Below are 70,877 nucleotides of genomic sequence, written 5' to 3' on the forward strand. Positions count from 1 at the left end.
ATTGACCCAGTAAGACCAGCAGGCTAGTGTTCCTATTGACCCAGTAAGACCAGCAGGCTAATGTTCCTATTGACCCAGTAAGAACAGCAGGCTAATGTTCCTATTGACCCAGTAAGACCAGCAGGCTAGTGTTCCTATTGACCCAGTAAGACCAGCAGGCTAATGTTCCTATTGACCCAGTAAGACCAGCAGGCTAATGTTCCTATTGACCCAGTAAGACCAGCAGGCTAGTGTTCCTATTGACCCAGTAAGACCAGCAGGCTAATGTTCCTATTGACCCAGTAAGACCAGCAGGCTAATGTTCCTATTGACCCAGTAAGACCAGCAGGCTAGTGTTCCTATTGACCCAGTAAGACCAGCAGGCTAATGTTCCTATTGACCCAGTAAGACCAGCAGGCTAATGTTCCTATTGACCCAGTAAGACCAGCAGGCTAGTGTTCCTATTGACCCAGTAAGACCAGCAGGCTAGTGTTCCTATTGACCCAGTAAGACCAGCAGGCTAATGTTCCTATTGACCCAGTAAGACCAGCAGGCTAATGTTCCTATTGACCCAGTAAGACCAGCAGGCTAGTGTTCCTATTGACCCAGTAAGACCAGCAGGCTAGTGTTCCTATTGACCCAGTAAGACCAGCAGGCTAGTGTTCCTATTGACCCAGTAAGACCAGCAGGCTAGTGTTCCTATTGACCCAGTAAGACCAGCAGACTAGTGTTCCTATTGACCCAGTAAGACCAGCAGGCTAATGTTCCTATTGACCCAGTAAGACCAGCAGGCTAATGTTCCTATTGACCCAGTAAGACCAGCAGGCTAGTGTTCCTATTGACCCAGTAAGACCAGCAGGCTAGTGTTCCTATTGACCCAGTAAGACCAGCAGGCTAATGTTCCTATCGACCCAGTAAGACCAGCAGGCTAGTGTTCCTATTGACCCAGTAAGACCAGCAGGCTAATGTTCCTATTGACCCAGTAAGACCAGCAGGCTAGTGTTCCTATTGACCCAGTAAGACCAGCAGGCTAATGTTCCTATTGACCCAGTAAGACCAGCAGGCTAGTGTTCCTATTGACTCAGTAAGACCAGCAGGCTAATGTTCCTATTGACCCAGTAAGACCAGCAGGCTAGTGTTCCTATTGACCCAGTAAGACCAGCAGGCTAGTGTTCCTATTGACCCAGTAAGACCAGCAGGCTAGTGTTCCTATTGACCCAGTAAGACCAGCAGGCTAGTGTTCCTATTGACCCAGTAAGACCAGCAGTCTAATGTTCCTATTGACCCAGTAAGACCAGCAGGCTAGTGTTCCTATTGACCCAGTAAGACCAGCAGGCTAGTGTTCCTATTGACCCAGTAAGACCAGCAGGCTAGTGTTTTTAATGTTATGTAACTGTTATGAAACTTGTATTGTCAATTTGTATTTAAACGTGTACATGACACTGCAACAACATTTCCCCGTGGGGACAATTAGGTCAGTAAAGAGTTGGGACGTTCCAAGGATCCCAGACAGCAAGGACCTGTTGTTCCACTCGTATCTGCCTCCTCATTGGTCCCTCCTGATCTCGCCTCTTCTCGACGGTCTTCTATCTTTGAGGACATGTATTTCCATTGTTAGAGCATCTGGACTACCTCCTTATTGGAGGAGAAGGTCCTAGGTCCCTCCCCTCTGGCCTTCTTCTCCAATGCACTGTGAGGAGAGAGGATGTGAGAAAGAGCTTTTGCACTCTGCATCCTGATACTTAAAGGAAGCCACTGTGTGCTGACCACCGGCCCTACAGGTTGCTACAGTCACTCTGCATCCTGATCCTTACAGGAAGCCACTGTGAGCTGACCACCGGCCCTACAGGTTGCTACAGTCACTCTGCATCCTGATCCTTACAGGAAGCCACTGTGAGCTGACCACCGGCCCTACAGGTTGCTATAGTCACTCTGCATCCTGATCCTTACAGGAAGCCACTGTGCGCTGGCCACCGGCCCTACAGGCTGCTACAGTCACTCTGCATCCTGATCCTTACAGGAAGCCACTGTGCGCTGGCCACCGGCCCTACAGGCTGCTACAGTCACTCTGCATCCTGATCCTTACAGGAAGCCACTGTGAGCTGACCACCGGCCCTACAGGCTGCTACAGTCACTCTGCACCAGCATGCAGCTCTGTTGTCTGTCTACTTTAATTTACAGCTGAGAACAAACCCATCAACAACCAAGACTTCACTCTACTGATAAGACTAGATCAAACTCATTAACAGCCAAGACTGCACTCTACTGATAACAGACTAGATCAAACCCATTAACAGCCAAGACTTCCCTCTACTGATAAGACTAGATCAAACTCATTAACAGCCAAGACTGCACTCTACTGATAACAGACTAGATCAAACCCATTAACAGCCAAGACTTCACTCTACTGATAAGACTAGATCAAACCTATTAACAGCCAAGACTGCACTCTACTGATAACTTACTAGATCAAACCCATTAACAGCCTAGACTTCACTCTACTGATAAGACTAGATCAAACCTATTAACAGCCAAGACTGCACTCTACTGATAACTTACTAGATCAAACCCATTAACAGCCTAGACTTCACTCTACTGATTCTGTCTCTCAGGTGATAAGACACAAGAACAACATGTTAAACATTTATTTATATTGATCAACTAGAAATAAAATCCAGGCGAAATGACTGAATTTGTAAAGCTGACAGAGCAGTAGGCAGTGTCACGTCTCTATTCTAAATAGAGGTTTTATGCTGTTAAGAATTCATTCAAATGTTTTACATACCTGGTACATGAGAAGATATTTTACATACCTGGTACATGAGAAGATATTTTACATACCTGGTACATGAGAAGATATTTTACATACCTGGTACATGAGAAGATATTTTACATACCTGGTACATGAGAAGATATTTTACATACCTGGTACATGAGAAGATGTTCTACATACCTGGTACATGAGAAGATATTTTACATACCTGGTACATGAGAAGATATTTTCCATTGCCAATACCTCCCATCTGAAAACACACCTCCCATCTGAAAACACACCTCCCATCTGAAAACACACCTCCCATCTGAAAACACACCTCCCATTTGAAAACACACCTCCCACCTCCCATCTGAAAACACACCTCCCATCTGAAAACACACCTCCCATTTGAAAACACACCTCCCATCTGAAAACACACCTCCCATTTGAAAACACACCTCCCATCTGAAAACACACCTCCCATTTGAAAACACACCTCCCATCTGAAAACACATCTCCCATCTGAAAACACACCTCCCATCTGAAAACACACCTCCCATCTGAAAACACACCTCCCACCTGAAAACACACCTCCCACCTGAAAACACACCTCCCACCTGAAAACACACCTCCCACCTCCCATCTGAAAACACACCTCCCATCTGAAAAGGCACCTCCCATTTGAAAAGGCACCTCCCATCTGAAAACGCACCTCCCACCTGAAAACACACCTCCCATTTGAAAAGGCACCTCCCATCTGAAAACACCCCTCCCATCTGAAAACACACCTCCCATTTGAAAACACACCTCCCATCTGAAAACACACCTCCCATCTGAAAACACACCTCCCATCTGAAAACACACCTCCCATCTGAAAACACACCTCCCATCTGAAAACACACCTCCCATTTGAAAAGGCACCTCCCATTTGAAAAGGCACCTCCCATTTGAAAACACACCTCCCATCTGAAAACACACCTCCCATCTGAAAACACACCTCCCATCTGAAAACACACCTCCCATCTGAAAACACACCTCCCATCTGAAAACACACCTCCCATTTGAAAAGGCACCTCCCATTTGAAAAGGCACCTCCCATTTGAAAAGGCACCTCCCATCTGAAAACACACCTCCCATCTGAAAACACACCTCCCATCTGAAAACACACCTCCCATCTGAAAACACACCTCCCATCTGAAAACACACCTCCCATCTGAAAACACACCTCCCATCTGAAAACACACCTCCCATCTGAAAACACACCTCCCATCTGAAAACACACCTCCCATCTGAAAACACACCTCCCATCTGAAAACACACCTCCCATTCACAACAGAACCCTCTGTTTTATTCAACAATCACACTCACAAACAGGCCCGAGATTCGATCTGATCAGGCGTTGTCGACGATGCGGCTTTTAAAAAAAAGGCAACGTTACCACGTTGGTAGAGGTTGCATCAACTCTACAAACGCTGCAGAACGCTTGAAATGTGGCATCGGTCGACAGGCACTATGGAATTGAATCCAATTGAACAGCGGATCTCAGTGATATTAGTTCAAACCATGAATAAAAACCAGAGAATGTCTTGTTGAATTGATGCAGCTTTATTGAATTAACCTTCCCGTCTAATGATACACGTCTTCTCTATTCAAATACCAACCTTTCCATTCCCTCCCACAACAAGCATTAACCCATATGTCCCTTCGGGGGAAAAAAAAAGAAGGGGACCCTTTCCCTGTTGACATTTCTCCCCTCCAGAAACCTCCGGGACTCAGGAGGAGCTGAGCAGCGCCCCGCCCCAGGTCTCGTGCTTCGATCCTGGGTTGAGGTGGGTGATGGTGACATCCACCGCCTGGATCTTCTGGTACTTGGGAGGGATGGAGCACACCTTATATCTCACCTCATCTCCTTCCATTGGCACGTATTCCCCCTCGATACTGTAGAGGGAGGAGTGAGGAGTGAGAGATGAGAATACATGCTTCTCTCCTAGAACCACGTGTACACAACTCTCCTAGAACCACGTGTACACAACTCTCCTAGAACCAGGCGTACACAACTCTCCTAGAACCAGGCGTACACAACTCTCCTAGAACCAGGCGTACACAACTCTCCTAGAACCACGCGTACACAACTCTCCTAGAACCACGCGTACACAACTCTCCTAGAACCACGCGTACACAACTCTCCTAGAACCACGTGTACACAACTCTCCTAGAACCACGTGTACACAACTTGCCAGACCACAAACATACACTGAGTGTATGACTAAAAGTACCAGCTATACCAATCACTCTGTACTTCTGATACGGGGACCACACGAATAGCCTGCTTTTGAAGGAGAGAGAGAGAGAGAGAGAGAGAATCTCATCTCTAAAAGACGGGCACTAGGACCTCAGGGACCAATGACGCCATGAAAAAGGTGGAAGGACGCAGAGTGAACTGCAGACCGTTGCCCCTCATCACCGTCCTCTTCACTGGGTGATTGGGAGCTGGTAGTATCTTTTTAAATGTGTGTTGAGGCTGTGACCCACAAACTTACTCTGAGATGTGGACAAAGATGTCGCTGCCTCCGTCGGCTGGTGTGATGAAGCCGTGTCCTTTAGTCCGAGAGAAACACTTACATACACCGCTGAACGACGGGCCCTCCGCTGCCCGCTCCGCCCTGCACACACACACACACCACACACACACACCAGACACACACACAGACACACACACCACACACACACACCAGACACACACACCACACACACACCACACACCACACACCACACACACCGACGCGCAACACACACACAACACACGCACGCACACCACACACAACACCACACACACACCAAACGCACCACACACACACCGCACACACACCACACCACACGCACCACACACACACCACACACACCACACAGACACACACAGACAAAATAAAAGGCAGGCAACATTTAAAAAAAGGAACAACGACAACCTTGCAACACGCATCTAATTATTCAGTATGAATGAGATTGGATTTATTTGGTTTCCATTCTTCATTGTAACCATGACGACTCCACAAATAATTTAACACAACCAATATGAGCAGATTAGTCTTCAATATAGAAATGTTTTGACCAAGTTAATCAGACAGAATGTTGGTACTTATTTTGATCCAGAGCCAGAAATGAGTGAGTCACTCAGCTTTATGATGACCAATATAGATGTTGCTGTAAATAGCCTACTAAATAGGCCGAACCTAGATGAATATTAAAATTGCCTAAATAAACTAGTACATTTCATTAATTAAATAAATTAACTAGCTCAGGTCGTGAAAATATGGACAATCTTTTCCTCCTCCCCTCTCCTCGCTGTGCCTTCTTTCATTCAGTCTCTTCTTCTAAGTAGAGAAGGACTCCGTGTTTCAGAAACTCACTTTCTATTTATTTATTTATCCGTTATTTTACCAGGTAAGTTGACTGAGAACACGTTCTCATTTACAGCAACGACCTGGGGAATAGTTACAGGGGAGATGAATGAACCAATTGTAAACTGGGGATTATTAGGTGACCGTGATGATTTGAGGGCCAGATTGGGAATTTAGCCAGGACACCAGGGTTAACACCCCTACTCATACGATAAGTGCCATGGGATCTTTAATGACCTCAGAGAGTCAGGAAGCCCGTTTAACATCCCATCCGGGATCTTTTTTCAGACCAGAGGAAAGAGTGCCTCCTACTGGCCCTCCAACACCACTTCCAGCAGCATCTGGTCTCCCATCCAGGAACTGCCTAGGACCAACCCTGCTTAGCTTCAGAAGCAAGCCAGCAGTGGTATGCAGGGTGGTATGCTGCTGCCCCTTCTATAGAGGGGCTATCACTCTCCAACTGTGGTAAATAAAGACAGGTAGTTATTTACGATTTATGATTTATTTCTGTTTTTAGAGGGAGAGAAACCAACAGGCTGCCATGCCAATTTTCCTAAAACCGTCAGTCCACATGTCAAGTGAGTTTCTGAAACACGGAGTCCTTCTCTTCTCTTCACATGTCAAGTGTAATTGAGCCATTGTATTTCCCCAAGTTCTCTCTCAACTCCGGGACCACCCGCCAGCTGAATGTTGTTGTTGCCTGATGCAGGACTCTATAGCACCAGAGGAGAGATACTCTCGGACTGAAACATTCCCACCTCCATTCGTTTACAAAAGGATGGTGTAAATAGTGGTTCTTGGTGTGAACAATCCCCCAATTTGTGCCACAGTTTAGACTAGCGATATATCAGCGTTCTAACTCCCCCTTGTGGTAGTGTGGTGCAATGACAGAAGTTGGGGCATAAGATCACAACTTTTAAATGAAGTACCACTTTAGTGTTATGATACATTATATAATGTTATGATTTGGGAGTAGTGGTATGACACATTATATAGTGTTATGATACATTATATAGTGTTATGATATGGGAGTAGTGGTATGACACATTATATAGTGTTATGATACATTATATAGTGTTATGATATGGGAGTAGTGTTATGATACATTACATAGTGTTATGATACATTACATAGTGTTATGATACATTACATAGTGTTATGATACATTACATAGTGTTATGATACATTACATAGTGTTATGATACATTACATAGTGTTATGATACATTACATAGTGTTATGATACATGATATAGTGTTATGATATGGGAGTAGTGTTATGATACATTACATAGTGTTATGATACATTATATAGTGTTATGATATGGGAGTAGTGTTATGATACATTATATAGTGTTATGATACATGATATAGTGTTATGATATGGGAGTAGTGTTATGATACATTACATAGTGTTATGATACATTATATAGTGTTATGATATGGGAGTAGTGTTATGATACATTACATAGTGGAATAATACATTACATAGTGTTATGATACATTACATAGTGTTATGATACATTACATAGTGTTATGATACATTACATAGTGTTATGATACATTACATAGTGTTATGATATGGGAGTAGTGTTATGATACATTATATAGTGTTATGATACATTATATAGTGTTATGATATGGGAGTAGTGTTATGATACATTATATAGTGTTATGATACATTATATAGTGTTATGATGCATTATATAGTGTTATGATACATTATATAGTGTTAGTGTTATGATACATTATATAGTGTTATGATATGGGAGTAGTGTTATGATACATTATATAGTGTTATGATACATTATATAGTGTTATGATATGGGAGTAGTGTTGTGATACATTACATAGTGTTATGATACATTATATAGTGTTCTGATACATTATATAGTGTTATGATACATTATATAGTGTTATGATACATTATATAGTGTTATGATACATTATACAGTGTTATGACACGGGGCACAGTGTTATGACAGGGGTCACAGTGTTATGACACAGTGTTATGACGGGGGGCACAGTGGTATGACGGGGGGCACAGTGTTATGACAGGGGGCACAGTGTTATGACAGGGGGCACAGTGTTATGACACGGGGGGCACAGTGTTATGACAGGGGGCACAGTGGTATGACAGGGGGCACAGTGTTATGACAGGGGGCACAGTGTTATGACAGGGGACACAGTGTTACGACACAGGGCACAGTGTTATGACAGGGGGCACAGTGTTATGACAGGGGGCACAGTGTTATGACAGGGGGCACAGTGTTATGACAGGGGGCACAGTGTTATGACGGGGGGCACAGTGTTATGACGGGGGGCACAGTGTTATGACGGGGGGCACAGTGTTATGACGGGGGGCACAGTGTTATGACAGGGGGCACAGTGTTATGACACGGGGGGCACAGTGTTATGACAGGGGGCACAGTGGTATGACAGGGGGCACAGTGGTATGACAGGGGGCACAGTGGTATGACAGGGGGCACAGTGTTATGACGGGGGGCACAGTTTTATGACGGGGGGGCACAGTGTTATGACGGGGGGCACAGTGTTATGACGGGGGGCACAGTGTTATGACAGGGGGCACAGTGTTATGACGGGGGTAATGTTGGCAAACAGTTAGTCAACACATTGCCACTGCCAGGAAACACTTCCACACTCCGCCCCCAGGGGGCAGCACCAACAGGGTCTAGGTGCTGAGCTAAGCCGTGATAGGCACATCAGGTGCAGCCAATTAAGGTGATGGTCAGTCAGTGTCCCAGCTGGAAAAACCGTGAGGCTCGAGGATTTCATTGGTGGCCTTGAGGCCTTTGGTTTGGTTTAGAGTCTTTAGTTTGGGTATAATGAGTTTAGTTAGATATAATGAGTCAGGTTACAGACCATGTAGCTAGAACCCCTAGATATAATGAGTCAGGTTACAGACCATGTAGCTAGGACCCTAGACATAATGAGTCAGGTTACAGACCATGTAACTAGGACCCCTAGACATAATGAGTCAGATTGTAGCCCATGTAGCTAGGACCCCTAGACATAATGAGTCAGGTTACAGACCACGTAGCTAGGACCCCTAGATATAATGAGTCAGGTTACAGACCATGTAGCTAGGACCCTAGACATAATGAGTCAGGTTACAGACCATGTAACTGGGACCTCTAGACATAATGAGTCAGGTTACAGACCATGTAGCTAGGACCCCTAGACATAATGAGTCAGGTTACACGTAGCTAGGACCCCTAGACATAATGAGTCAGGTTACAGACCATGTAGCTAGGACCCCTAGACATAATGAGTCAGGTTACAGACCATGTAGCTAGGACCCCTAGACATAATGAGTCAGGTTACATGTAGCTAGGACCCCTAGACCTAATGAGTCAGGTTACAGACCATGTAGCTTGGACCCCTAGACATAATAAGTTAAGCCGTTATAACACTAACTAGGTGTGTGTGTGTGTGTGTGTGTGTGCGCGCAGTACTCACGCGGAGCAGGTCCTAGTACGTCTGGTTGGCAGGGGGCTGGGTATGAGGTAACCTCTCATGGGGGAGGGGGAACGGTCTCGGTACCGGGAGGCTGGCGGGCACAGGGACCCAGGGGACACCGGAGAGACTGGGGAGACCGGGGAGCCAGGGGCCCCAGAGGTCAGGGGAGGGGTTGTAGAGCATGGGGATACTGACCCCTGGATGCGCGTGGCTTCAGAAGACATTGTGTGAGGAAGGGTAGTCGTGACAACCACCTAGAGTAGACAGACAGAGAGGCAGACAAGGAGAGGAGAGAAAGGGAGGAGAACCCCAGTTTAGTGGTTATACTAATAGACCTGATTATGACATCACAGTTCCAAATGACCCTCTAAACAGTTTACAATAGACAGGAGAGGTGGATGTCGTGACTACAGAGAATATGAAGAGATAACAGGGAGGGAGGGTTGTATCATTTTTGTCCTTCCCCTCTAACTCTTTTCTCTTGGCCCATCCATCTCTCTCATTTCCTGTTCCACTGTCTAGGAAATGGATTTGGTCTAGGGTTTCTTCCCTAGCCTGGGTACCAGTCTGTTTGTGCCATTATGCCACTGTTAGACATGACAAGCAGTATTAGCATGATGCACAAACAGAACTGGGACGTGACCAGGCTATTTCTACTCTACTATGAGAGATCAGTAGATCTGGGACCAGGCTAATTCTACTCTACTGTGATAGATCAGTAGATCTGGGACCAGGCTAATTCTACTCTACTGTGATAGATCAGTAGATCTGGGACCAGGCTAATTCTACTCTACTGTGATAGATCAGTAGATCTGGGACCAGGCTAATTCTACTCTACTGTGATAGATCAGTAGATCTGGGACCAGGCTAATTCTACTCTACTGTGATAGATCAGTAGATCTGGGACCAGGCTAATTCTACTCTACTGTGATAGATCAGTAGATCTGGGACCAGGCTAATTCTACTCTACTGTGATAGATCAGTAGATCTGGGACCAGGCTAATTCTACTCTACTGTGATAGATCAGTAGATCTGGGACCAGGCTAATTCTACTCTACTGTGATAGATCAGTAGATCTGGGACCAGGCTAATTCTACTCTACTGTGATAGATCAGTAGATCTGGGACCAGGCTAATTCTACTCTACTGTGATAGATCAGTAGATCTGGGACCAGGCTATTTCTACTCTACTGTGATAGATCAGTAGATTTGGGACCAGGCTAAGTCTACTCTACTAGACTCGCACTGAAAACTGTCAATCAGCTACATAGGCACTAGCCTGACTGCAGACACAGAAACACACCCACTCCAAACCCTGGCCGCCCAATCAGTGCCCTCCTAGGACATTAAGAACCCTCTTCACCATGGCAACACCAATCAAAGTGCTGCCAGGTTCTAGCCCATGGGGCCTGTTCAGGAGGGTTTAATGTTACAGAACATTCAGATATTAAATGTGTTCTACACATTACATTACTATATACAGTTGAAGTGGGAAGTTTACTTCCACTTAGGTTGGAAACATTAAAACGTGTTTTTCAACCACTCCACAAATGTCTTGTTAACAAACTATAGTTTTGGCAAGTCGGTTAGGACATCTACTTTGTGCATGACACAAGTCATTTTTCCAACAATTGTTTACAGACAGATTAGTTAACTTATAATTCACTGTATCACAATTCCAGTGGGTCAGAAGTTTACATACACTAAGTTGACTGTGCCTTTAAACAGCTTGGAAAATTCCAGAAAATGATGTCATGGCTTTAGAAGCTTCTGATAGGCTAATTGACATCCTTTGAGTCAATTGGAGGTGTACATGTGGATGTATTTCAAGGCCTACCTTCAAGCTCAGTGCCTCTTTGCTTGACATTTGTAACTAATTTGTAAACACTTCTAAAAACATTATTTAACTTTAACATGATGGGGTAATCACGTAACTGTAATTAACTAGGAAGTCGGGGCACCAAGGAAAATATTCAGATTACAGTGTTATAATTTAATCTTTTCAGATATTGTCTATCTGATCAATTAGTCTTCAAATTAATGAATTATTTATTTTACCTCACGTTAGTTTCATTCCAAACGTCGTAAATGGTTGGTTATCTGCACGAACCCAGTCTTCACTATGAGTCATCCATAAATCAATTGTCTTAAATCATTTATTTATTAACTAACTAAACAATCACAGAAGTGCACACACAAACAAACAAAGTAAATATGGTTACAAGAAATTATAGGAGAATGTGCCCCTAGTGGGCTAAACCGGCATGGCGGCTTGGTGGACAAAAGGGAAGTGGAGGTCAGCTGAGAAGTCACTACAGAGGTGATCATTATAACAAGTGGAGGTCAGCTGAGAAGTCACTACAGAGGTGATCATTATAACAAGTGGAGGTCAGCTGAGAAGTCACTACAGAGGTGATAATTATAACAAGTGGAGGTCAGCTGAGAAGTCACTACAGAGGTGATAATTATAACAAGTGGAGGTCAGCTGAGAAGTCACTACAGAGGTGATCATTATAACAAGGGGAGGTCAGCTCAGAAGTCACTACAGAGGTGATCATTATAACAAGTGGAGATCAGCTGAGAAGGCACTACAGAGGTGATCATTATAACAAGTGGAGGTCAGCTGAGAAGTCACTACAGAGTTGATCATTATAACAAGTGGAGGTCAGCTGAGAAGTCACTACAGAGGTGATCATTATAACAAGTGGAGGTCAGCTGAGAAGTCACTACAGAGGTGATCATTATAACAAGTGGAGGTCAGCTGAGAAGTCACTACAGAGTTGATAATTATAACAAGTGGAGGTCAGCTGAGAAGTCACTACAGAGGTGATAATTATAACAAGTGGAGGTCAGCTGAGAAGTCACTACAGAGTTGATCATTATAACAAGTGGAGGTCAGCTGAGAAGTCACTACAGAGGTGATAATTATAACAAGTGGAGGTCAGCTGAGAAGTCACTACAGAGTTGATCATTATAACAAGTGGAGGTCAGCTGAGTCACTACAGAGGTGATAACTATAACAAGTGGAGGTCAGCTGAGAAGTCACTACAGAGTTGATCATTATAACAAGTGGAGGTCAGCTGAGTCACTACAGAGGTGATAACTATAACAAGTGGAGGTCAGCTGAGAAGTCACTACAGAGGTGATCATTATAACAAGTGGAGGTCAGCTGAGAAGTCACTACAGAGGTGATCATTATAACAAGTGGAGGTCAGCTGAGAAGTCACTACAGAGGTGATCATTATAACAAGTGGAGGTCAGCTGAGAAGTCACTACAGAGGTGATAATTATAACAAGTGGAGGTCAGCTGAGAAGTCACTACAGAGGTGATAATTATAACACGTGGAGGTCAGCTGAGAAGTCACTACAGAGGTGATAATTATAACAAGTGGAGGTCAGCTGAGAAGTCACTACAGAGGTGATAATTATAACAAGTGGAGGTCAGCTGAGAAGTCACTACAGAGTTGATCATTATAACAAGTGGAGGTCAGCTGAGTCACTACAGAGGTGATAACTATAACAAGTGGAGGTCAGCTGAGAAGTCACTACAGAGGTGATCATTATAACAAGTGGAGGTCAGCTGAGAAGTCACTACAGAGGTGATCATTATAACAAGTGGAGGTCAGCTGAGAAGTCACTACAGAGGTGATAATTATAACAAGTGGAGGTCAGCTGAGAAGTCACTACAGAGGTGATAATTATAACAAGTGGAGGTGATCTGAGAAGTCACTACAGAGGTGATCATTATAACAAGTGGAGGTCAGCTGAGAAGTCACTACAGAGGTGATAATTATAACAAGTGGAGGTCAGCTGAGAAGTCACTACAAAGTTGATAATTATAACAAGTGGAGGTCAGCTGAGAAGTCACTACAGAGATGATCATTATAACAAGTGGAGGTCAGCTAAAAAGTCACTACAGAGATGATCATTATAACAAGTGGAGGTCAGCTGAGAAGTCACTACAAATTTGATAATTATAACAAGGGGAGGTCAGCTGAGAAGTCACTACAAAGTTGATAATTATAACAAGTGGAGGTCAGCTGAGAAGTCACTACAGAGGTGATAATTATAACAAGTGGAGGTCAGCTGAGAAGTCACTACAGAGGTGATAATTATAACAAGTGGAGGTCAGCTGAGAAGTCACTACAGAGGTGATAATTATAACAAGTGGAGGTCAGCTGAGAAGTCACTACAGAGTTGATCATTATAACAAGTGGAGGTCAGCTGAGTCACTACAGAGGTGATAACTATAACAAGTGGAGGTCAGCTGAGAAGTCACTACAGAGGTGATAATTATAACAAGTGGAGGTCAGCTGAGAAGTCACTACAAAGTTGATAATTATAACAAGTGGAGGTCAGCTGAGAAGTCACTACAGAGATGATCATTATAACAAGTGGAGGTCAGCTAAAAAGTCACTACAGAGATGATCATTATAACAAGTGGAGGTCAGCTGAGAAGTCACTACAAATTTGATAATTATAACAAGGGGAGGTCAGCTGAGAAGTCACTACAAAGTTGATAATTATAACAAGTGGAGGTCAGCTGAGAAGTCACTACAGAGGTGATAATTATAACAAGTGGAGGTCAGCTGAGAAGTCACTACAGAGGTGATAATTATAACAAGTGGAGGTCAGCTGAGAAGTCACTACAGAGGTGATAATTATAACAAGTGGAGGTCAGCTGAGAAGTCACTACAGAGGTGATAATTATAACAAGTGGAGGTCAGCTGAGAAGTCACTACAGAGTTGATCATTATAACAAGTGGAGGTCAGCTGAGTCACTACAGAGGTGATAACTATAACAAGTGGAGGTCAGCTGAGAAGTCACTACAGAGGTGATCATTATAACAAGTGGAGGTCAGCTGAGAAGTCACTACAGAGGTGATCATTATAACAAGTGGAGGTCAGCTGAGAAGTCACTACAGAGGTGATAATTATAACAAGTGGAGGTCAGCTGAGAAGTCACTACAGAGGTGATAATTATAACAAGTGGAGGTCAGCTGAGAAGTCACTACAGAGTTGATAATTATAACAAGTGGAGGTGATCTGAGAAGTCACTACAGAGGTGATCATTATAACAAGTGGAGGTCAGCTGAGAAGTCACTACAGAGGTGATAATTATAACAAGTGGAGGTGATCTGAGAAGTCACTACAGAGGTGATCATTATAACAAGTGGAGGTCAGCTGAGAAGTCACTACAGAGGTGATAATTATAACAAGTGGAGGTCAGCTGAGAAGTCACTACAAAGTTGATAATTATAACAAGTGGAGGTCAGCTGAGAAGTCACTACAGAGATGATCATTATAACAAGTGGAGGTCAGCTGAGAAGTCACTACAAAGTTGATAATTATAACAAGGGGAGGTCAGCTGAGAAGTCACTACAGAGGTGATAATTATAACAAGTGGAGGTCAGCTGAGAAGTCACTACAGAGTTGATAATTATAACAAGTGGAGGTCAGCTGAGAAGTCACTACAGAGGTGATAATTATAACAAGTGGAGGTCAGCTGAGAAGTCACTACAGAGTTGATCATTATAACAATTGAAATGCTAATCCTTTACACATGAACGCTCACTCATTCGGGAACAATTGCAATCAATATACAGTTAATCACAAAAGTGAGTACACCCCTCACATTTTTGTAAATATTTGAGTATATCTTTTCATGTGACAACACTGAATAAATGACACTTTGCTACAATGTAAAGTAGTGAGTGTACAGCTTGTTTAACAGTGTAAATTTGCTGTCCCCTCAAAATAACTCAACACACAACCATTAATGTCTAAACCGCTGGCAACAAAAGTGAGTACACCCCTAAGTGAAAATGTCCAAATTGGGCCCAAAGTGTCAATATTTTGTGTGGCCACCATCATTTTCCAGCACTGCCTTTAACCCTCTTGGGCATGGAGTTCACCAGAGCTTCACAGGTTGCCACTGGAGTCCTCTTCCTCTCCTCCATGACGACATCACGGAGCTGGTGGATGTTAGAGACCTTGCACTCATCCACCTTCCGTTTGAGGATGCCCCACAGATGCTCAATAGGGTTTAGGTCTAGAGACATGCTTGGCCAGTCCATCACCTTTACCCTCAGCTTCTTTAGCAAGGCAGTGGTCGTCTTGGAGTTGTGTTTGGGGTCGTGATCATGTTGGAATACTGCCCTGCGGCCCAGTCTCCGAAGGGAGGGGGATCATGCTATGCTTCAGTATGTCACAGTACATGTTGGCATTCATGGTTCCCTCAATGAACTGTAGCTCCCCAGTGCCGGCAGCACTCATGCAGCCCCAGACCATGACAATCCCACCACCATGCTTGACTGTAGGCAAGACACACGTGTCTTGATTTTCACATTGTCAGCTCAGGGGAAACAATCTTGCAACCTAACTTGTCCAACGCAATAACGACCTGCCTCTCTCTCGTTGCACTCCACAAGTGCAACGAGAATGCAGTAAGCCAAGGTAAGTTGCTAGCTGGCATTAAACTTAATAAAAACAATCAATCAATTAATCATAATCACTAGTTAACTACACATTGTTGATGATATTACTAGTTTATCTAGCGTGTCCTGCATTGCATATAATCTGACTGAGTATACAAGCATACAAGTATCTGACTGAGCGGTGGTAGGCAGCAGCAGGCTCATAAGCATTCATTCAAACAGCACTTTCGTGCGTTTTGCCAGCAGCTCTTCGTTGTGCGTCAAGCATTGCGCTGTTTATGAGCCTATCAAGTCCCGAGATGAGGCTGGTGTAACCGATAAGAAATGGCTAACTAGTTAGCGGGGTGCGCGCTAATAGCGTTTCAAACATCCCTCTCTCTGAGACTCTGAGACTTCGAGTAGTTGTTCCCCTTGCTCTGCATGGGTAACGCTGCTTCGACGGTGGCTGTTGTCGTTGTGTTCCTGGTTAGAGCCCAGGGAGGAGCGAGGAGAGGGACGGAAGCTATACTGTTACACTGGCAATACTATAGTGCCTATAAGAACTTCCAATAGTCAAAGGGATATGAAATACAAATGGTAGAGAGAAATGGTCCTATAATTCCTATAGTAACTACAACCTAAAACATCTTACCGGGGAATATTGAAGACTCATGTTAAAAGGAACCACCAGCTTTCATATGTTCTGAGCAAGGAACTTAAACGTTAGCTTTCTTACATGGCACATATTGCACTTTTACTTTCTTCTCCAACACTTTGTTTTTGCATTATTTAACCCAAATTGTAGTGAACATTTCCTGTATAAACTGACCCTCCTCCTCTGGCTGCAATTGAGATGCCACACATGTACACCAGATGGACACAATGGAACTATTTTACACACACACAAACACACACACACACACACACACCTGCTGACACAGGCTGGTTTCAGTAGCGATCAGACCCATGGAATATTCCACCAGAGACCAATGCTGATCTCTAAATCTCTCTGTGTGTGTGTGTGTGTGTGTGTGTGTGTATGGGGGGGCCTATATTGTTTTTGTTTCTGAATAACCTCCAATATTACCGGTCAGACAGGTTTAGCAGTACTGCTACCATCACATACATACATACATAAATACACCATCACTGTGATTATCATCACGGTCCCTTCCCTCATGTCTGTATAGGATCAGACACAGTTAAAGCTCCTGGAGTTGATTATCATCATCACCACTGTCCCTCCCTCATGTCTGTATAGGATCAGACACAGTTAAAGCTCCTGGAGTTGATTATCATCATCACCACTGTCCCTCCCTCATGTCTGTATAGGATCAGACACAGTTAAAGCTCCTGGAGTTGATTATCATCATCATCACTGTCCCTCCCTCATGTCTGTATAGGATCAGACACAGTTAAAGCTCCTGGAGTTGATTATCATCATCATCACTGTCCCTCCCTCATGTCTGTATAGGATCAGACACAGTTAAAGCTCCTGGAGTTGATTATCATCATCATCACTGTCCCTCCCTCATGTCTGTATAGGATCAGACACAGTTAAAGCTCCTGGAGTTGATTATCATCATCACCACTGTCCCTCCCTCATGTCTGTATAGGATCAGACACAGTTAAAGCTCCTGGAGTTGATTATCATCATCATCACTGTCCCTTCCCTCGTCTGTATAGGATCAGACACAGTTGAACCTCTTGGTGTTGACACTATGTAGTGTGTCCACAGTGGAAACGAATCCCTGTTTAATAGTGTAGACTAGACACTAACCAGCAGGACACTACATCTGAATTATAGTCTGTACCAGTGGTTGACATAACGGAGGAGATTCAGCTGGTTCTAGTAGTGAACAAAATCAACGCGTTGACATAACGGAGGAGATTCAGCTGGTTCTAGTAGTGAACACATCAACAGATTGACATAACGGAGGAGATTCAGCTGGTTCTAGTAGTGAACACATCAACAGGTTGACATAACGGAGGAGATTCAGCTGGTTCTAGTAGTGAACACATCAACAGGTTGACATAACGGAGGAGATTCAGCTGGTTCTAGTAGTGAACACAACAGGTTGACATAACGGAGGAGATTCAGCTGGTTCTAGTAGTGACCACATCAACAGGTTGACATAACGGAGGAGATTCAGCTGGTTCTAGTAGTGAACACATCAACAGGTTGACATAACAGAGGAGATCCAGCTGGTTCTAGTAGTGAACACATCAACAGGTTGACATAACGGAGGAGATTCAGCTGGTTCTAGTAGTGAACACAACAGGTTGACGTAATGGAGGAGATTCAGCTGGTTCTAGTAGTGAACACATCAACAGGTTGACATAACGGAGGAGATTCAGCTGGTTCTGAACACATCAACAGGTTGACATAACGGAGGAGATTCAGCTGGTTCTAGTAGTGACCACATCAACAGGTTGACATAACAGAGGAGATTCAGCTGGTTCTAGTAGTGACCACATCAACAGGTTGACATAACGGAGGAGATTCAGCTGGTTCTAGTAGTGAACACATCAACAGGTTGACGTAACGGAGGAGATTCAGCTGGTTCTAGTAGTGAACACTGAATCCTTCCATTTCTTTCTGGTCTGTGTCTGTCCAATCAGCTGTCTCAGTCTCACGTTTATCCATATTTCTCAAACGTAACATTTAGAAGTCGTTCCAAACATGACATTTTGTGTTTAGGGTGAAGTTTAGGTATTAACTTTAAATAGTTAAGGATCGGCTTAAAACACACACACACAGCCTGGGTAGAGACACAGCTCCTCCCCTTCTCCCCTTCTCCCCTTCTCCCCACCCCTATCCTTCCTTCCCACACCATCCTCAGGGAGGAAACCAGGAACAGGACTGGCGCTTCCTGGAAAACATCAATCAGGAAGTGCCCAAGTCTCTTCCTGCCCAGTCACCGGAGATGAAATACCTTGAACAAAACTAAACTGAGAAATGTCCTTCTGTTCTATTTAGTTCTACTCTTCCTGCAAGGTGTGAAGCAAGGAGCGGTGTGAAGCAAGGAGCGGTGTGAAGCAAGGACAGGTGTGAAGCAAGGAGAGGTGTGAAGCAAGGAGAGGTGTGAAGCAAGGAGAGGTGTGAAGCAAGGAGAGGTGTGAAGCAAGGAGCGGAGTGAAGCAAGGAGCGGAGTGAAGCAAGGAGCGGTGTGAAGCAAGGAGAGGTGTGAAGCAAGGAGAGGTGTGAAGCAAGGAGAGGTGTGAAGCAAGGAGCGGAGTGAAGCAAGGAGCGGAGTGAAGCAAGGAGCGGTGTGAAGCAAGGAGAGTTGTGAAGCAAGGAGCGGAGTGAAGCAAGGAGCGGAGTGAAGCAAGGAGCGGTGTGAAGCAAGGAGCGGTGTGAAGCAAGGAGCGGAGTGAAGCAAGGAGCGGTGTGAAGCAAGGAGCGGTGTGAAGCAAGGAGCGGTGGAAGTTGTACAGCAGTAGTCAGACAGACTGCAATCCAGGACCTCTATACCAGGTGGTGTCAGACAGACTGCCATCCAGGACCTCTATACCAGGCGGTGTCAGACAGACTGCCATCCAGGACCTCTATACCAGGCCGGGTCAGACAGACTGCAATCCAGGACCTCTATACCAGGCGGTGTCAGACAGACTGCCATCCAGGACCTCTATACCAGGCCGGGTCAGACAGACTGCCATCCAGGACCTCTATACCAGGCCGGGTCAGACAGACTGCCATCCAGGACCTCTATACCAGGCCGGGTCAGACAGACTGCCATCCAGGACCTCTATACCAGGCCGGGTCAGACAGACCGCCATCCAGGACCTCTATACCAGGCCGGGTCAGACAGAAATGTTAACAAATAAATGCATAAATGTCTTGAGTCAATAAGTATTCAACCCCGTTGTTATGGAAATGCCTAAATAATTTCAGGAGTAAACATTTGCGCAACAAGTGACATAATAAGTTGCATGGACTCACTATGTGTGCAATAATAGTGTTTAACATAATTTTTTAATGATTACCTCATCTCTGTACCCCAGTATACAACTATCAGTAAGGTCCCTCAGTCAAGCAGTGAATTACAAACACAGATTCAACCACAAAGACCAGGGAGGTTTTCCAATGCCTTGCAAAACAAAACAGTTATTAAAAATCCCTTTGAGCATGGTGAAGTTATTAATTAAACTTTGGATAGTGTACCAATACACCCAGACACTACAAAGATACAGGCGTCCCTCCTAACTCAGTTGCCGGAGAGGAAGGAAACCACTCAGTGATTTCACCATGAGGTCAATGGTGACTTTAAAACAGTTACAGAGTTTAATGGCTGTGACAGGAGAACAATGTTGTTGATCCATCCTCAGTTTAGTTACTCTACAACACTAACCTAACTGACAGAGTGAAAAGAAGGAAGCCTTTACAGAATAACAATATTCCAAAACATACAGTGCCTTGCGAAAGTATTCGGCCCCCTTGAACTTTGCGACCTTCAGGCTTCAAACATAAAGATATAAAACTGTATTTTTTTGTGAAGAATCAACAACAAGTGGGACACAATCATGAAGTGGAACGACATTTATTGGATATTTCAAACTTTTTTAACAAATCAAAAACTGAAAAATTGGGCGTGCAAAATTATTCAGCCCCTTTACTTTCAGTGCAGCAAACTCTCTCCAGAAGTTCAGTGAGGATCTCTGAATGATCCAATGTTGACCTAAATGACTAATGATGATAAATACAATCCACCTGTGTGTAATCAAGTCTCCGTATAAATGCACCTGCACTGTGATAGTCTCAGAGGTCCGTTAAAAGCGCAGAGAGCATCATGAAGAACAAGGAACACACCAGGCAGGTTCGAGATACTGTTGTGAAGAAGTTTAAAGCCGGATTTGGATACAAAAAGATTTCCCAAGCTTTAAACATCCCAAGGAGCACTGTGCAAGCGATAATATTGAAATGGAAGGAGTATCAGACCACTGCAAATCTACAAAGACCTGGCCATCCCTCTAAACTTTCAGCTCATACAAGGAGAAGACTGATCAGAGATGCAGCCAAGAGGCCCATGATCACTCTGGATGAACTGCAGAGATCTACAGCTGAGGTGGGAGACTCTGTCCATAGGACAACAATCAGTCGTATATTGCACAAATCTGGCCTTTATGGAAGAGTGGCAAGAAGAAAGCCATTTCTTAAAGATATCCATAAAAAGTGTTGTTTAAAGTTTGCCACAAGCCACCTGGGAGACACACCAAACATGTGGAAGAAGGTGCTCTGGTCAGATGAAACCCAAATTGAACTTTTTGGCAACAATGCAAAACGTTAAGTTTGGAGTAAAAGCAACACAGCTCATCACCCTGAACACACCATCCCCACTGTCAAACATGGTGGTGGCAGCATCATGGTTTGGGCCTGCTTTTCTTCAGCAGGGACAGGGAAGATGGTTAAAATTGATGGGAAGATGGATGGAGCCAAATACAGGACCATTCTGGAAGAAAACCTGATGGAGTCTGCAAAAGACCTGAGACTGGGACGGAGATTTGTCTTCCAACAAGACAATGATCCAAAACATAAAGCAATGTTGTTAGAATGGCCAAGTCAAAGTCCAGACCTGAATCCAATCGAGAATCTGTGGAAAGAACTGAAAACTGCTGTTCACAAATGCTCTCCATCCAACCTCACTGAGCTCAAGCTGTTTTGCAAGGAGGAATGGGAAAAAATGTCAGTCTCTCGATGTGCAAAACTGATAGAGACATACCCCAAGCGACTTACAGCTGTAATCGCAGCAAAAGGTGGCGCTACAAAGTATTAACTTAAGGGGGCTGAATAATTTTGCACGCCCAATTGTTCAGTTTTTGATTTGTTAAAAAAGTTTGAAATATCCAATAAATGTCGTTCCACTTCATGATTGTGTCCCACTTGTTGTTGATTCTTCACAAAAAAATACAGTTTTATATCTTTACGTTTGAAGCCTGAAATGTGGCAAAAGGTCGCAAAGTTCAAGGGGGCCGAATACTTTCGCAAGGCACTGTACCTCTAACACGCATTGACTCAGGGGTGTGAATGTTTTTGTAAACAGAATTTCTGTATTTAATTTTCAATACATTTGCTAACATTTCTATAAACATGTTTTCACTTTGTCATTATGGGGTGTTGTGTGTAGATGAGTGAGAAATAAAATAAATGTAATCCATTTTGAATTCAGGCTGTAACACAACAACATGTGGAATAAGTCAAGGGTTATGAATCCTTTATGAAGAAACTGTGCATGTACCTCTACTACCTCGTACCCCTGCACATGGACTCAGTACTGGTACCCCGTGTATACAGCCAAGTTATCATTGACTCTGTACTGGTACCCTGTGTATATAACCAAGCTATCATTGACTAGGTACTGGTACCCCGTGTATATAACCAAGTTATCATTGACTAGGTACTGGTACCCCGTGTATATAACCAAGTTATCATTGACTCTGTACTGGTACGGGGGCAAACTACCTGCCCTCCAGGACACCTACACCACCCGATGTCACAGGAAGGCCATAAAGATCATCAAGGACATCTCTATAGATAATAGTTTCATAACACTATCGCCAGGCTGACAGGAGCTAGAGGCTAACAGCTAATGTGTCTGTTCAACAACAGAGAGGCTAACAGCTAATGTGTCTGGTCAACAACAGAGAGGCTAACAGCTAATGTGTCTGTTCAACAACAGAGAGGTAACAGCTAATGTGTCTATGTCTATGTGCCTGGTCAACAACAGAGAGGGTAACAGCTAATGTGTCTATGTCTTTGAGCCTGGTCAACAACAGAGAGGGTAACAGCTAATGTGTCTATGTCTATGTGCCTGGTCAACAACAGAGAGGGTAACAGCTAATGTGTCTATGTCTATGTGCCTGGTCAACAACAGAGAGGGTAACAGCTAATGTGTCTATGTCTTTGAGCCTGGTCAACAACAGAGAGGGTAACAGCTAATGTGTCTATGTCTATGTGCCTGGTCAACAACAGAGAGGGTAACAGCTAATGTGTCTATGTCTTTGAGCCTGGTCAACAACAGAGAGGGTAACAGCTAATGTGTCTATGTCTATGTGCCTGGTCAACAACAGAGAGGGTAACAGCTAATGTGTCTATGTCTATGTGCCTGGTCAACAACAGAGAGGGTAACAGCTAATGTGTCTATGTCTTTGTGCCTGGTCAACAACAGAGAGGGTAACAGCTAATGTGTCTATGTCTTTGAGCCTGGTCAACAACAGAGAGGGTAACAGCTAATGTGTCTATGTCTTTGTGCCTCTTCAACAACAGAGAGGGTAACAGCTAATGTGTCTATGTCTATGTGCCTGGTCAACAACAGAGAGGGTAACAGCTAATGTGTCTATGTCTTTGGGCCTGGTCAACAACAGAGAGGGTAACAGCTAATGTGTCTATGTCTATGTGCCTGGTCAACAACAGAGAGGGTAACAGCTAATGTGTCTATGTCTTTGAGCCTGGTCAACAACAGAGAGGGTAACAGCTAATGTGTCTATGTCTATGTGCCTGGTCAACAACAGAGAGGGTAACAGCTAATGTGTCTATGTCTATGTGCCTGGTCAACAACAGAGAGGGTAACAGCTAATGTGTCTATGTCTATGTGCCTGGTCAACAACAGAGAGGGTAACAGCTAATGTGTCTATGTCTATGTGCCTGGTCAACAACAGAGAGGGTAACAGCTAATGTGTCTATGTCTTTGAACCTGGTCAACAACAGAGAGGGTAACAGCTAATGTGTCTATGTCTTTGAACCTGGTCAACAACAGAGAGGGTAACAGCTAATGTGTCTATGTCTTTGTGCCTGGTCAACAACAGAGAGGGTAACAGCTAATGTGTCTATGTCTATGTGCCTGGTCAACAACAGAGAGGGTAACAGCTAATGTGTCTATGTCTTTGAACCTGGTCAACAACAGAGAGGGTAACAGCTAATGTGTCTATGTCTTTGTGCCTCTTCAACAACACACACAGCGGGAGTCTGGAGGGAAGTAGCAAACTCATAGTGCTCTCTAAGAAAACACAGAAAAGACACTAACACTCTGTCTGTCTGACTTCATGTCTCTCTGTCTGTCTGTCTGACTTCATGTCTCTCTGTCTGTCTGTCTGACTTCATGTCTCTCTGTCTGTCTGTCTGACTTCATGTCTCTCTGTCTGTCTGTCTGACTTCATGTCTCTCTGTCTGTCTGTCTGTCTTCATGTCTCTGTCTGTCTGTCTGTCTTCATGTCTCTGTCTGTCTGTCTGTCTTCATGTCTCTGTCTGTCTGTCTTCATGTCTCTGTCTGTCTGTCTGTCTGACTTCATGTCTGTCTGTCTGTCTGACTTCATGTCTGTCTGTCTGTCTGACTTCATGTCTGTCTGTCTGTCTGTCTTCATGTCTCTGTCTGTCTGTCTGTCTGTCTGACTCTCTGTCTGTCTGTCTGTCTGTCTGACTTCATGTCTGTCTGTCTGTCTGTCTTCATGTCTCTGTCTGTCTGTCTGTCTGTCTGACTTCATGTCTCTCTGTCTGTCTGTCTGTCTTCATGTCTCTCTGTCTGTCTGTCTCTCTGTCTGTCTGTCTGTCTTCATGTCTGTCTGTCTGTCTGACTTCATGTCTGTCTGTCTGTCTGTCTTCATGTCTCTGTCTGTCTGTCTGTCTGACTCTCTGTCTGTCTGTCTGTCTGACTTCATGTCTGTCTGTCTGTCTGTCTTCATGTCTCTGTCTGTCTGTCTGTCTGTCTGACTTCATGTCTCTCTGTCTGTCTGTCTGTCTGACTTCATGTCTCTCTGTCTGTCTGTCTGTCTTCATGTCTCTCTGTCTGTCTGTCTGTCTGTCTGTCTGTCTTCATGTGTCTGTCTGTCTGTCTGTCTGACTTCATGTCTCTCTGTCTGTCTGTCTGTCTTCATGTCTCTCTGTCTGTCTGTCTCTCTGTCTGTCTGTCTGTCTTCCGTCCGTCCACATTGTACCTCAATATCTTTAATAAAAAAACACTTCTACTCTGTCAAGATCCTTCTAACACTTCTACTCTGTCAAGATCCTTCTAACACTTCTACTCTGTCAAGATCCTTCTAACACTTCTACTCTGTCAAGATCCTTCTAACACTTCTACTCTGTCAAGATCCTTCTAACACTTCTACTCTGTCAAGATCCTTCTAAACATTATGGTTCCTAATATCACATTCACAAACAGCTGAAATGATATGATAATACAGCAAGGGTGTTATACACACACACACACACAGTGTGAGTGAGCAGTCATAATACTGTACAAAGGCAAGGTTCCCAGGACTGTGTCCTAAATAGCAGCCTATTCTCTCTGTTTTACACTACTTGACCAGGGCCCATACGGCTCCAGTCCAGAGGGCACTATGGAGGGATCAGGGTGCCATTTAGGGCACACACACAGGACTGTACACATTTACCCGGAGAAACACTGAGGATTTACTGTACGGATCTAGTAACACAATTTCTATGATGCTTAGACCTTCCCACACACACACATCTACTTCCCCATTCCCAGACCTTGGAGTGGTAGACACACATCTACTTCCCCATTCCCAGACCTTGGAGTGGTAGACACACATCTACTTCCCCATTCCCAGACCTTGGAGTGGTAGACACACATCTACTTCCCCATTCCCAGACCTTGGAGTGGTCTCTCTCCTCCTAATATCCTCCCTCTCTGTCTCTCTCCTCCTAATATCCTCCCTCTCTGTCTCTCTCCTCCTAATATCCTCCCTCTCTGTCTCTCTCCTCCTAATATCCTCCCTCTCTCTCTCTCCTCCTAATATCCTCCCTCTCTGTCTCTCTCCTCCTAATATCCTCCCTCTCTGTCTCTCTCCTCCTAATATCCTCACTCTCTGTCTCTCTCCTCCTAATATCCTCCTTCTCTGTCTCTCTCCTCCTAATATCCTCCCTCTCTGTCTCTCTCCTCCTAATATACTCCCTCTCGGTCTCTCTCCTCCCTCTCTGTCTCTCTCCTCCTAATATCTTCCCTCTCTCTCTCTCTCCTCCTAATATCCTCCCTCTCTGTCTCTCTCCTCCTAATATCCTCCCTCTCTGTCTCTCTCCTCCTAATATCCTCCCTCTCTGTCTCTCTCCTCCTAATATCCTCCCTCTCTGTCTCTCTCCTCCTAATATCCTCCCTCTCTGTCTCTCTCCTCCTAATATCCTCCCTCTGTCTCTCTCCTCCTAATATCCTCCCTCTCTGTCTCTCTCCTCCTAATATCCTCCCTGTCTGTCTCTCTCCTCCCAATATCCTCCCTCTCTGTCTCTCTCCTCCCAATATACTCCCTCTCGGTCTCTCTCCTCCTAATATCCTCCCTCTCTGTCTCTCTCCTCCCAATATCCTCCCTCTCTGTCTCTCTCCTCCCAATATACTCCCTCTCGGTCTCTCTCCTCCTAATATCCTCCCTCTCTGTCTCTCTCCTCCTAATATCCTCCCTCTCTGTCTCTCTCCTCCTAATATCCTCCCTCTCTGTCTCTCTCCTCCTAATATCCTCCCTCTCTGTCTCTCTCCCCCTAATATCCTCCCTCTCTGTCTCTCTCCTCCTAATATCCCCCCTCTCTGTCTCTCTCCTCCTAATATCCTCCCTCTCTGTCTCTCTCCTCCTAATATCCCCCTCTCTGTCCTCCTACTTTCGTTTTATTGCCCACTAGGGACCATTAGCACAGAACACTAGTCTACAGAACACTAGCCTTCTAGAACCATTCATATTGACAACAGAACACTAGCCTTCTAGAACCATTCATATTGACAACAGAACACTAGCCTTCTAGAACCATTCATATTGACAACAGAACACTAGCCTTCTAGAACCATTCATATTGACAACAGAACACTAGCCTTCTAGAACCATTCATATTGACAACAGAACACTAGCCTTCTAGAACCATTCATATTGACAACAAAACACTAGCCTTCTAGAACCATTCATATTGACAACAGAACACTAGCCTTCTAGAACCATTCATATTGACAACAGAACACTAGCCTTCTAGAACCATTCATATTGACAACAGAACACTAGCCTTCTAGAACCATTCATATTGACAACAGAACACTAGCCTTCTAGAACCATTCATATTGACAACAGAACACTAGCCTTCTAGAACCATTCATACTGACAACCCTGAACAGAAGAAAACTGTGATTTACACCAGTCTTTGACTCTTAACACGCACGCAAACCCCCTCCCCCCTAAACTACCTCGCCCCCACGCAACCCACTCCCGCCCTAACTTCCAACTACAAATATTTAAATAAATACAAATATGCTTCACTTCGTTTTGAATCGTCATCAGTTAATCATGAATGGGTATGATTTAGATTTAATTATGAAACAGCTATAGTAAAACAGCCAACTACAGTTATTTTGATTGTATCGAGCGACTGCACTGATTTTCATTCGACTGTGTCAATAATGTAGGCTAATAGCGTAACTGTTTATAAATGCTGTACGATATAAATGCTGTACGCATTATATGAATGGCGTTAATGAATCAATCATGTTTGCGCAAGGCTCTGAAGTGAAGCGCGTCACCACTCACCTTTTCCGAACTTTTCCGTGGAGGAAACAAAAACACTTTCCTTTTGAGGTCGAGCAGCAGGTAATGGATAAAAACGGACTCCCTGCAGTCTGAGATTGGAATCAATCAATTCGTAACCTTTTCTCACAACAAAATAGTTATTTGGGAGAATAGACAGGACGTGTGAAGTACACGACAGCAGTGAAGCTGGGTTTGTTCCTCCGTTCGTTTCAGTGCGAGTCCCGATGGGCGGGACCCATCTAGCGATGACGTCATCGTGGAGTAGGCTCCTCGTGAGCGTAACCCGAAGAGATCTGAATCTAAAACCACAACGGAGATACACGATTTTAGTAGCACTCGATATTGATCGTCCAGCTCTCCATGCGGCACGTTAGGACGACAAAAACAATTGTCTCCAAGTGCAAAAGTCAACGCAACATGACTTTACAGTAAAGGATTGACTTTTACCGAAAGATCTAGGAACAGATTGCCAGGCCATTGGTCGAGTTCCTCCTGGTAATTACTAGAGGGGAAACTCATCTATCATCCTGAACACCCACTTCCCCCACATACTGACCTCTGACATCAACTACTAAGGAAATTACCTTCATAACATTGTTAAATGTAACAAGACATTATTTATTTTAAAAAAGGCAATCTAATATTAATATGGTTTGTGAACTCTAGAATTGGTTTGCAAGCATGATATCTGTACAAAACACTAACGTGCCCTAACAAACAAAACACTAACGTGTCCTAACAAACAAAGCACTAACGTGTCCCAACAAACAAAACACTCCAACATGCCCTAACAAACAACACTAACGTGTCCTAACAAACAAAACACTAACGTGTCCTAACAAACAAAGCACTAACGTGTCCTAACAAACAAAACACTAATGTGCCCCAACAAACAAAACACTAACGTGTCCTAACAAACAAAACACTAACGTGTCCCAACAAACAAAACACTAACGTGTCCTAACAAACAAAACACTAACGTGTCCCAACAAACAAAACACTAACGTGTCCCAACAAACAAAACACTAACGTGTCCTAACAAACAAAACACTAACGTGTCCCAACAAACACTCCAACGTGTCCTAACAAACAAAACACTAACGTGTCCTAACAAACAAAACACTAACGTGTCCCAAAAAACAAAACACTCCAACATGCCCTAACAAACAAAACACTAACGTGTCCTAACAAACAAAGCACTAACGTGTCCTAACAAACAAAACACTAACGTGCCCCAACAAACAAAACACTAACGTGTCCTAACAAACAAAACACTAACGTGTCCCAACAAACAAAACACTAACGTGTCCTAACAAACAAAACACTAACGTGTCCCAACAAACAAAACACTAACGTGTCCCAACAAACAAAACCCTAACGTGTCCCAACAAACAAAACACTAACGTGTCCTAACAAACAAAACACTCCAACATGCCCTAACAAACAAAACACTAACGTGTCCCAACAAACAAAACACTAACGTGTCCTAACAAACAAAACACTCTAACATGCCCTAACAAACAAAACACTAACGTGTCCCAACAAACAAAACACTAACGTGTCCTAACAAACAAAACACTCTAACATGCCCTAACAAACAAAACACTAACGTGCCACAACAAACAAAACACTAACGTGTCCCAAAAAACAAAACACTCCAACATGCCTTAACAAACAAAACACTAACGTGTCCCAAAAAACAAAACACTCTAACATGCCCTAACAAACAAAACACTAACGTGCCCCAACAAACAAAACACTAACGTGCCCTAACAAACAAAACACTAACGTGTCCTAACAAACAAAACACTAACGTGCCCTAACAAACAAAACACTCAATCAAGGGACCCCACAGCATGACATTGTAAATTCATTTATTTTCATCTGAGCTGTTGGTACAAACGTTTAACATTGGGGCTTGTGTGTGTGTGTGTGTGTTTGTGTGTGTGTGAGAGAGAGAGAATGTATGTCTGATGATAACATGTGATGATTATAAACCAGAGGAACAGGAGCTGTGAAGACGTTCTGAAATCAACACAAGTAAAGAAGTAAGGAACAGCCCTGGTACCGGATGTAGGAAATCACAAACTAAACCAGACGCAGGAAACAGGAAACAGGACATGGTTGAATTCAAACTAAACCAGGAAACAGGAAACAGGACATGGTTGTATTCAAACTAAACCAGGAAACAGGAAACAGGACATGGTTGTATTCAAACTAAACCAAGAAACAGGAAACAGGACATGGTTGTATTCAAACTAAACCAGATACAGGAAACAGGAAACAGGACGTGGTCGTATTCAAACTAAACCAGGAAACAGGAAACAGGACATGGTTGTATTCAAACTAAACCAGGAAACAGGAAACAGGACATGGTCGTATTCAAACTAAACCAGATACAGGAAACAGGACATGGTCGTATTCAAACTAAACCAGATACAGGAAACAGGACATGGTCGTATTCAAACTAAACCAGGAAACAGGACATGGTCGTATTCAAACTAAACCAGGAAACAGGACATGGTCGTATTCAAACTAAACCAGGAAACAGGACATGGTCGTATTCAAACTAAACCAGATACAGGAAACAGGACATGGTCTTATTCAAACTAAACCAGACGCAGGAAACAGGAAACAGGACATGGTCGTATTCAAACTAAACCAGGAAACAGGACATGGTCGTATTCAAACTAAACCAGACGCAGGAAACAGGAAACAGGACATGGTCGTATTCAAACTAAACCAGACGCAGGAAACAGGAAACAGGACATGGTCGTATTCAAACTAAACCAGATACAGGAAACAGGACATGGTCTTATTCAAACTAAACCAGACGCAGGAAACAGGAAACAGGACATGGTCGTATTCAAACTAAACCAGGAAACAGGACATGGTCGTATTCAAACTAAACCAGGAAACAGGACATGGTCGTATTCAAACTAAACCAGATACAGGAAACAGGAAACAGGACATGGTCGTATTCAAACTAAACCAGGAAACAGGACATGGTCGTATTCAAACTAAACCAGATACAGGAAACAGGAAACAGGACATGGTCGTATTCAAACTAAACCAGACGCAGGAAACAGGAAACAGGAAATGGTCTTATTCAAACTAAACCAGACACAGGAAACTAGACACGGTCGCATTCATTAGGCACCAAACAGTGAAGGACAACCTGAACTTATCCAGAAGGAAACACTCAATTTCATTACAAAGCATTTTCTGTTGCAAAAACACTTTGCTACGGTTTCCTAGTGTGCACAAATGAATATACCACAGAACAGGGTCATATTCATTAGGAATCAAACAGAATGAATACACCACAGAACAGGTGATTCATTGGAAATCAAACAGAATGAATACACCACAGAACAGGTGATTCATCAGGAATCAAACAGAATGAACAGGGTCGTATTCATTAGGAATCAAACAGGCTGAAACGAGGAGAGACTACCTGAACATGTCTAATAAGAAAACGCTCGTGTTCCGTTGTGTAAAGCGTTTTTTTCCCCCGCTAAGGTGTGCTACTAATGAACACGACCCAGGTGTGTGAAGATGTGAAGTTGAGGACATTAGACTGCACTACTTCCATTAAAACAGCAGAGGGCGCCACAACAGTTCTACCATTGGTTGGGGAAAAGGGTTGTCCAGCGTTCGTAGTACACCTATCAGTATACACAGTAATATAGCGATCAGGGTGGAGCTCCATTTCAATTCACTAAGTAAACCGAATTCCAAATGTTCTTTATTGAAAGGCATTGATGACAGTTGGAACTGGAATGTCAGTGAACATTCTCAATTGACTGGAATTTAAAAAGTGATTTTGACCCCCGACCCCTGGTAACCTCTAACATGATAGAAAAGTGATTTTGACCCCCGACCCCTGATAACCTCTAACATGATAGAAAAGTGATTTGGACCCCCAACCCTGGTAACCTCTAACACGATAGAAAAGTGATTTTGACCCCCAACCCTGGTAACCTCTAACAAGATAGAAAAGCAATTTATTTCTTTAACACATTAATTAAAACATTAATTTGCTACTGGATCCAGGTAATGTGTTTTCTGCGTCACCATGTCTAGTCGTCCCCATCTGAACTGTCATACGTTGCTCTGTATAAAAAGGTGTATTGGAATCAAGGCTGCAGGTGAACTTGAAGAAGTGGTTTCTCATTCACAACGGAGAAAAGGATCTATTTGAAGTTCTAGTCAAATCAGCTGTAACGATACAAAGGTTGTCCCTTATTGAAGAAAAAAACCCTAAACTTATTGAAAAAAAACTGAAGGCAAGACAACGTTGTGAAAAGACGTATTTAACAAACCAAGGGTCTCTTTCCTGTCCCTGTCCACATAGAAGACAACGTTGTGTAAAAGACGTATTTAACAAACCAAGCGTCTCTTTCCTGTCCCTGTCCACATAGAAGACAACACATCAACAGAAAGAAATAAGCACAACATTTTAAATATATATTAAATAGAAAAGCAGCTCAAGATGCAAGTTTTAAAAAAACATCCATTCTTCTGCTGTGGGAAAAAAAAGGACATTATATATTTTGTATTTACACTACCTACAACCAGATGAACTACTCCCCAAATGGAGCCCTGTTCCCTATATAGTGCACTACTTTTAACCAGAGCTCCGATTGGCTAACCCCTCTGTGGTTACTGTAGTAGTGCACTACTTTTAACCAGAGCTGATTGGCTAACCCCTTTGTGGTTACTGTAGTAGTGCACTACTTTCAACCAGAGCTCTGATGGGCAAAACCCTCTGTGGTTACTGTAGTAGTGCACTACGTAGGGAATAGGGTGCCATTTGGGACAAACTCACACTGACTCTTAAGACACAAACGTATACCTGCGTGCACATCCCCGTTTTGGATGAAGGCTGTCGGACACAATAAAAACATTTAAAAGACCTCCTGATCAAATTATATTTTCAGTTGAACAATAGTGTCTCAATCCCAAATGGCACCCTATTCCGTGTTTAAGCGCATTACTTGTTGACCAGAGCTCTACATTGGTTCGTGGTCAAAAGTAGTGGACTAATTCGGGAACTGGGTGCCGTTAGGGGTTCAGACAGTTTCTACGAGACCCACTCTGTTTCCATTTCATCAACATCAACAGGGGAAGGTTCCCAGACCCTGATTAACGGTTCCTATTTTCACAGCGCAAAAAAAAAAAAAACATTGTGGAAAATTGAAAAAAATGACAGTAAACCTCATTATAATCTCGCAGTGAGATTTAATTTGAAAACTTTTCTTCAACAATACGCGTTATAAAAGAGGCGATTGCCTCACTAGAGTTCAGTAAACTGAGCGATGCCTTAACAGACGTCTCTTTATAAACACACATCGTTGAAGAAAAGTGTTAAATGAAATCCAACTTCCAGATTATAACAATTATTAACCATACATTTTGGCACATTGCTTTTGCACTATAAAAATGTGACTAATGCTGCTATTGATGAGAATACATCTCAATTTAGCATCTGTGTCCAGACTGAGTTGTTTCTTCCTAAAATCAGACTGGTCAGTTAACTGGATCTGTGTCCAGAGTGAGTTGTTTCTTCCTAAAATCAGACTGGTCAGTTAACTGGATCTGTGTCCAGAGTGAGTTGTTTCTCCCTAAAATCAGACTGGTCAGTTAACCGGTGCCATCAACACAACATTCAGTATTACCTCAAAACACCCTCCTGTTTAAAGATGTTATCTTGACACCTAGTAGCGTTGCAAAAACTCCGTAAACCTTCTCAAAGTTCCATGGTATTTAACAAATCCTAGTTGGACGATTCCCGTATTTCCTGCTTATCCGGTCGTCATTCCAGGAATCGTCCAACCGGGATTTCTGGAAAACTTTGGGAGTGTTGGGAAAGATAGAGGACTTCTGTAAAACTTTGGGAGTGTTGGGAAAGATAGAGGACTTCTGGAAAACTTTGGGAGTGTTGGGAAAGATAGAGGACTTCTGGAAAACGTTGGGAGTGTTGGGAAAGATAGAGGACTTCTGTAACCCTAAACACACAGTGCTCCTCTTTAAAACATTATCTAGAAACGGTCTTAACTACACCTCGGTTGAGTCCCAAATAGCACCCTATTCCCTATATAGTGCACTGCATTTGACTAGACACACACTACACCCACACATATATATATATATTTGTGTTATTGGGGGAATCTCACAGAGAGAGCAACTTCTACCATGTTATATTTTTTAATCTCTTAATAGAAACAGGCAGACATACAAAACTAATGGTCAGCTATGTTAAACATCTGGATTAAAACCAGACTGTCTGGTTGTCTACGTGAGCAGCAGAATGACAGACAGCCCTGAAGGGGGACAGACAGACAGCAGGGTTTCGGGTCAAAACCCATTTCAGATCAAAATTAGGTCAGGAAGGTCACAATTCAGACTTGAGTTTTACGAAACGTGGACGTCAGTAAAACAAAAGATTTACTGAAAGACTACTCATCTCAAGTCTGAATCGGACCCAAAGTGAACCGAAAGTCAGTCTGGGAGGAATCTTAGTCCTTGAGATCTCTGTGCACACTTAAAAAGTAGACTTCTGTGTAGATCATACGTTGATGTCAATGGAAGATTTGTGTGAAAATGTGAGCGCTGACCTCAACTCAGGATTCAGGATTTCAATGATTGTATTGAAATAACTAATTATTTTTCTATGTGGATTCTGACTATTGACAAGTAGCATTTCAAATGGTCTGAACTGAAACCAGAGTTGACCCCAAGCCTACTGAATCATAACCCCGGTCCAGTTGAACCCAATCCTACTGAATCATAACCCCGGTCCAGTTGACCCCAATCGTAACCCGGGTCCAGTTGAACCCAAAGTTGATCCCAATCCTACTGAATCTCACCCCAGTCCAGTTGAAACCAGAGTTGACCCCAATCCTACTGAATCGTAACCCAGTCCAGTTGAAACCAGAGTTGAACCCAATCCTACTGAATCGTAACCCAGTCCAGTTGAACCCAGAGTTGATCCCAATCCTACTGAATCTCACCCCGGTCCAGTTGAAACCAGAGTTGAACCCAATCCTACTGAATCGTAACCCAGTCCAGTTGAACCCAGAGTTGACCCCAATCTTACTGAATCTCACCCCGGTCCAGTTGAAACCAGAGTTGAACCCAATCCTACTGAATCGTAACCCAGTCCAGTTGAACCCAGAGTTGATCCCAATCCAACTGAATCTCACCCCGGTCCAGTTGAACCCAGAGTCGATCCCAATCCTACTGAATCGTAACCCAGTCCAGTTGAACCCAATCCTACTGAATCATAACCCCGGTCCAGTTGAACCCAGAGTTGAACCCAATCCTACTGAATCGTAACCCCGGTCCAGTTGAAACCAGAGTTAAACCCAATTCTACTGAATCTCACCCCGGTCCAGTTGAACCCAGAGTTGAACCCAATCTTACTGAATCTCACCCCGGTCCAGTTGAACCCAGAGTTGAACCCAATCCTACTGAATCGTAACCCCGGTCCACACCATTCCAGTGAAAAAGGTAACATTCAATCCCTATATTTCAATTCATTTCCCCCCATAGTAAAGAAAAGGTGACCGGAGTCTAGATGTGTTGACCCTCCACTACACCACTGGCTCAGACAGTAGAGTGGAGGGCAGCTACTGACAGTAGAGTGGAGGGCAGCTACTGACAGGGTGTATGTATGTGTGTGTGTATATATATATATATATATATATATATATATATATATATATATATATATACAGTATATATGTATTTATATATTAGAGGATATAGGTAATGTACAGTTATAATACATTGTCTCTCTATGAGCTGTAGGACAGGATAGGACAGCTAGGGGGAGATGAGACGCTTCGTGTGTAGCTTGCTGGGAGGCTTGGTTTGGTGGGCTGGGTGGCTTGGTGTGGTGGGCTGGGTGGCTTGGTTTAGTGGGCTGGGTGGCTTGGTTTGGTGGGCTGGGTGGCTTGGTTTGGTGGGCTGGACTGGGCGGCTTGGTTTAGTGGGCTGGGTGGCTTGGTTTGGTGGGCTGGGTGGCTTGGTTTGGTGGGCTGGACTGGGCGGCTTGGTTTAGTGGGCTGGGTGGCTTGGTTTGGTGGGCTGGGCGGCTTGGTTTAGTGGGCTGGGTGGCTTGGTTTGGTGGGCTGGGCGGCTTGGTTTAGTGGGCTGGGTGGCTTGGTTTGGTGGGCTGGGCGGCTTGGTTTAGTGGGCTGGGTGGCTTGGTTTGGTGGGCTGGGTGGCTTGGTTTGGTGGGCTGGACTGGGCGGCTTGGTTTAGTGGGCTGGGTGGCTTGGTTTGTAGGGTCTGGGCTTAGTGGCTGGGTGTCTTGGTTGGTGGGGTCTCAGCCCTCAGTCTTTCCAGGGTTCCGAGTGGTGGTGGGTCAGATGAGGTCAGAGGGTTCTGAAGAACACAGGGGAAAACACAGACCATGAAGAAAAACAGACATGGGGAGAGAAAAGAAGGTGAGAGAGAGGAGAGAGACAGAGATAAACAGAGTGGGGGGAGAGAAACAGAGAGGGGGGAGAGAAACAGAGAGGGGGGAGAGAAACAGAGAGGGGGGAGAGAAACAGAGAGGGGGGAGAGACAGAAACAAAGAGGGGAGAGAGAGACAGAAACAAAGAGGGGAGAGAGAGACAGAGAATGTGTAATGTTTACTGTTAATTTTATTGTTTATTTCACTTTTGTATATTATCTACCTCACTTGCTTTGGCAATGTTAACACGTTTCCCATGCCAATAAAGCCCCTTGAATTTTGTGAGTGAGTGAGTGAGTGAGTGAGTGAGTGAGAGAGTATTGAGTTAAATGAAAGTCAAACAACAACACATAGTGTACACCCCCACCCCCCCTCTCCCTAATACCTACCTGTACTGTCACATGGTCCTGCTGTACTGGATACCAGTCTTGGATGCGATGCCGGACCAGGGGATCAGGCTGCGGAGCAGAGACTGAGCCTGTCTGTAGAGTCTCTGGGGGATCGAGCAGGGACTGAGGCTGGCCAGGGCCGAGCCAATGTGTTGGATGTAGTCAGTGCAAGAGGACCGTCAAGGACTATAGGATTTATGTAGCAAGGTTGGGATCAATTACACAAATTCAATTCCAATTCTATTCCATCAATGTAATATTCTATAACAGTTCTTCAATTTATAATTTAATTCAACTGATCTCCAATTCCAGACTAACTCAAACTCTAAACGAACTAAGAGGGACTAGTCCTGGTAAACTAGATGTCCCCCTCAAACTCTAAACGAACTAAGAGGGACTAGTCCTGGTAAACGTCTAAATGTCCCCCTCAAACTCATAACGAACTAAGAGGGACTAGTCCTGGTAAACGTCTAAATGTCCCACTCAAACTCTAAATGAACTAAGAGGGACTAGTCCTGCTAAACGTCTAAATGTCCCCCTCAAACTCTAAATGAACTAAGAGGGACTAGTCCTGGTAAACGTCTAAATGTCCCCCTCAAACTCATAACGAACTAAGAGGGACTAGTCCTGGTAAACTAGATGTCCCCCTCGAACCCTAAACGAACTAAGAGAGACTAGTCCTGGTAAACGTCTAAATGTCCCCTGAATTCTGAAAACGTTCAGGAATGTGTTTTCACATTAAAACATACAAGCCAAAGCTGTAAAACAGGATCCTAAATATAACCAATCCAACGAGTGAATATCAGAGCTGTTGAAGCTGTTCAATACAAACAGCATGAAATCATTCTGGAAATGCTCAATACTCTACTTCAATCTGTATTGGCTACTGTATTGACTATTATTATTATTATTGTCATTATTATTAACCATGCTGGTCATCTAGGAACGTTTCAACATATTGGCCATGTTCTGTTATAATCTCCACCTGGCACAGCCAGAAGAGGACTGGCCACCCCACATAGCCTGGTTCCTCTCTACCCAGTACAGCCAGAAGAGGACTGGTCACCCCTCAGAGCCTGGTTCCTCTCTACCCAGTACAGCCAGAAGAGGACTGGTCACCCCTCAGAGCCTGGTTCCTCTCTACCCAGTACAGCCGGAAGAGGACTGGCCACCCCTCAGAGCCTGGTTCCTCTCTACCCAGTACAGCCAGAAGAGGACTGGCCACCCCTCATAGCCTGGTTTCTCTCTACCCAGTACAGCCAGAAGAGGACTGGTCACCCCTCAGAGCCTGGTTCCTCTCTACCCAGTACAGCCAGAAGAGGACTGGCCACCCCTCAGAGCCTGGTTCCTCTCTACCCAGTACAGCCAGAAGAGGACTGGCCACCCCTCAGAGCCTGGTTCCTCTCTACCCAGTACAGCCAGAAGAGGACTGGCCACCCCTCATAGCCTGGTTTCTTCCTAGGTTTTGGCCTTACTAGGGAGTTTTTCCTAGCCACCGTGCTTCTACACCTGCATTGCTTGCTGTTTGGGGTTTTAGGCTGGGTTTCTGTACAGCACTTTGAGATATCAGCTGATATTTTTTAAAAAGCCATTATAAATAAACATGATTATTATACTTTATTGAGTTATCCATTTTCTCCAATTGGTTTGGCACATTGTGGAGAACAAAACTTCCTGCTCTAAAAACAATTACAATAATCCACAAAAGAGATTGGGAAACAACTAAAAACACTTTTTATTTTTCAACAAAAAACAATTGTAACATTTACATGTTGTCAATTGCTTCAATGCACCGTTAGAAACAAGCTTCATAGTAGACACTGGTGGACCGTCCTGAGCCGTGGTCATGTGGGCAACACGCCCAGCTTCCCCTCTGGAGACCAGGGTTCGATTCCCGTCTCCACCGATCATGTTGTGTGTCTGTCTAAAGCAAAAACACTAAAAAAAAAAGTAGTAACTCCATTAATTTAGGAGTTAAATTAACACTCAGTGTTGTAAAGACCAGAGTGTAACTCTACTTTCCATTCATTTAAGAGTTAAATGAACACTCAGTGTTGTAAAGACCTGAGTGTAACTCCATTAATTTAGGAGTTAAATGAACACTCAGTGTTGTAGAGACCTGAGTGTAATTCTACTCTCCATTAATTTAGGAGTTAAATGAACACTCAGTGTTGTAGAGACCTGAGTGTAATTCTACTCTCCATTCATTTAGGAGTTAAATGAACACTCAGTGTTGTAAAGACCTGAGTGTAACTCCATTCATTTAGGAGTTAAATGAACACTCAGTGTTGTAAAGACCTGAGTGTAATTCTCCTCTCCATTCATTTAGGAGTTAAATGAACACTCAGTGTTGTAAAGACCTGAGTGTAACTCCATTCATTTAGGAGTTAAATGAACACTCAGTGTTGTAAAGACCTGAGTGTAATTCTCCTCTCCATTCATTTAGGAGTTAAATGAACACTCAGTGTTGTAAAGACCTGAGTGTAACTCCATTCATTTAGGAGTTAAATGAACACTCAGTGTTGTAAAGACCTGAGTGTAATTCTCCTCTCCATTCATTTAGGAGTTAAATGAACACTCAGTGTTGTAAAGACCTGAGTGTAATTCTCCTCTCCATTCATTTAGGAGTTAAATGAACACTCAGTGTTGTAAAGACCTGAGTGTAACTCCATTCATTTAGGAGTTAAATGAACACTCAGTGTTGTAAAGACCTGAGTGTAATTCTCCTCTCCATTCATTTAGGAGTTAAATGAACACTCAGTGTTGTAAAGACCAGAGTGTAATTCTCCTCTCCATTCATTTAGGAGTTAAATGAACACTCAGTGTTGTAAAGACCTGAGTGTAACTCCATTCATTTAGGAGTTAAATGAACACTCAGTGTTGTAAAGACCTGAGTGTAATTCTCCTCTCCATTCATTTAGGAGTTAAATGAACACTCAGTGTTGTAAAGACCTGAGTGTAACTCCATTCATTTAGGAGTTAAATGAACACTCAGTGTTGTAGAGACCTGAGTGTAATTCTACTCTCCATTAATTTAGGAGTTAAATGAACACTCAGTGTTGTAGAGACCTGAGTGTAATTCTACTCTCCATTCATTTAGGAGTTAAATGAACACTCAGTGTTGTAAAGACCTGAGTGTAACTCCATTCATTTAGGAGTTAAATGAACACTCAGTGTTGTAAAGACCAGAGTGTAATTCTACTCTCCATTCATTTAGGAGTTAAATGAACACTCAGTGTTGTAAAGACCAGAGTGTAATTCGACTCTCCATTCATTTAGGAGTTAAATGAACACTCAGTGTCATAAAGACCTGAGTGTAACTCCATTCATTTAGGAGTTAAATGAACACTCAGTGTTGTAGAGACCTGAGTGTAATTCCACTCTCCATTCATTTAGGAGTTAAATGAACACTCAGTGTTGTAAAGACCAGAGTGTTGGTGTTAATAACCAGAAGTGATTGTGTCATTTTCACTCTGTGTAGAGTAGAATTCTCAAAACCACGCCCGTCATTATCATATTTCCCAGCATGCTTTATTGCAGGTGGATTTCTTTTTTGAATAGTTTGTTTAAATACCTGTGTTTTTGTAATTGATCTTATGCTGGCAAGCCGAGAAGAAAACCCAGGGGATAAACATGAAGGAGAAGAAACAGTTGGTCAATGAACATTCAACTGTTGTTTTGATCATTCAGAATGTCAACACCAGACTGAGTCAACTACATGTCAACACCAGACCGAGTCAACTACATGTCAACACCAGACTGAGGCAACTACATGTCAACACCAGACTGAGGTAACTACATGTCAACACCAGACTGAGTCAACTACATGTCAACACCAGACTGAGACAACTACATGTCAACACCAGACTGAGGCAACTACATGTCAACACCAGACTGAGCCAACTACATGTCAACACCAGACTGAGCCAACTACATGTCAACACCAGACTGAGCCAACTACATGTCAACACCAGACTGAGTCAGCTACATGTCAACACCAGACTGAGCCAACTACATGTCAACACCAGACTGAGTCAGCTACATGTCAACACCAGACTGAGAAAACTACATGTCAACACCAGACTGAATCAACTACATGTCAACACCAGACTGAGCCAACTACATGTCAACACCAGACTGAGACAACTACATGTCAACACCAGACTGAGACAACTACATGTCAACACCAGACTGAGTCAACTACATGTCAACACCAGACTGAGTCAACTACATGTCAACACCAGACTGAGTCAACTACATGTCAACACCAGACTGAGACAACTACATGTCAACACCAGACTGAGTCAACTACATGTCAACACCAGACTGAGACAACTACATGTCAACACCAGACTGAGTCAACTACATGTCAACACCAGACTGAGACAACTACATGTCAACACCAGACTGAGACAACTACATGTCAACAGAAGACTGAGTCAACTACATGTCAACACCAGACTGAGTCAACTACATGTCAACACCAGACTGAGACAACTACATGTCAACACCAGACTGAGACAACTACATGTCAACACCAGACTGAGTCAACTACATGTCAACACCAGACTGAGCCAACTACATGTCAACACCAGACTGAGTCAACTACATGTCAACACCAGACTGAGACAACTACATGTCAACACCAGACTGAGTCAACTACATGTCAACACCAGACTGAGACAACTACATGTCAACACCAGACTGAGAAAACTACATGTCAACACCAGACTGAGACAACTACATGTCAACACCAGACTGAGTCAACTACATGTCAACACCAGACTGAGACAACTACATGTCAACACCAGACTGAGACAACTACATGTCAACACCAGACTGAGACAACTACATGTCAACACCAGACTGAGGCAACTGCATGTCAACACCAGACTGAGGCAACTACATGTCAACACCAGACTGAGGCAACTACATGTCAACACCAGACTGAGGCAACTACATGTCAACCCCAGACTGAGCCAACTACATGTCAACACCAGACTGAGCCAACTACATGTCAACACCAGACTGAGCCAACTACATGTCAACACCAGACTGAGACAACTACATGTCAGCACCAGACTGAGTCAACTACATGTCAGCACCAGACTGAGTCAACTACATGTCAACACCAGACTGAGTCAACTACATGTCAACACCAGACAGAGACAACTACATGTCAACACCAGACTGAGTCAACTACATGTCAACACCAGACTGAGTCAACTATATATCTATTATTTACTTAAAAATTGCACTGTCGGTTGGTTAGGGCCTGTAAGTAAGCATTTCACAGTAAGGTCAACACTGGTTGGTTAGGGCCTGTCAGTAAGCATTTCACAGTAAGGTCAACACCGGTTGGTTAGGGCTACACTGGTTGGTTAGGGCCTGTCAGTAAGCATTTCACAGTAAGGTCAACACCGGTTGTATTCGGCGCACGTGACAAATAAACGTTGATTTTATGATATGTAATGCATTGATATAACGGGTTACATTTTAAGGATAATATATTAAATTAGGCACTGACTGTGTGAAGGCTGCAGAATGGATAAGAACTGAATGCAACAACCATGTCACTAGAAAACACAGCCACGGATGGCTCTTGTTCAATTCCAATTCAATTCCAAGAATGGCTCTTGTTCAATTCCAATTCAATTCCAAGAATGGCTCTTGTTCAATTCCAATTCAATTCCAAGAATGGCTCTTGTTCAATTCCAATTCAATTCCAAGAATGGCTCTTGTTCAATTCCAATTCAATTCCAAGAATGACTCTTGTTCAATTCCAATTCAATTCCAAGAATGACTCTTGTTCAATTCCAATTCAATTCCAAGAATGACTCTTGTTCAATTCCAATTCAATTCCAAGAATGACTCTTGTTCAATTCCAATTCAATTCCAAGAATGACTCTTGTTCAATTCCAATTCAATTCCAAGAATGGCTCTTGTTCAATTCCAATTCAATTCCAAGAATGACTCTTGTTCAATTCCAATTCAATTCCAAGAATGGCTCTTGTTCAATTCCAATTCAATTCCAAGAATGACTCTTGTTCAATTCCAATTCAATTCCAAGAATGGCTATTGTTCAATTCCAATTCAATTCCAAGAATGACTCTTGTTCAATTCCAATTCAATTCCAAGAATGGCTCTTGTTCAATTCCAATTCAATTCCAAGAATGGCTCTTGTTCAATTCCAATTCAATTCCAAGAATGGCTCTTGTTCAATTCCAATTCAATTCCAAGAATGGCTCTTGTTCAATTCCAATTCAATTCCAAGAATGGCTCTTGTTCAATTCCAATTCAATTCCAAGAATGGCTCTTGTTCAATTCCAATTCAATTCCAAGAATGGCTCTTGTTCAATTCCAATTCAATTCCAAGAATGGCTCTTGTTCAATTCCAATTCAATTCCAAGAATGGCTCTTGTTCAATTCCAATTCAATTCCAAGAATGGCTCTTGTTCAATTCCAATTCAATTCCAAGAATGGCTATTGTTCAATTCCAATTCAATTCCAAGAATGGCTCTTGTTCAATTCCAATTCAATTCCAAGAATGGCTCTTGTTCAATTCCAATTCAATTCCAAGAATGGCTATTGTTCAATTCCAATTCCAATTCCAAGAATGATTTTCTTTTATAATTAGACTTTTAAAGAGAGCTGCAATTCCAATTCAATTCTCCACTTCAGGTTGAATTCCAATTCAAATCTCCACTTCCAGCTTGAATTCAAATTAAATTCTCCACTTCCTGCTGCAATTCCAATTAAATTCTCCACTTCCTGCTTGAATTCCAATTCAATTCTCCACTTCCTGCTTGAATTCCAATTCAATTCTCCACTTCCTGCTTGAATTCCAATTCTCCACTTCCTGCTTGAATTCCAGAATTGTGCCCAGGGGAAGTCTACATACACAGTCTTCACGTGTTGCCGTCTTCCATTTCTAAATAGGGATTACATTTGGATGATTTTACCACTGATCGACACAACCTACGCCACATTTAAAAAGTGAAATAAATATATAAATATAAATTACAAATAAAAACAAAGAACTATTGACTGCCAAAGGTCCCCACCCCCCCTTGCTGTGACACATCTAAGTTAGATCAGGAGCTCCACATGGACACACTGAGACTCCTACCCCCCCCCCCCCCCCCCGTACCCCCCAAACCAACAATCAACATCACACACACTTGTCCCCCAGTAGTAAAGGATATAAGAGCGTCCAGGGCGGATGCCCTCCGTTGATGTACAGTACGTAGGTGAACCCATCTTTCAGCACCCCTCGTATGGAGTAGTAGTAAGGTAGGTAGTGATGCTGCGTGAAGTCTCTGTTGGGATTCATTTCTTTTACATTATCATTTTACAACACATATACAACCAGTAGCTACAGTGGGGCAAAAAAGTATTTAGTCAGCCACCAATTGTGCAAGTTCTCCCACTTAAAAAGATGAGAGAGGCCTGTAATTTTCATCATAGGTACACTTCAACTATGACAGACAAAATGAGAAATAAAAATCCAGAAAATCACATTGTAGGATTTTTAATGAATTTATTAGCAAATTATGGTGGAAATAAGTATTTGGTCACCTACAAACAAGCAAGATTTCTGGCTCTCACAGACCTGTAACTTCTTCTTTAAGAGGCTCCTCTGTCCTCCACTCGTTACCTGTATTAATGGCACCTGTTTGAACTTGTTATCAGTATAAAAGACACCTGTCCACAACCTCAAACAGTCACACTCCAAACCCCACTATGGCCAAGACCAAAGAGCTGTCAAAGGACACCAGAAACAAAATTGTAGACCTGCACCAGGCAAGGAAGACTGAATCTGCAATAGGTAAGCAGCTTGGTTTGAAGAAATCAACTGTGGGAGCAATTATTAGGAAATGGAAGACATACAAGACCACTGATAATCTCCCTCGATCTGGGGCTCCACGCAAGATCTCACCCTGTGGGGTCAAAATGATCACAAGAACGGTGAGCAAAAATCCCAGAACCACACAGGGGGACCTAGTGAATGACCTGCAGAGAGCTGGGACCAAAGTAACAAAGCCTACCATCAGTAACACACTACGCCGCCAGGGACTCCTGGCAGTGCCAGACGTGTTCCCCTGCTTAAGCCAGTACATGTCCAGGCCCGTCTGAAGTTTGCTAGAGAGCATTTGGATGATCCAGAAGAAGATTGGGAGAATGTCATATGGTCAGATGAAACCAAAATATAACTTTTTGGTAAAAACTCAACTCATTGTGTTTGGAGGACAAAGAATGCTGAGTTGCATTCAAAGAACACCATACCTACTGTGAAGCATGGAGGTGGAAACCTCATGCTTTGGGGCTGTTTTTCTGCAAAGGGACCAGGACGACTGATCCGTGTAAAGGAAATAATGAATGGGGCCATGTATCGTGAGATTTTGCATGAAAACCTCCTTCCATCAGCAAGGGCATTGAAGATGAAACGTGGCTGGGTCTTTCAGCATGACAATGATCCCAAACACACCGCCCGGGCAACGAAGGAATGGCTTCGTAAGAAGCATTTCAAGGTCCTGGAGTGGCCTAGCCAGTCTCCAGATCTCAACCCCATAGAAAATCTTTGGAGGGAGTTGAAAGTCTGTGCTGCCCAGCAACAGCCCCAAAACATCACTGCTCTAGAGGAGATCTGCATGGAGGAATGGGCCAAAATACCAGCAACAGTGTGTGAAAACCTTGTGAAGACTTACAGAAAACGTTTGACCCCTGTCATTGCCAAGAAAGGGTAAATAACAAAGTATTGAGATAAACTTTTGTTATTGACCAAAAACTTATTTTCCACCATAATTTGCAAATAAATTCATTACAAAATCCTACAATGTGATTTGTTTTCTCATTTTGTCTGTCATAGTTGAAGTGTACTTATGATGAAACTTACAGACCTCTCTCATATTTTTAAGTGGGAGAACTTGCACAATTGGTGGCTGACTAAATACTTTTTTGCCCCACTGTATATCTAAAAACACATATTCACCCAGTAGCTATATCTAAAAACACATATTCACCCAGTAGCTATATCTAGGGTCTTCAAATGGAAAATGACCCCAAGCATACTTCCAAAGTTGTGGAAAAATGGCTTAAGGACAACAAAGTCAAGGTATTGTAGTGGCCATCACAAAGCCCTGACCTCAATCCTATAGAACATTTGTGGGCAGAACTGAAAAAACGTGCGTGAGCAAGGAGGCCTACAAACCTGACTCAGTTACACCAGCTCTGTCAGGAGGAATGGGCCAAAATTCACCCAACTTATTGTGGGAAGCTTGTGGAAGGCTACCCAAAACATTTGACTCAAGTTAAACAATTTAAAGGCAATGCTACCAAATACTAATTGAGTGTATGTAAACTTCTGACCCAGTGGGAATGTGATGAAAGAAATAAAAGCTTAAATAAATCATTCTCTCTACTTTTATTCTGACATTTCACATTCTTAAAATAAAGTGGTGATCCTAACTGACCTAAGACAGGGAATTTTTACTAGGATTATATGTCAGGAATTGTGAAAAACTGAGTTTAAATGTATTTGCCTAAGGTGTACGTAAACTTCTGACTTCAACTGTATGTGAACTTCTGACCCACTGGAATTGTAATAGAGTGAATTATAAGTGAAATGATCTGTCTGTAAACTCTTGTTGGAAAAATTACTTGTGTCGTGCACAATGTAGATGTCCTAACCAACTTGCCTAAACTATAATTTGTTAACAAGACATTTGTGGAGTAGTTGAAAAACTAGTTTTAATGACTCCAACCTACCTGTTGTGGTAGAAGTGTATAGTAGGTCTCTACCTACCTGTTGTGGTAGAAGTGTATAGCAGGTCTCTACCTACCTGTTGTGGTAGAAGTGTATAGCAGGTCTCTACCTACCTACCTGTTGTGGTAGAAGTGTATAGCAGGTCTCTACCTACCTGTTGTGGTAGAAGTGTATAGCCGTGGTGTTGGTTGTCAGCACGTGGAGGTAGATGGCCTTGCAGTGGTCCTGGGCCGTGGTGGAGATGTGTTCCTTCAGACTGTCCAGCAGCAAGGAGCCTGGGAGGGGGAGAAGAAGAGAGTAGCAGGACAGTGAGCAACTGAGTGAGTGACTGTGAGTGAGTGACTGAGTGAGTGAGTGAGTGAGTGAGTGAGTGAGTGAGTGAGTGAGTGAGTGACTGACTGAGTGAGTGAGTGACTGAGTGAGTGAGTGACTGAGTGAGTGACTGAGTGAGTGACTGAGTGTGTGACTGAGTGAGTGACTGACTGAGTGAGTGAGTGACTGACTGAGTGAGTGACTGACTGAGTGAGTGACTGACTGACTGAGTGACTGACTGACTGAGTGACTGAGTGAGTGACTGAGTGAGTGACTGAGTGAGTGACTGAGTGAGTGACTGAGTGACTGAGTGAGTGACTGAGTGAGTGACTGAGTGAGTGACTGAGTGAGTGACTGAGTGAGTGACTGAGTGAGTGAGTGACTGTGAGTGTACCTAGGGTTGTGGCGGTCACAAAAACTGTCAGCCGATAATTGTCATGCAAATAACTGCCGGTGACACAGCCTACAAGCCAAGTCAAATAACTGCCGGTGACACAGCCTACAAGCCAAGTCAAATAACTGTCGGTCTCACGGTGAGTGACAGGATAATTAACATAAACACATTTAGCATCTCCTGGCTCCCACACACAGCCTACAAGCCAAGACAAATAACTGTGGGTCTCACGGTGAGTGAGAGTATAATTAACATCAACACATTTAGCATCTCCTGGCTCCCACACACAGCCTACAAGCCATTTTAAAAAGTCAAATAAATCCATGTAATATAGCCTACACCTTCACAATAAATGAACTATTTATTTTAGACAGGTCTAAAGAAGTATGATATGAAGAAAATGTAGTCTATTTCAGGAGAACAGAATAGCGTACTCTGAGTTGTCCTTATTGTTAGGCCCTGATCTGGCTCTGCCATATGGCTGTGGGCGACACTAGTTCACTCAGCAGACAAGACATGCTTAGAATTCCCAATATCTTATATTATTTTCAAATAGGAAGAACACAATTGAACAAAGCTGAATAAAATATCAATATTTTCTCCAAACGATTTGAAGGAAGTGTGCACATATCGGCTATTCTGTGTTGAGCAGTTAAAGAAACAGGAATTCCAATATGCTTCATTTGGTGCGGCAGGGTAGCCTAGTGGTTAGAGCGTTGTACTAGTAACCGGGAAGGTTGCAAGTTCAAATCCCCGAGCTGACAAGGTACAAATCTGTCGTTCTGCCCCTGAACAGGCAGTTAACCCACTGTTTCTAGGCTGTCATTGAAAATAAGAATTTGTTCTTAACTAGTTAAATAAAATAAATAAATACATTTAGAGTTATTAATGTAACTTTAGTTGTTCTACTAACGTTGGGCTATATGTTTAGATGTTTAATACATTGTAAAGCTGCATGACGAGACTAATGATGATTTGAAAAAGGTTTGCTTTAAAAGGCATTGAGCTCTGCTAAGTTTGTTTGCGCAGGCTGTACACACTCCAATAGTCTCTCATTCACAATTTGACAAGCACTTGATAATGCCTCGTATTTCACAGCTGCATCCCCTTTGCGGCCATAACGCACCCTAAGAAAATATATCTGTGCCTTTTGTGGCCCGGAGTGCTGTGTTGTGACCTTCTCCCTGAGTGTGCTGCGCAATCCGAAGCATCTCTCACTCACATGGCTCTCCGTCACGAGATCAAGGTCTTTCTCACAGGCTACAAGTGAAGACAGACACATCGGGGAAGCAACTGCGAGCGTCCTTATCCAATTCCGAGGTGCATATTGAAGATATTGGAAGAACTCTCCACATTCACTTTATCATTCAACTAGATGAGTAGGTCTGACAAACAGCAAAAGCACTAGCCTATAGAAAGCTGATGGGATCCTCATCTTTTTATTAGAGGCCATCACTCAGTTTTTTTCTCCAGCAATTGCATAGCCTATAGAAATGATACGCAACATGGGCTCTTGGGCACTCATGAAGTGTTGGATTATATTTTTCTAATACATTTGCATTGATGTCAGAGTGATTAGAGGGACAATAGAGTGCTGAAGTACCAGGCAGTTAGCAAGTTTGGTAGACTACGATTTTTTATTTATTTTACCTTTATTTAACTAGGCAAGTCAGTTTAAGAACAAATTCTTATTTTCAATGACGGCCTAGGAACAGTGGGTTAACTGCCTTGTTCAGGGGCAGAACGACAGATTTGTACCTTGTCAGCTCGGGGATTTGAACTTGCAACCTTCCGGGTTACTAGTCCAACGCTCTAACCACTAGGCTACCCTGCCGCCTCTACACTCTAACCACTAGGCTACCCTGCCGCCTCTACACTCTAACCACTAGGCTACCCTGCCGCCTCTACACTCTAACCACTAGGCTACCCTGCCGCCTCTACACTCTAACCACTAGGCTACCCTGCCGCCCCATCAGCAGCATCCGAGCTTGGCGAAGCCTAATTACCGTGACTACACGGCCATGTGGAATTTGACTGCCTTCATGACTCGTCAGAGTGGCAGTAAAACGGTCACTGCAACAGATTTGTACCTTGTCAGCTCGGGGATTTGAACTTGCAACCTTCCGGGTTACTAGTCCAACGCCCTAACCACTAGACCTTCATGACTCGTGACTCGTCAGAGTGGCAGTAAAACGGTCACTGCAACAGCTTTGTACCTTGTCAGCTCGGGGATTTGAACTTGCAACCTTCCGGGTTACTAGTCCAACGCTCTAACCACTAGACCTTCATGACTCGTGACTCGTCAGAGTGGCAGTAAAACGGTCACTGCAACAGCCCTAAGTGTACCTACCTATTCCATGTTTCCTGAACTCCTTCACCACCCCCAGACTCAGGATGTAAGCCACCTGGGTGTCCACGGGAAATCTAGAGGCTAGGATGTCTCCATCCTGCAGAGAGGAGAGGTTATACACAGCTATTAGTACTTATAAACACTGACTAACACCAGGAAATCTAGAGGCTAGGAGGTCTCCATCCTGCAGAGAGGAGAGGTTATACACAGCTATTAGTACTTATAAACACTGACTAACACCAGGAAATCTAGAGGCTAGGAGGTCTCCATCCTGCAGAGAGGAGAGGTTATACACAGCTATTAGTACTTATAAACACTGACTAACACCAGTAAATCTAGAGGCTAGGAGGTCTCCATCCTGCAGAGAGGAGAGGTTATACACAGCTATTAGTACTTATAAACACTGACTAACACCAGGAAATCTAGAGGCTAGGAGGTCTCCATCCTGCAGAGAGGAGAGGTTATACACAGCTATTAGTACTTATAAACACTGACTAACACCAGTAAATCTAGAGGCTAGGAGGTCTCCATCCTGCAGAGAGGAGAGGTTATACACAGCTATTAGTACTTATAAACACTGACTAACACCAGGAAATCTAGAGGCTAGGATGTCTCCATCCTGCAGATGTATATCGAGCAACACAACCCCCTCCACCTCTCTCCATTACTCTTCAATACCCCTCCTCCCCCCTCCTCCTCCTCTCCACCTCATGCCCCCCCTCCTCCCTCCTCCTCCTCTCCACCTCATGCCCCCCCTCCTCCATTACCACCCTACTTTTCTCCTCCACCCTTCCATCCCCACCCCCCTCCTCCTCCTCTCCACCCTCCTCACCCCCACCCTCCTTCTCTCCCCTCGTCCCCTCCACTCACTCTCGCCCCCCCCCCACCTCCCACTCCTCTCCCCCTACGGCTGCTTCAGGTCTAATTAGTAGGAGACTATAAACAGAATGTAGAATGTCAGTGTGTTCCATTTCAGACTGTTCCCAAGGAATGTGAGTGACAGGGATGTGGAACTAACGGCACTACTGGAAACACAACTACTATTATCAGTGTTGGGCTCAAACCCATTTACATTACAGATCGTAATACAACTTCAGATTCCAAATGATCCTCATACAAAACTATTGGAATGGATGTGTTCCTCCTGAATGAACTGACATTTAAAAAGGATTGACCCCAACCCTGACTTTAATGTGACCCCACTAACAACGGTCTGTCAATACATTCAGCTTCCAACATGTTCAATATGGGGTACATTCACAGTCTATAACGGACATCTCTCCTGAAAACATGTTCAATATGGGGTACATTCACAGTCTATAACGGACATTTCTTCCAGCATGTTCAATATGGAGTACATTCACAGTCTATAACGGACATCTCTCCTGAAAACATGTTCAATCGTCCTGTCAGTCAGTCAGGACCATCTCTACCCCAGCACCCGTACCTCTCTGTGTACTGTCAGTCAGTCAGGAACATCTCTACACCAGCACCTCTCTGTGTACTGTCAGTCAGTCAGTCAGTCAGGACCATCTCTACCCCAGCACCCGTACCTCTCTGTGTACTGTCAGTCAGTCAGGACCATCTCTACCCCAGCACCCGTACCTCTCTGTGTACTGTCAGTCAGTCAGGACCATCTCTACCCCAGCACCCGTACCTCTCTGTGTACTGTCAGTCAGTCAGGACCATCTCTACCCCAGCACCCGTACCTCTCTGTGTACTGTCAGTCAGGACCATCTCTACCCCAGCACCAGTACCTCTCTGTGTACTGTCAGTCAGTCAGTGAGGACCATCTCTACCCCAGCACCCGTACCTCTCTGTGTACTGTCAGTCAGTCAGTGAGGACCATCTCTACCCCAGCACCCGTACCTCTCTGTGTACTGTCAGTCAGTCAGTGAGGACCATCTCTACCCCAGCACCCGTACCTCTCTGTGTACTGTCAGTCAGTCAGTGAGGACCATCTCTACCCCAGCACCCGTACCTCTCTGTGTACTGTCAGTCAGTCAGGACCACCTCTATCCCAGCACCAGTACCTCTCTGTGTACTGTCAGTCAGTCAGTGAGGACCATCTCTACCCCAGCACCCGTACCTCTCTGTGTACTGTCAGTCAGGACCATCTCTACCCCAGCACCCGTACCTCTCTGTGTACTGTCAGTCAGGACCATCTCTACCCCAGCACCCGTACCTCTCTGTGTACTGTCAGTCAGGACCATCTCTACCCCAGCACCCGTACCTCTCTGTGTACTGTCAGTCAGGACCATCTCTACCCCAGCACCCGTACCTCTCTGTGTACTGTCAGTCAGGACCATCTCTACCCCAGCACCCGTACCTCTCTGTGTACTGTCAGTCAGTCAGGACCATCTCTACCCCAGCACCAGTACCTCTCTGTGTACTGTCAGTCAGGACCATCTCTACCCCAGCACCCGTACCTCTCTGTGTACTGTCAGTCAGGACCATCTCTACCCCAGCACCCGTACCTCTCTGTGTACTGTCAGTCAGGACCATCTCTACCCCAGCACCCGTACCTCTCTGTGTACTGTCAGTCAGGACCATCTCTACCCCAGCACCCGTACCTCTCTGAGTACTGTCAGTCAGTCAGGAACATCTCTACACCAGCACCTCTCTGTGTACTGTCAGTCAGTCAGTCAGTCAGGACCATCTCTACCCCAGCACCCGTACCTCTCTGTGTACTGTCAGTCAGGACCATCTCTACCCCAGCACCAGTACCTCTCTGTGTACTGTCAGTCAGGACCATCTCTACCCCAGCACCCGTATCTCTCTGTGTACTGTCAGTCAGGACCATCTCTACCCCAGCACCCGTATCTCTCTGTGTACTGTCAGTCAGGACCATCTCTACCCCAGCACCAGTACCTCTCTGTGTACTGTCAGTCAGTCAGGACCATCTCTACCCAGCATCCATACCTCTCTGTGTACTGTCAGTCAGGACCATCTCTACCCCAGCACCAGTACCTCTCTGTGTACTGTCAGTCAGTCAGGACCATCTCTACCCAGCATCCATACCTCTCTGTGTACTGTCAGTCAGTCAGGACCATCTCAACCCCAGCACCAGTACCTCTCTGTGTACTGTCAGTCAGGACCATCTCTACCCCACCACCCGTACCTCTCTGTGTACTGTCAGGCAGTCAGGACCATCTCTACCCCAGCACCCGTACCTCTCTGTGTACTGTCAGTCAGGACCATCTCTACCCCAGCACCTGTACCTCTCTGTGTACAGTCAGTCAGTCAGTCAGGACCATCTCTACCCCAGCACCCGTACCTCTCTGTGTACTGTCAGTCAGGACCATCTCTACCCCAGCACCAGTACCTCTCTGTGTACTGTCAGTCAGTCAGGACGATCTCTACCCCAGCATCCATACCACTTTGTGTACTGTCAGTCAGTCAGGACCATCTCTACCCCAGCACCAGTACCTCTCTGTGTACTGTCAGTCAGTCAGGACCATCTCTACCCCAGCACCTGTACCTCTATGTGTACTGTCAGTCAGTCAGGACCATCTCTACCCCAGCACCCGTACCTCTCTGTGTACTGTCAGTCAGGACCATCTCTACCCCAGCACCTGTACCTCTCTGTGTACAGTCAGTCAGTCAGTCAGGACCATCTCTACCCCAGCACCCGTACCTCTCTGTGTACTGTCAGTCAGGACCATCTCTACCCCAGCACCAGTACCTCTATGTGTACTGTCAGTCAGTCAGGACCATCTCTACCCCAGCATCCATACCACTCTGTGTACCGTCCGTCAGTCAGGACCATCTCTACCCCAGCACCAGTACCTCTCTGTGTACTGTCAGTCAGTCAGGACCATCTTTACCCCAGCACCTGTACCTCTATGTGTACTGTCAGTCAGTCAGGACCATCTCTACACCAGCACCTGTACCTCTCTGTGTACAGTCAGTCAGGACCATCTCTACCCCAGCACCCGTACCTCTCTGTGTACTGTCAGTCAGTACCATCTCTACCCCAGCACCCGTACCTCTCTGTGTACTGTCAGTCAGGACCATCTCTACCCCAGCACCTCTCTGTGTACTGTCAGTCAGTCAGGACCATCTCTACCCCAGCACCAGTACCTCTCTGTGTACTTTGGTCCGGCCCTTGATCTCAGCTACGATCATTCCCACGATGCCTCCCTTGAAGATGGCGGCGAGGGAGAAGAACTTCTTGTTGGATGTGATGTCATTATACCATGAGTCTGGGTACCTGTTGGGGGACAGGTGAGGCTCAGAGGTTAGATTCCTGCTGTGGTCACTCATATGGAAAATGCATGTCTAAGTCACTTGGGATAAAAGCGAATCGCTAAATGGCTTATAGGCCTAATATGCCTTAAGGTAGGTACAGGTGGTAAATAGAATGAGTAGACTTCAGCCGTTTACAGGTGAGGACAGGTGAGAGAAGGTGATGTAGACTTCAGCTGTATTAAGGTGACAGGGGACAGGTGAGAACAGGTGATGTAGACTTCAGCTGTATTAAGGTGACAGGGGACAGGTGAGAACAGGTGATGTAGACTTCAGCTGTATTAAGGTGACAGGGGACAGGTGAGAACAGGTGATGTAGACTTCAGCTGTATTAAGGTGACAGGGGACAGGTGATGTAGACTTCAGCTGTATTAAGGTGACAGGGGACAGGTGATGTAGACTTCAGCTGTTTTGAAGTGACAGGGGACAGGTGAGGACAGGTGATGTAGACTTCAGCTGTATTAAGGTGACAGGGGACAGGTGAGAACAGGTGATGTAGACTTCAGCTGTTTTGAAGTGACAGGGGACAGGTGAGAACAGGTGATGTAGACTTCAGCTGTATTAAGGTGACAGGGGACAGGTGAGAACAGGTGATGTAGACTTCAGCCGTTTACAGGTGACAGGGGACAGGTGAGAACAGGTGATGTAGACTTCAGCCGTTTACAGGTGACAGGGGACAGGTGAGGACAGGTGATGTAGACTTCAGCTGTATTAAGGTGACAGGGTACAGGTGAGAACAGGTGATGTAGACTTCAGCTGTATTAAGGTGACAGGGGACAGGTGATGTAGACTTCAGCTGTATTAAGGTGACAGGGTACAGGTGAGAACAGGTGATGTAGACTTCAGCTGTATTAAGGTGACAGGGGACAGGTGTGGTAGACTTCAGCTGTATTAAGGTGACAGGGGACAGGTGAGGACAGGTGATGTAGTCTTCAGCTGTATTAAGGTGACAGGGTACAGGTGATGTAGACTTCAGCTGTTTTAAGGTGACAGGTGAGGACAGGTGATGTAGACTTCAGCTGTATTAAGGTGACAGGGTACAGGTGATGTAGACTTCAGCTGTATTAAGGTGACAGGGGACAGGTGAGGACAGGTGATGTAGACTTCAGCTGTATTAAGGTGACAAGGGACAGGTGATGTAGACTACAGCTGTATTTAGGTGACAGGGGACAGGTGAGGACAGGTGATGTAGAGTTCAACTGTATTAAGGTGACAGGGGACAGGTGACGACAGGTGACAGGTGAGGACAGGGGACAGGTGAGGACAGTGGAGGACAGGTGACAGGTGAGGACAGGTGCCCTGGGTTGTGTTCAGTGGGGCTCAACAAAGCAAAGCATTTTGAAACGGCAAGTGAAAATCTGTTCTTATTAGACAAGTTAAAGTACCACTACAGTTTCACTCAGCTCTCTCTCTAGTGAACACAATACGATCCTGTGTTGCTATTGGCCGCGTGGCGCAGTACTCACTCGATGGGGAACCAATCACCGCACAGCAGCTTGACGCTGCCTATGTCATCGTGGCAGAGGAGGCGGAGCTGGACTTCGCTGAGCGCAGTGGGGGACACCACGTCGGTCATTCACACCTAGAAAACGACCCATCAATCACAGATCACACAACACCAATCACACTGATCAATCTTCTATAACATTGTCTGCCATATTTTGTTTATATATTTATACACAACTTTTAAAATGGTTAGTCAGCTGGTTAATGAATTGCCAGGTCAACTGTCCATGGTCCTGGATATGAGTGTTCATCCCAAATGGCACCCTAATACCTTTATAATTCACTACTTTGACCTGTGCTCTATGGGCCTGGATATGAGTGTTCATCCCAAATGGCACCCTAATACCTTTATAATTCACTACTTCGACCTGTGCTCTATGGGTTCTGGTCAACAGTAGTGCACTATAAAGGGAATAGGGTGCCATTTGGGAGGCACAGGTGGATGGAGAGGGACAGGGAATGATAGCTAGGACAGGGAAACAAACTTCTGAAACCTCTCTACTCTGCCCCTGGTGGCAGTAGCAACTGTCGTCGGTGAGAACAAAAACAGAGCTTTAAAGTTAAATGCCAAAACAACCTAATCAGCAGCCCTAGTAAGGTGCTATGTTATCAAGCTAGCTAACACTGCTAGCAAACTGACATCTCTGTTGTTCGGTTGACATTCCACAGTAAATTCAGCTAAACAAGATGCATTATTAGCCAATTCCTTCCCCCTTTAGCTAGCGTTGGATATGTAGACTTGACTGGTTGTCAAAACAAGAGAGTTAGCTAACCTGGCTAGTTAGCTAGCTGTCTAGTTCTGAGGGGGTTCGCTAGCTGTCTAGTTCTGAGGGGGTTCGCTAGCTGTCTAGTTCTGAGGGGGTTAGCTAGCTGTCTGGTTCTGAGGGGGTTCGCTAGCTGTCTAGTTCTGAGGGGGTTAGCTAGCTGTCTAGGTCTGAGGGGGTTAGCTAGCTGTCTAGGTCTGAGGGGGTTAGCTAGCTGTCTGGTTCTGAGGGGGTTCGCTAGCTGTCTAGTTCTGAGGGGGTTCGCTAGCTGACGTAGCGACCTACTTAGCTACGATTCTAGGCAAAATAAGTAAAGGAAATATAAGTATAACTGGACACCACTTCGCTAACTATGTCAGCTCAAAAGTGAGTAGAGGATAATGGCTACAATTAGCTGGGTAGCTAGCTGACCTTACCTTGTTTATGCGCTCGAACAAGAGGAAAGTGTGGGGTGAAATCCCTTGGGTGTCGTTTAAAGTGTTTTCTACAGTGGAAACACCATGATAAAACCCAAATTTGCTCTCTATTCAGAAAACCACTGACACTGGTCTCCCACCAATACATTAGCTGGCTAGTCAGCGTTTGCTAATTTGACAACTAGCCGAGTTGGCTTCTTCCTGTGTATGTCACATTCCGGAAGTCATTCAGCTTTGTGTGCGGAAATGTAGTTTCTCTGGGATATGGTTTTGTAGTTTAATTTCCCCAAGATGATTGTAACAAACATACTATACATTCAGACATAGGCAGTATTTCTGTTACATGTATTTTAAATACGTATTTAATTACTCTTGAGTATGTTTTTTTTTTTACACTGTCCCGAACTACAATGTATTTTGTAACAAGATACATACAGAAGATACTTTAATTTATATTTACAAAATACTTTTCTATAAAAAATATATATATATACATATATGTTGATTTATTTTTTTTTATTTTTTTATAGCGGTTCACAATTTTGTCAACCCCTTTCACACTGCAATGGTATCAGAAGTCTGATGGTACTATGGTGTGATATGAGTGTCTGCTAAATGACAAAAATGTAAATGAACACTGGGTATTATTCTAATGAGCTCCGCACCCAAAACAAGGCCAATAATAATACCCAGTGTGCTTTGCAGTTGATCATTTTTAAATGTACATTTCGGCCAGTGCATTTAACCAAGGTAGAATAACAACCCCATATCACAGTCATAGCAACTAAACTGTTTTTTTTTATACCATTACTGAGAATGCTGTTGGAGTGAAGTGTCACGACTTCTACCGAAGTCGGTCCCTCTCCTTGTGCGGGACGGTGTTTGCAGTCGACGTCACCAGTCGATCCACCTTTCATTTTCCATTTGGTTTGTCTTGTTTTCCCACAAACCTGGTTTTACATTGCCCTCATTACATGTCATGTCACACCCCTTTTGATCAGGGTCCTTACAGGACACCATACAGAGCCTTCAGGAAGTAATCACACCCCTTTTGATCAGGGTCCTTACAGGACACCATACAGAGCTTTCAGGAAGTAATCACACCCCTTTTGATCCGGGTCCTTACAGGACACCATGCAGAGCCTTCAGGAAGTAATCCGGAAGTAATCAGGAAGTAATCAGGAAGTAATCACACCCCTTTTGATCCGGGTCCTTACAGGACACCATACAGAGCCTTCAGGAAGTAATCAGGAAGTAATCAGGAAGTAATCAGGAAGTAATGAGGAAGTAATCACACCCCTTGACTTATTGCAACATTTTATTGTGTTACAGCCTGAATTCAAAATGGATTAAATGGAGATTTTGTGTCACTGTCCTAAACACAATACTCTACAATGTTGAGTTTTAAAAAAAGTTTGTTTTTTTAGAAATGTTAACAAATGTATTTCAAATGAAAAGCTGATATGTCTTTCTTAAGTCAATAATTATTCAACCCCGTTGTTATGGAAACGCTTAAATAAGTTCAGGAGTAAACGTTTGCTCGAGTCACATAATAAGTTTCATGGACTCACTGTGTGCAAATATAGTGTTTAACATGATTTTTTTGAATGATTACCTCATCTCTGTAACCCCCCCCACACACATACTATTATATCTGTACGGTCCCTCAGTCGAGCAGTACATTTCAAACACAGATTTGTGACTGAAAAGCAGGAAGTCTGTACAGAATAAAAAATATTCCAAAAACATACATCCTGTTTGTAAACAAGGCCCTAAAGTAATACTGCAACACATGTGGCAAAGCAGTTAACGTGTTGTCCTGAATACAAAGTGTTATGTTTCGAGCAAAGCCAATACAACACCACCCGATGTCACAGGAAAGCCAAAAACAATCATCAAGGACAACATCCACCCGAGCCACTGCCTGTTCACCCCGCTATCATCCAGAAGGCGAGGTCAGTACAGGTGCATCATCATCACCACCCGAGTCACTGCCTGTTCACCCCGCTATCATCCAGAAGGAGAGGTCAGTACAGGTGCATCAAAGTTGGGACCGAGAGACTGAAAAACAGCTTCTATCTCAAGGCCATCAGACTGTTAAACAGCCACCACTAACACAGAGAGAGGCTGCTGCCTACATACATACTTGAAATCACTGGCCACTTTAATACATGGATCACTAGTCACTTTAAACAATGGAACACTGGTCACTTTAAACAATGGAACACTAGTCACTTTAATACATGGATCACTAGTCACTTTAATACATGGAACACTGGTCACTTTAAACAATGGAACACTAGTCACTTTAATACATGGATCACTAGTCACTTTAATACATGGAACACTGGTCACTTTAAACAATGGCACTTTAATAATGCAGTACTCATCTCATATGTATATACTGTATTCTGTACTATTCTACTGTATCTTAGTCTATGCATTACTCATCTCATATGTATATACTGTGTTCTGTACTATTCTACTGTATCTTAGTCTATGCATTACTCATCTCATATGTATCTACTGTATTCTGTACTATTCTACTGTATCTTAGTCTATGCATTACTCATCTCATATGTAGATACTGTATTCTATACTATTCTACTGTATCTTAGTCTATGCATTACTCATCTCATATGTAGATACTGTATTCTGTACTATTCTACTGTATCTTAGTCTATGCATTACTCATCTCATATGTAAAATGTACAAATTAATTACTTAAAAATCATACATACCTACACAACAGGTGTATAACATACCTACATACCTACACAACAGGTGTATAACATACCTACATACCTACACAACAGGTGTATAACATACCTACATACCTACACAACAGGTGTATAACATACCTACATACCTACACAACAGGTGTAGGTGTAGGTATGTAGGTATGTTATACGCCTGTTGTATTCGGCGCATGTGAAAAATAAAATGTGATTTGATTTGATTTTGCACTACTTTTGACCAGAAAAAAGTTATTTTTATTTATATACATTAATTTTGTAATGTAATGTAATTACAGTCAAATGCTTAGTTACAAGCTCTTAACCAACAATGCAGTTTTAAGAAAATAAAATAAAATAAAACGTTTTAAGAAAGTAAATTTATATACTAAAATAAACTGAAGTTAAAAAAAAAACAAGTAAAACCCACTATGTATGGAATAGGGTCACAGGTGCCATTTGATAACGTAGATACAGATATGCTGTGTCATCCCTGAGACTCACATGGAAAGTTACCCTACCCATAATGAAGTTATAACCAGTAAGAGCACCAGTCAAACACGTAGCTCCTTCACTCTACCTAGTTTAGGTTTAATCTTATCAGCTCACTGAAGACACCTGGTCCCGTCTCACACCCAGGACAAACACTAACACGGCAGGACCTCTGAGCTGGGCTGTGAAGCAGCTCCACAACGTTTTATATTGGATAGGCTGCAGCAGGAGTGAACTCCTTTGTCGGCATGTGCACCTGCGTGTGCACGATATCGTCTGGGAAACTATGTGTGTGCCCGACTTATCTCATCTATGGTATTAGACTCCCGAGTGGCGCAGCGGCCTGAGGCACTGCATCTCAGTGCAAGAGGCATCACTACAGTCCCTGGTTTGAATCCAGGCTGTATCACATCTGGCCGTGATTGGGAATCCCGTAGGGTGGCGCACAATTGACCCAACGTCGTCTGGGTTTGGCCGGGGTAGGCTGTCATTGTAAATAAGAATGTGTTCTTAGCTGACTTGCCTAGTTAAATAAAGGTTCAATAAAATAGTAGTCTATATGTGTCCTGAACAGTTCAACTGATCTCAGTTCTAGTAGTCTATTTTATTTTACCTTTATTTAACTAGGCAAGTCAGTTAAAAACAAATTCTTATTTTCAATGACGGCCTAGGAACAGTGGGTTAACTGCCTGTTCAGGGGCAGAACGACAGATTTGTACCTTGTCAGCTTGGGGACTTGAACTTGCAGCCTTCTGGTTACTAGTCCAACGCTCCAACCACTAGGCTACCCTGCCGTCCCCGGTTTGGCCGGGGTAGGCTGTCATCGTAAGTAAGAATTTGTTCTTCGCTGACTTGCCTAGTTAAAAAAGGTAAAATAAAATAGTAGTCTATATGTGTCCTGTACAGTTCAACTGATCTCACTAGCCTTGGGCCGGGGATTCAACCCATCACCACTCTATCTTCATCTGAACTGGCCTTGGGCCGGGGATTCAACCCATCACCACTCTATCTTCATCTGAACTAGCCTTGGGCCGGGATTCAACCCATCACCACTCTATCTTCATCTGAACTGGACTTGGACCGGGGATTCAACCCATCATCACTCTATCTTCATCTGAACTGGCCTTGGGCCGGGATTCAACCCATCATCACTCTATCTTCATCTGAACTGGCCTTGGACCGGGGATTCAACCCATCACCACTCTATCTTCATCTGAACTAGCCTTGGACCGGGGATTCAACCCATCACCACTCTATCTTCATCTGAACTGGCCTTGGACCGGGGATTCAACCCATCACCACTCTATCTTCATCTGAACTAGCCTTGGGCCGGGGATTCAACCCATCACCACTCTATCTTCATCTGAACTAGCCTTGGACCGGGGATTCAACCCATCACCACTCTATCTTCATCTGAACTAGCCTTGGACCGGGGATTCAACCCATCACCACTCTATCTTCATCTGAACTAGCCTTGGGCCGGGGATTCAACCCATCACCACTCTATCTTCATCTGAACTAGCCTTGGACCGGGGATTCAACCCATCATCACTCTATCTTCATCTGAACTGGCCTTGGACCGGGGATTCAACCTATCACCACTCTATCTTCATCTGAACTAGCCTTGGACCGGGGATTCAACTCATCACCACTCTATCTTCATCTGAACTAGCCTTGGACCGGGGATTCAACCCATCACCACTCTATCTTCATCTGAACTAGCCTTGGGCCGGGATTCAACCCATCACCACTCTATCTTCATCTGAACTGGCCTTGGGCCAGGATTCAACCCATCACCACTCTATCTTCATCTGAACTGGCCTTGGGCCGGGGATTCAACCCATCACCACTCTATCTTCATCTGAACTAGCCTTGGGCCGGGGATTCAACCCATCACCACTCTATCTTCATCTGAACTAGCCTTGGGCCGGGGATTCAACCCATCACCACTCTATCTTCATCTGAACTAGCCTTGGACCGGGGATTCAACCCATCACCACTCTATCTTCATCTGAACTAGCCTTGGACCGGGGATTCAACCCATCACCACTCTATCTTCATCTGAACTAGCCTTGGGCCGGGGATTCAACCCATCACCACTCTATCTTCATCTGAACTAGCCTTGGACCGTGGATTCAACCCATCACCACTCTATCTTCATCTGAACTGGCCTTGGACCGGGGATTCAACCTATCACCACTCTATCTTCATCTGAACTAGCCTTGGACCGGGGATTCAACTCATCACCACTCTATCTTCATCTGAACTAGCCTTGGACCGGGGATTCAACCCATCACCACTCTATCTTCATCTGAACTGGCCTTGGGCCGGGGATTCAACCCATCACCACTCTATGTTCATCTGAACTGGCCTTGGGCCGGGATTCAACCCATCACCACTCTATCTTCATCTGAACTAGCCTTGGGCCGGGGATTCAACCCATCACCACTCTATCTTCATCTGAACTAGCCTTGGGCTGGGGATTCAACCCATCACCACTCTATCTTCATCTGAACTGGCATTGGGCCGGGATTCAACCCATCACCACTCTATCTTCATCTGAACTGGCCTTGGGCCGGGGATTCAACCCATCACCACTCTATCTTCATCTGAACTGGCCTTGGGCCGGGGATTCAACCCATCACCACTCTATCTTCATCTGAACTGGCCTTGGGATGGGGATTCAACCCATCACCACTCTATCTTCATCTGAACTAGCCTTGGACCGGGGATTCAACCCATCACCACTCTATCTTCATCTGAACTAGCCTTGGACCGGGGATTCAACCCATCACCACTCTATCTTCATCTGAACTAGCCTTGGGCCGGGGATTCAACCCATCACCACTCTATCTTCATCTGAACTAGCCTTGGACCGGGGATTCAACCCATCATCACTCTATCTTCATCTGAACTGGCCTTGGACCGGGGATTCAACCTATCACCACTCTATCTTCATCTGAACTAGCCTTGGACCGGGGATTCAACTCATCACCACTCTATCTTCATCTGAACTAGCCTTGGACCGGGGATTCAACCCATCACCACTCTATCTTCATCTGAACTAGCCTTGGGCCGGGATTCAACCCATCACCACTCTATCTTCATCTGAACTGGCCTTGGGCCAGGATTCAACCCATCACCACTCTATCTTCATCTGAACTGGCCTTGGGCCGGGGATTCAACCCATCACCACTCTATCTTCATCTGAACTAGCCTTGGGCCGGGGATTCAACCCATCACCACTCTATCTTCATCTGAACTAGCCTTGGGCCGGGGATTCAACCCATCACCACTCTATCTTCATCTGAACTAGCCTTGGACCGGGGATTCAACCCATCACCACTCTATCTTCATCTGAACTAGCCTTGGACCGGGGATTCAACCCATCACCACTCTATCTTCATCTGAACTAGCCTTGGGCCGGGGATTCAACCCATCACCACTCTATCTTCATCTGAACTAGCCTTGGACCGTGGATTCAACCCATCACCACTCTATCTTCATCTGAACTGGCCTTGGACCGGGGATTCAACCTATCACCACTCTATCTTCATCTGAACTAGCCTTGGACCGGGGATTCAACTCATCACCACTCTATCTTCATCTGAACTAGCCTTGGACCGGGGATTCAACCCATCACCACTCTATCTTCATCTGAACTAGCCTTGGGCCGGGATTCAACCCATCACCACTCTATCTTCATCTGAACTGGCCTTGGGCCAGGATTCAACCCATCACCACTCTATCTTCATCTGAACTGGCCTTGGGCCGGGGATTCAACCCATCACCACTCTATCTTCATCTGAACTGGCCTTGGGCCGGGATTCAACCCATCACCACTCTATCTTCATCTGAACTAGCCTTGGGCCGGGGATTCAACCCATCACCACTCTATCTTCATCTGAACTAGCCTTGGGCTGGGGATTCAACCCATCACCACTCTATCTTCATCTGAACTGGCATTGGGCCGGGATTCAACCCATCACCACTCTATCTTCATCTGAACTGGCCTTGGGCCGGGGATTCAACCCATCACCACTCTATCTTCATCTGAACTAGCCTTGGGCCGGGGATTCAATCCCATCACCACTCTATCTTCATCTGAACTAGCCTTGGGCCGGGGATTCAACCCATCACCACTCTATCTTCATCTGAACTAGCCTTGGGCCGGGGATTCAACCCATCACCACTCTATCTTCATCTGAACTAGCCTTGGACCGGGGATTCAACCCCATCACCACTCTATCTTCATCTGAACTAGCCTTGGGCCGGGGATTCAACCCCATCACCACTCTATCTTCATCTGAACTAGCCTTGGACCGGGGATTCAATCCCATCACCACTCTATCTTCATCTGAACTAGCCTTGGGCCGGGGATTCAATCCCATCACCACTCTATCTTCATCTGAACTAGCCTTGGACCGGGGATTCAACCCCATCACCACTCTATCTTCATCTGAACTAGCCTTGGACCGGGGATTCAATCCCATCACCACTCTATCTTCATCTGAACTAGCCTTGGACCGGGGATTCAATCCCATCACCACTCTATCTTCATCTGAACTAGCCTAGGGCCGGGGATTCAACCCCATCACCACTCTATCTTCATCTGAACTAGCCTTGAGCCGGGGATTCAACCCCATCACCACTCTATCTTCATCTGAACTAGCCTTGGGCCGGGGATTCAACCCCATCACCACTCTATCAGCTATGCACCTTTTAAAGGCAATGTTCGCTCCTTACCCCCGTAGCTCTGCCTAGTTCAGCCTTGATGCTTTCACTCCCCCCCGCTACCCTCAACCCCCCGCCCCGCTACCCTCAACCCCGCGCCCCACTCCCTCCCTCCCCCTCCCCCTCCACCCACCTCTTCCTCCCTCCGTGGACCTAACAACGTGCTGTTTTCCCACAGTCCCAGCCTCCAGCCCAGGTGAATGTAAGCCGGTGGGGGAGGGGGGGTCAGATAGGGGCTTCTGTGTCAAAGGTACTACGGTAGACTGTTAGAACGGACACACAGAGGGCTCTGTCCTCTCTCCATAATAGCAGGCTTCCTCTCCCTTCAGACCCCACTGAGGCAGTGGACCCACACTACATTGAACCAACCAACACAAGCAGGTAAGTTGCTCTTCTTCATGTTTCGTTTACACTATGGTTATGTCCCAAATTTGTATTTGTATTTATTAGGGATCAGCATTAGTCCCTGCCTTGGCAGCAGCTACTCTTCCTGGGGTTTATTATGGATCAGCATTAGTCCCTGCCTTGGCAGCAGCGACTCTTCCTGGGGTTTATTATGGATCAGCATTAGTCCCTGCCTTGGCAGCAGCTACTCTTCCCGGGGTTTATTATGGATCAGCATTAGTTCCTGCCAAGGCAGCAGCTACTCTTCCTGGGGTTTATTATGGATCCCTATTAGTTCCTGCCTTGGCAGCAGCTACTCTTCCTGGGGTTTATTATGTATCCCTATTAGTTCCTGCCAAGGCAGCAGCTACTCTTCCTGGGGTTTATTATGGATCCCTATTAGTTCCTGCCAAGGCAGCAGCTACTCTTCCTGGGGTTTATTATGGATCCCTATTAGTTCCTGCCAAGGCAGCAGCTACTCTTCCTGGGGTTTATTATGGATCCCTATTAGTTCCTGCCAAGGCAGCAGCTACTCTTCCTGGGGTTTATTATGGATCCCTATTAGTTCCTGCCAAGGCAGCAGCTACTCTTCCAGGGGTTTATTATGGATCAGCATTAGTTCCTGCCAAGGCAGCAACTACTCTTCCCTGGGGTTTATTATGGATCCCCATTAGTTCCTGCCAAGGTAGCAGCTACTCTTCCCTGGGTTTATTATGGATCCCTATTAGTTCCTGCCAAGGCAGCAGCTACTCTTCCTGGGGTTTATTATGGATCCCTATTAGTTCCTGCCAAGGCAGCAGCTACTCTTCCTGGGGTTTATTATGGATCCCCATTAGTTCCTGCCAAGGCAGCAGCTACTCTTCCTGGGGTTTATTATGGATCCCCATTAGTTCCTGCCAAGGTAGCAGCTACTCTTCCTGGGGTTTATTATGGATCCCCATTAGTTCCTGCCAAGGCAGCAGCTACTCTTCCTGGGGTTTATTATGGATCCCCATTAGTTCCTGCCAAGGCAGCAGCTACTCTTCCTGGGGTTTATTATGGATCCCCATTAGTTCCTGCCAAGGCAGCAGCTACTCTTCCTGGGGTTTATTATGGATCCCCATTAGTTCCTGCCAAGGCAGCAGCTACTCTTCCTGGGTTTTTTATGGATCACCATTAGTTCCTGCCAAGATAGCAGCTACTCTTCCTGGGTTTTTTTATGGATCCCCATTAGTTCCTGCCAAGGCAGCAGCTACTCTTCCTGGGGTTTATTATGGATCCCCATTAGTTCCTGCAAAGGCAGCAGCTACTCTTCCTGGGGTTTATTATGGATCCCCATTAGTTCCTGCCAAGGCAGCAGCTACTCTTCCTGGGGTTTATTATGGATCCCCATTAGTTCTTGCCAAGGTAGCAGCTACTCTTACCTGGGTTTATTATGGATCCCTATTAGTTCCTGCCAAGGCAGCAGCTACTCTTCCTGGGGTTTATTACGTCCCGAACCACCACCGAGGCTAGATGCCCACCCGGACCCTCCCCCATAGAGTCAGGTTTTGTGGCCGGAGTCCGCAGCTTTAGGGGGGGGGGGGGGGGGGGGGTGGGGGTACTGTCACGCCCTGACCTTAGAGAGCCTTTTTATTTCTCTATTTGGTTAGGTCAGGGTGTGATTTGGGTGGGCATTCTAGTTTTTATATTTCTTTGTTGGCCTGGTATGGTTCCCAATCAGAGGCAGCTGTCTATCATTGTCTCTGATTGGGGATCATACTTAGGCAGCCTTTTTTCCACCTTTAGTTTGTGGGATCTTGTTTTTGGTTAGTTGCCTGTGTTAGCGCTACAAAACTTTATGTTAATTTAATAAATGTATGATGTACACCTACCACGCTGCACCTTGGTCCAATCCATCTCTGAACGAACGTGACACCATACAACAATATTACAATGAACGTGTGTGTAGAGTGCGTGTGCTAAAGAGTGTGTTTATGTATGCGTGTGTCTGTTCCTGTGTGTGTGTGCATCTCTTCACATTCCCACACTGTTCCATAAGATGCACTTCTCTTTCGCCCCCATCTATTTTACTAGCAGGCTTCTCTTACAACACCATCTATTATACTAGCAGGCTTCTCTCACACCACCATCTATTATACTAGCAGGCTTCTCTTACAACACCATCTAATTTACTAGCAGGCTTCTCTCACACCACCATCTATTATACTAGCAGGCTTCTCTTACAACACCATCTAATTTACTAGCAGGCTTCTCTCACACCACCATCTATTTTACAAGCAGGCTTCTCCTACACCACCATCTATTATACTAGCAGGCTTCTCCTACACCACCATCTATTTTACTAGCAGGCTTCTCTTACACCACCATCTATTTTACTAGCAGGCTTCTCCTACACCACCACCATCTATTATACTAGCAGGCTTCTCCTACACCACCATCTATTATACTAGCAGGCTTCTCTCACACCACCATCTATTATACTAGCAGGCTTCTCTCACACCACCATCTATTATACTAGCAGGCTTCTCTTACACCACCATCTATTATACTAGCAGGCTTCTCCTACACCACCATCTATTATACTAGCAGGCTTCTCTCACACCACCATCTATTATACTAGCAGGCTTCTCTCACACCACCATCTATTATACTAGCAGGCTTCTCTCACACCACCATCTATTTTACTAGCAGGCTTCTCCTACACCACCATCTATTTTACTAGCAGGCTTCTTTCACACCACCATCTATTATACTAGCAGGCTTCTCTCACACCACCATCTATTTTACTAGCAGGCTTCTCTCACACCACCATCTATTTTACAAGCAGGCTTCTCCTACACCACCATCTATTATACTAGCAGGCTTCTCCTACACCACCATCTATTATACTAGCAGGCTTCTCCTACACCACCATCTATTATACTAGCAGGCTTCTCTCACACCACCATCTATTATACTAGCAGGCTTCTCCTACACCACCATCTATTTTACTAGCAGGCTTCTCTTACACCACCATCTATTTTACTAGCAGGCTTCTCTCACACCACCATCTATTATACTAGCAGGCTTCTCCTACACCACCATCTATTATACTAGCAGGCTTCTCCTACACCACCATCTATTATACTAGCAGGCTTCTCCTACACCACCATCTATTATACTAGCAGGCTTCTCTCACACCACCATCTATTATACTAGCAGGCTTCTCCTACACCACCATCTATTATACTAGCAGGCTTCTCTCACACCACCATCTATTATACTAGCAGGCTTCTCTCACACCACCATCTATTATACTAGCAGGCTTCTCCTACACCACCATCTATTATACTAGCAGGCTTCTCCTACACCACCATCTATTATACTAGCAGGCTTCTCTCACACCACCATCTATTATACTAGCAGGCTTCTCCTACACCACCATCTATTATACTAGCAGGCTTCTCCTAAACCACCATCTATTATACTAGCAGGCTTCTCTCACACCACCATCTATTATACTAGCAGGCTTCTCCTACACCACCATCTATTATACTAGCAGGCTTCTCTCACACCACCATCTATTATACTAGCAGGCTTCTCCTACACCACCATCTATTTTACTAGCAGGCTTCTTTCACACCACCATCTATTATACTAGCAGGCTTCTCCTACACCACCATCTATTATACTAGCAGGCTTCTCCTACACCACCATCTATTATACTAGCAGGCTTCTCCTACACCACCATCTATTATACTAGCAGGCTTCTCCTACACCACCATCTATTATACTAGCAGGCTTCTCCTACACCACCATCTATTATACTAGCAGGCTTCTCCTACACCACCATCTATTATACTAGCAGGCTTCTCCTACACCACCATCTATTATACTAGCAGGCTTCTCCTACACCACCATCTATTATACTAGCAGGCTTCTCCTACACCACCATCTATTATACTAGCAGGCTTCTCCTACACCACCATCTATTATACTAGCAGGCTTCTCCTACACCACCATCTATTATACTAGCAGGCTTCTCTCACACCACCATCTATTATACTAGCAGGCTTCTCCTACACCACCATCTATTATACTAGCAGGCTTCTCTCACACCACCATCTATTATACTAGCAGGCTTCTCCTACACCACCATCTATTATACTAGCAGGCTTCTCTCACACCACCATCTATTATACTAGCAGGCTTCTCCTACACCACCATCTATTATACTAGCAGGCTTCTCTCACACCACCATCTATTATACTAGCAGGCTTGTCCTACACCACCATCTATTATACTAGCAGGCTTCTCTCACACCACCATCTATTATACTAGCAGGCTTCTCCTACACCACCATCTATTATACTAGCAGGCTTCTCCTACACCACCATCTATTATACTAGCAGGCTTCTCTCACACCACCATCTATTATACTAGCAGGCTTCTCCTACACCACCATCTATTTTACTAGCAGGCTTCTCCTACACCACCATCTATTATACTAGCAGGCTTCTCTCACACCACCATCTATTATACTAGCAGGCTTCTCTCACCACCATCTATTATACTAGCAGGCTTCTCTCACACCACCATCTATTATACTAGCAGGCTTCTCCTACACCACCATCTATTATACTAGCAGGCTTCTCCTACACCACCATCTATTATACTAGCAGGCTTCTCCTACACCACCATCTATTATACTAGCAGGCTTCTCCTACACCACCATCTATTTTACTAGCAGGCTTCTCCTACACCACCATCTATTTTACTAGCAGGCTTCTCCTACACCACCATCTATTATACTAGCAGGCTTCTCCTACACCACCATCTATTATACTAGCAGGCTTCTCCTACACCACCATCTATTATACTAGCAGGCTTCTCCTACACCACCATCTATTTTACTAGCAGGCTTCTCTCACACCACCATCTATTTTACTAGCAGGCTTCTCTTTCACCACCATCTATTTTACTAGCAGGCTTCTCTCACACCACCATCTATTATACTAGCAGGCTTCTCTCACACCACCATCTATTATACTAGCAGGCTTCTCCTACACCACCATCTATTATACTAGCAGGCTTCTCCTACACCACCATCTATTATACTAGCAGGCTTCTCCTACACCACCATCTATTATACTAGCAGGCTTCTCCTACACCACCATCTATTTTACTAGCAGGCTTCTCCTACACCACCATCTATTATACTAGCAGGCTTCTCCTACACCACCATCTATTATACTAGCAGGCTTCTCCTACACCACCATCTATTATACTAGCAGGCTTCTCCTACACCACCATCTATTATACTAGCAGGCTTCTCCTACACCACCATCTCTTATACTAGCAGGCTTCTCTCACACCACCATCTATTTTACTAGGCTAGGATGTGCGTGGCCTGTAATATTTGACCCCTAACCTCTACCCCTAATCCCTGACCTCCAGGATGTGTGTGGCCTGTAATATCTGACCTCTAACCTCTAACCCCTAATCCCTGACCTCCAGGATGCGTGTGGCCTGTAATATCTCTTACATCAGCTGATGTCACAAAGTGCCGTACAGAAACCCAGCCTAAAACCCCAAACAGCAAGCAATGCAGGTGTAGAAGCACGGTGGCTAGGAAAAACTCCCTAGAAAGGCCAGAACCTAGGCAGAAACCTAGAGAGGAACCAGGCTATGTGAGGTGGCCAGTCCTCTTCTGGCTGTGCCAGGTGGAGATTATAACAGAACATTTTTTTATTTATTTTTTTATTTTACCTTTATTTAACCAGGCAAGTCAGTTAAGAACAAATTCTTATTTTCAATGACGGCCTGGGAACAGTGGGTTAACTGCCTGTTCAGGGGCAGAACGACAGATTTGTACCTTGTCAGCTCGGGGGTTTGAACTCGCAACCTTCCGGTTACTAGTCCAACGCTCTAACCACTAGGCTACGCTGTGCCAAGATGTTCAAATGTTCATAGATGACCAACAGGGTCAAATAATAATAATCACAGTGGCTGTCGAGGGTGCAACAGGTCAGCACCTCAGGAGTAAATGTCAGTTGGCTTTTCATAGCCAATCTTTCAGAGTATCTCTACCACTCCTGCCGTCTCTAGAGAGTTGAAAACAGCAGGTCTGGGACAGGTAGCACGTCTGGTGAACAGGTCAGGGTTCCATAGCCGCAGGCAGAACAGTTGAAACTGGAGCAGCAGCAGGGCCAGGTGGACTGGGGACAGCAAGGAGTCATAATGCCAGTTAGTCCTGAGGCATGGTCCTAGGGCTCAGGTCCTCCGAGAGAGAGAAAGAAAGAAAGAAAGAAAGAAAGAAAGAAAGAAAGAAAGAAAGAAAGAAAGAAAGAAAGAAAGAAAGAAAGAAAGAAAGAGAGAGAGAAAGAATGAAAGAGAGAGAAAGAGAAAAAGAGAGAATTAGAG

The 70,877-nt window shown here is 44.5% G+C and overlaps 2 protein-coding genes across 2 annotated transcripts; both read right to left on the reverse strand.

The window, feature by feature from the left end:
* Window positions 1-4,227: 4,227 nt before the first annotated feature.
* Window positions 4,228-27,752, reverse strand: LOC139421740 (calcium-regulated heat stable protein 1-like). The gene is made up of 4 exons (XM_071172861.1): window positions 27,537-27,752; window positions 9,611-9,864; window positions 5,275-5,397; window positions 4,228-4,672 (listed from the first exon to the last, which is right to left on the reverse strand). The coding sequence occupies exons 2-4, from the start codon at window positions 9,832-9,834 to the stop codon at window positions 4,507-4,509; spliced, it is 513 nt and encodes a 170-aa protein (XP_071028962.1). The 5' UTR covers window positions 9,835-9,864; window positions 27,537-27,752; the 3' UTR covers window positions 4,228-4,506.
* Window positions 27,753-35,818: 8,066 nt separating this feature from the next.
* LOC139421738 (N-alpha-acetyltransferase 60) lies at window positions 35,819-56,362 on the reverse strand. Its single transcript, XM_071172858.1, has 8 exons — window positions 56,149-56,362; window positions 54,929-55,044; window positions 53,298-53,427; window positions 49,215-49,311; window positions 46,313-46,433; window positions 43,598-43,711; window positions 36,393-36,557; window positions 35,819-35,930 (listed from the first exon to the last, which is right to left on the reverse strand). The coding sequence occupies exons 2-7, from the start codon at window positions 55,036-55,038 to the stop codon at window positions 36,401-36,403; spliced, it is 729 nt and encodes a 242-aa protein (XP_071028959.1). The 5' UTR covers window positions 55,039-55,044; window positions 56,149-56,362; the 3' UTR covers window positions 35,819-35,930; window positions 36,393-36,400.
* Window positions 56,363-70,877: the final 14,515 nt, after the last annotated feature.

The sequence above is a fragment of the Oncorhynchus clarkii genome, chromosome 12 (assembly GCF_045791955.1).
Source record: "Oncorhynchus clarkii lewisi isolate Uvic-CL-2024 chromosome 12, UVic_Ocla_1.0, whole genome shotgun sequence".
In the NCBI taxonomy this organism is placed as follows: domain Eukaryota; kingdom Metazoa; phylum Chordata; class Actinopteri; order Salmoniformes; family Salmonidae; genus Oncorhynchus; species Oncorhynchus clarkii.

Bases quoted from the DNA above. Each gene is read 5' to 3' on its own strand.
- LOC139421740 (XM_071172861.1), bottom strand. From the start codon at position 9,834: ATGTCTTCTGAAGCCACGCGCATCCAGGGGTCAGTATCCCCATGCTCT. The intron at 5,398-9,610 runs GTGAGTACTGCG...GTGTGTGTGCAG, and splicing joins CGTACTAGGACCTGCTCCGC to GGCGGAGCGGGCAGCGGAGG. The intron at 4,673-5,274 runs GTAAGTTTGTGG...CTCCCTCTACAG, and splicing joins ATCTTTGTCCACATCTCAGA to TATCGAGGGGGAATACGTGC.
- LOC139421738 (XM_071172858.1), bottom strand. From the start codon at position 55,038: ATGACCGACGTGGTGTCCCCCACTGCGCTCAGCGAAGTCCAGCTCCGC. The intron at 49,312-53,297 runs GTACTGGTGCTG...TCCTCTCTGCAG, and splicing joins GGACCAAAGTACACAGAGAG to GATGGAGACATCCTAGCCTC. The intron at 36,558-43,597 runs ATATCCTTTACT...GTCCTCTTGCAC, and splicing joins CATCCGCCCTGGACGCTCTT to TGACTACATCCAACACATTG.